Here is a 72,089-nt window from a genome sequence, read left to right as displayed (position 1 = left end):
GTTGCTCCATGCCGGCACGGCGGTGAGCACGCCGGTACGGGCACCATCGCTGCCGTGTCGTACCGCGCCACCAGTGTCTGCGGTGGCCGCACCTCCCATGTCTGTGGGCGCGCCTCCCGTGCCTTCGGTAGCGCCATGCAGCCAGAGCCAGAAGCCGGGTGCGTGGAGAGCGACGAGTCGGTGGCCAGCTTCTCCGTGTACGCCGCCATCATCGGGGAGAAGTAGAACACGGGAGGCCGCCGCCACTTGGGACCCATGAAGGCCACCGTCGAGGCGACGACCACGGATTCAGGTGGTTTCTTTGCTGCTTCGTCTCTTTCGAGGACCTTCGTCGACCCCGCAAGTGTCTAATGGACATGAGGAAGACAAAGGGATCTGCGGGCGGCCATTTAGAACTAAAATAAGTCTAGATACATCCATTTCTAGGACAAGTATTTCCAGACAGAGGGATTATTAATTATACAAGAGAGCCGGATTGGCACCTCTTAGTTCATGTAAATGTAATGAAATCCATCATGTTTATATGAAGATCCGGCTTTTTATATGAAATCCTTCATGCTTATATGAAATCAGTCTGTGTTTGCACGAATTTCAGCTGGTTGGTTAGAGCTGTAAAAATGTATGCCGCTGGCGTTTGATGTCGTCCTCCGCGGAAGGAAGCGGGAGGAAATTTGCCGGCTGCCGCCTGCCATTGGAGATGCTCTTTATGCTGGAAATAATAGAGTGACATCCAATCCATTTGAGTTAATTGCCTGTATGATTGTCCCTCTATAAAAAGTTGATTGCGTGTACAGTGTACACATGACTTGCAGGGTGGCTACAGCTTCGTACAGAAAGTTAAAAAGAAACAAGTCCATCCTTAATCTTGTATTCTAAGTACTCTGTGGGTTCCACTGACAGTACAGTAGCGAAAGAAGTATATATTAAATAAGTAGAGTAATATATAATATAAAAATCTAAAGTTAAAAGACAGAATTTGAACTCATGTCATCGCGTTGCGAGCATCCGGCGCTAACCAACCCAGCACATTTTTGTTGTAGACCATGCTGGAGATATATCTCCATGTCTACTCTTATATATACTCCATTCGTTCCTAAATATTTGTCTTTTTCAGATTTCAAATGGACTACCACATACGGATCTGTATGTAGACATATTTTAGAGTGTAGATTCACTCATTTTGCTCCGTATGTCTTTTCAGGAAGGGGTCAGATTTGTCCTTGATTTATTTATGAGGTATCCAGATGGCACTGCACCGCCAAGAAAAGAGGGTAACATCAAAATTATGGACTACTTTTTTGAGTATGTTGATGAGGTACGGTCATAGTCACTTGTTGAAATCTCTAAAAAGGCAAATACTCCCTTCGTCCGGAAATACTTGTCATCAAAATGGATAAAAGGAAATGTATCTAGACGTATTTTAGATTTAGATACATCTCTTTTTATCCATTTTGATAACAAGTATTTTCGGAGGGAGGGAGTAGAAAACAGAGTTGGTGATGATGGTGTGCATGCCATCCTGCAATATAGGCCATTGGATTTATATCTAACGGATAGGACAGAAACTATGGCAATTTTGCAAAAATATACCCACACATCTCTCCATGTTCGCAAATAAGGCCTTCCCTCGTTCAGCCTTTTCTCACACAAGATAAACTACTCATACAAATGCATCTTGATGTTCCGTGCAACGCACGGGCAGCTAGCTAATTTCTTTTAAAATAGTTGCTGCCATAATTGGGTTGAAGTGATATATTTTATGTCTGCCCCGAATGATTTTGGATTCACTAGTAGTAACAAAGAAAAGGTTGCCTTGTTAATTAACAGAAAACAGGGTGAAAACTATCACATGAGGCCGGTAAGAACAAGGCACACTGGGTTCAGCGTCATCGTCACTACAATTGTGCGCGTGCGAGAAGTCTACATATCGAGGGGGATACCGAGCGAGGCACCAAGACACAATGTTTGAGAGAGAAACCAATTGACAGATTATGATCAGATCGAGTTGTCACCCTTCTGCTGTCATTGTTGGGGGAGAGAAAGACGTATCGAGAGTGTGCGCGGTAGGCACAGAGGCACAACTAGCGAGTGTGTGTGTGTGTGTGTGTCTTTGAAAGAGGAGTAGATAGATTATTATCAAGATCGATGTGCCACCCTACTCCTTTGGTGTCGGGTAGTGTGTGTGTGTGCGTATGTTTGAGAGAGAAGCCAGTCGATAGATTAGTATCAAGATCGAGGTGTCACCCTACTCCTTCGGTGTTGGGAAGTGTGGGTGTGTGGGTGTGTGTGGGGGGGGGGCAGTGACACTCACATATCTCTACTCTTATAAAAACAGAGGTGATGATGGTGTTCCTGCCATCCTGCAATATAGGCCATCCGATTTATATCCGATGGATAGGAAGGAAACTATGGCAATTTTGCAAAAAGATACCCACACCCCTCTCCGCATTTGCAAATAAGGCATTCCATCGTTCATCCTTTTGTCCCACAAGATAAACTTCTCATACAAATGCATCTTGATGTTCCTTGCAACGCATGGGCATCTTGCTAGTAGGGAGAAGGAGTTTGTGTGACACATATCTAGCTATATTAAGGGATAGGTAGATAGCATATGTGTGAGAGACATTATTATACTTTGAGACATTAGTGGTTGTGGGTGGGTGGAATTAAATGGGTGGGCGTGTTAGACATAGAGAGCGTGTGTGTTTCTGTGTGAGAGACTTGTAGGACGGGTAGAAAGATGAATTTAACCCTGACGGAGGGAGAGAAATACATGAAGTGTGCGTTTGTGATTCTGATGCCCACAGGGAAATGAGATATGTATGCGTGTGAGAGAGATTGCACAATTCATTCACGTATCACTATCTAGCGATCGTGGACGTGCATCGCTTGAACATAAGTCAATATCTACTTCGTATCGTGGCCAAAGGTACAATATCGATTCAACACTATAAAGATTGGACACTCACATATCACATTTTTTTCTATTTAAATAAACTTTTCAGTTGTGCATGCCAAAGTTACAGTGATGTTTCTTCAAACAACCAATAGCTATCATGTACATGCACCATTGTTACTCTTGCATTCAAATTCATTAGTCTAGGATGATTTAAGTTTCTATTTTGAAGTAATTTATGTAATATTCATATATGAATTCAACGGGTACACAATTTATGAAATGGAGGCTATGTAATAATATGAGGTAACACTTTTAAGTAGCTGACTACAATATCCATTTCTTTTTGCACGCCTCTACACTAACACGTCAATGCATTATGTTTAAAGTAAGTAACCAATGGCACTAAATTATATATTTACACGAGAAATACATAGGCTGAGCGTTTGATCCCTTTTTTTGTGAACGCGCCACTACACCCGTACGATTGGCCGCGCCCGTGTGAACGTCCAAGTTATCGGCGCATCATCCCGAGTTATTGTCTTTTTTTCTGGTGTGGACTTCACACCAGTTATTAACTGCTCACACGTGCCCCATGTACACAGTCTAGCATGACCTTCTCGCTAGCATGGTCCAAAATTACTTGAAACCGGATATGAACGATCCCGCGGGCGTCAAAATCTCCCGTCTCCTTCTAAAATTTCTGCCACCTTAGTCTTTAGCATGCGAAATCCCCCTTTTGTCCTTGGTGCACGGAGACCAACAGTTACAATACAGCCCTCATCTACATGACAGGTCGGGGCTGCTTTGGTAACTTCCGGTTCCCCCACTACACGGCACCCGCATTCCCCCCCCCCCCTCCCGCAAAAACGACTAACTCCACAGCACTAGAGCATCTTACATCACGCTGTCCGTACTTCATCGCCCTTTCTCCCCTCCCCTCTCGAAACCCTAGACTGCTCATCCACCGGCATACCATAGCCCATTCACTGCCAACGGCGTCCACCTCGCCGGATCTGCTTCTGCGGCCGCATCTACCCCTCCCACCTCCCCTAGAAACAAGTAGACTGCTCATCCAGCACTGTACCATAGCCCATTCAGTGCCGGCCTTGTCCACGGCGCCGAATCTGCTTCGCCGGTACTCTCGTCAACCGCCGCGCATCTGCAGCGGCTCATTCGTACTCCCCACCGGAGACGCTTCGTCCACACCCCCCGGAGCCGCCCCACCGACGCCCCCGTTGACGGCCTCTGATCCTCTTTGCCGACACCTTCCTCAACCCTACCGGAGCCTCTTCGCCGACACCTTCCTCAACCCTACCGGAGCCGCTTCGCCGACACCACCGTAAACCCTACCGGAGTAGCTTGGCCTATACCATTCTCAACTCTACCGGGGCCGCTTTGCCAACTCACAAGTCCACGGCCTCAAATCCGCTTCCTCGCACCCTCATCCAACCTACCGGAGCAGCTTCTGATGCCACGTCCACGGCCGCAGATCTGCATTGTTGACACCACCCTTAACCCAACCACTGGAGCAGCTTCTGACGCCCTATCCACGGCCGCAGATCCGCATCGTCGACACCATCCTTAAACCAACCACCGGAGCAGCTTCTGATGCCCCGTCCACGACCGCAGATCCGCGTCATCGACACCATCCTTAACCCAACCACTGGAGCAACTTCACCTATGCCCTCGTCCACGGCCACAGATCCGCTTCGCCCACACCATAGTCCACCCTACCGGAGCCGCTCCCCAAACACCCTACTCGACGGTTCTAGATCTCCTCACCGGATCCCGACAGCCAGCGCAGTGTGATCACCCTTGACGTTTCTAACCTGATTCCCACCGTCTGGAGAGATGCCAAGCACCCGCCATGGCCTAGGTACTTGTCACCTTTAAACCCGTTCAGCATCACCTGCCCGATGTACTTCAAATATACTAACCGGACGCTGTTACCTGTTATGCAGCTGGCAAAAACTACAAGGACGATGTTTCTTCTGGATCTAACAGCTTGGCCAACCAAGATCCTAGACTGAGGCATTGTTATGATCTTGTAAGCGCGTCTCTCTCTCTTGTATTGTTCTGTGCCTGCCAGCATGCTTTGCTAGGATTTTCGACCAGTAATCTCTTTGTGCAGACAATGATTTCTACTACTGGCTGCTAAATTAGATATGTAGATGTCATACATGATACTACCTCGTACCTCCGTTCCTAAATATAAGTCTTTCTAGAGATTCCACTATAGGCTACATACGGAGCAAAATGAGTGAATCTACACTCGAAAATGCATCTATATACATCTATATGTGGTCCATACTGGAATCTCTACAAAGACATATATTTAGGAACAGGGGCAGTACATTACACAAAATCATAGGTGGCATGTAGGAATTCCAGTGCACTACATTAGGCTCCCTTAGAGTGCCAGAGTCATGGCTAGTTTATGGTATGCACACAATCGTTAATTGGTGGTTTAAATATGCGCAAGGGATATGCAATGTAGTATCATGTAGAGATGTCTGAAATTAGCCGTGTCAACTTGCAAATAGGGTTACACAATGAAAAAGTACAAGATGTATGTGGCAATTTCATGGAACATCGCAAAAAAAAGGAGAGGCAGCGGTGATCCTATACAGTGTGATATGGTACGTCACTCCTCCATTGCAATCATCGTGACATGTTATTTGTATGCCAGTTCTATTAGCCAAGTTTCTTAGGGACAGTTATTACGAGTTATCGTAAGAAAATAAGCACCTGTGAATATAAGCTCCATGTAATAAGCCAACCAGTTCTTTTCATTGCGTTTTCAGCTAATCTTTGGTATGATCAGTGGAAAGTCTAGATTGCATTATATATTTTCATTTTACTGCCCATATGGAAATTAATTTGACTTGCAAACATCACAAATTGAACCCAGTGCATTAATTAATATGATGGGAAAACAGACCATCACTATTTGCGCAAAATGCAAATAGAAAGATACCATCTACTTGGCACAATCTACTTTGGTCAATGTTTTCCATAGAGATCCCATTGCCTAATTTAAACGAAGAACGCATGATCCACATTTAAATGAAGAACAATTATTTATTGAAATTTGATGGTCCAAGTGGCTGGTTATTATCATATAGCAGTACCACCTGAAAGCATCATATAGCAGCAGCAGCAACTCATCATACAGCAGCAGCAGTCTGCAATTCATCATATACCAGCAGCAGCTCATAGCAATTCATCATATAGCAGTAGCAAGAGCAGCTCATAGCAATTCATTATATAGTAGCAGCAGGAGCAGCTCATAGCAATTCATCATATAGCAGCAGCAGGAGCAGCTTATAGCAACTCATCATATAGTAGCAGCAGCAGCTCATAGCAATTCATCATATAGCAGCAGCAGCAACTCATAGCAACTCATCATATAGCAGCAGCAGCTCATAGCAATTCATCATATAGCAGCAGCAGGAGCAGGTCATAGCAATGCATCATATAGCAGCAGCAGAATCAGCTCATAGCAATTCATCGTATAGTGGATCAGAATGAAAATTTGGCAAAAAATCAGAGGAGATCCTCACCTTGTTGGATGAGCTCATCCTTCAACAGCACCTCAAGGCCATGACCTGGGAGGAGGGGAGGGGGAATAAGGTGCCTTCTGCCGCAGTGTGGCATCAGCCATAGTTGTGCAGCGCCCGCCGGAGTAGTGCGTTGGACGAACCACAATGGAGCAGCTGCTGGAGACCATGAGAATGAGGGGCGGCGCCAGAGGGAGGAGCAGCCAGGGAGATTTGCCCCTACCCACCGGCCATGTAGCCTAGCTGGACATAGCATCGTCGAGGACCAGGCCAGATGGGACCAGTGGCGACGGCTCGCTAGAGGAACCCTAGTGCTGCAGGCAGGGGGTCGAGGTAGAGGGAAAGGGGAGAGGAGATGCAAGCGGGCAGGCAATGAATGGTTGCGTGTTTGTTTTTACTTGAGGGTCAGGTGTGACACGGGCGTCAGCAGTTGCATTTTGAGTGTAATATAGGCAGACAACAGAGTCATTTCACTATTCCCCTTCCCTTCAATTTTTAGTGAGGTTCTACCCGAAACACCCCCCCTCCAAAGCGAAATTAGTTAAGCCCAAGCCCATAACTCAAAAATGACTTCTTTACATCTTTTATGGCTTTTTTGACGATATGCCCTGAAAAGGCGGAATCGAACTGGCCCTTAACCTGCAATTCAATTGTGCGTGCAATGATGAATCACTCCTGCCTGCTATCTGTACATTTAGGCATCATCATACATGGCATAACCTAATACATGTGCATTCCATAGTAGAATCTGGAATATGCAATGTTTATGTTAGATCATACGTTGCACATGATGTTTAAATGCCCCTTAAATCTGGTCAGTCAAGTGATGGTCTTTAAGCCTCCTTCTTTGCTTCTTTTCTTGATATGTAAGATTTGCTCACACATCTGTTCAATTGCTTGTTTGCATCAGCCAGCCATACTAGGATTGTTTGCTTTGATTACTTGTTGTTCTTGACCTAACACTCTAATAGAGCTTGTCAACGATTTAAACACTAAGGGCTGCTGTAGTGGGGCCTTGTCTAACTCATAGGTGACATAAAGGCTTGGTTGTACACTATAGTAGGCTCTCCAAGAGTACCTGGAGATCCAGTTCGAAGGTATGCCTAGTTTTTACATAGTGCAGACATAGTAAATGCTCATTTCATTGTGTGCAAGTGCAAGAGATGCGACATGTTCATTATGTGGTGTTGTTTTGTTATAATCTCATCCTTTTGTGTTCACAGACTGGAAAGTATGCATATTTATCTTCCAAGGAGACGAGTAACTAGTTTGTGTCACCTTGTAGAGGGGGTGCAATGAAGATAAGATTGAGGATTTCCAAGTACAAGATGTTAGGAAGGAGCCTTGCAAGAGAAGTAGGAGCTATGCTAAGCCTCTTCAACATGCTAAGGTAAGTCACTGTATGCAACTCAACAGTTCAATTCCTTGGTTGTTTCAGGCATAGTTAATTTGCTCTTTTCAATTGCTTTATTTGTCCTCAGTTAATGAGATGCCCAAATAATCATGCCTAATGTTCGGTACTTGTATAACTATTAGTTGACATAATTAAAGGCCTTACCATTTAATTACTCTGCCGAAGTGTGCCTGAAGCTTTAAAGTCTACTAACCAACTATTATTGCATGAGGCTCACAATCTAGTTTATACTACGCTAATGATTGCATAGTTTTGCCTGCTGTAGTATGTTTCTATGAAACCCTCTGCTGTTCATTATGCTCCCTAAGACTTTAATTGAGATACAAAATGGCCAACTGCTTGCTTATACGCAACGTGCTGTCTAAATTTGTAACTTGTCTGTGTTTTCGATTGGGCCCCAACTATCATGCTCCTCTGGTGAACTAAGAGGGATTTCTGTATGCTGGCTGCACATACTATCTTTTTTATGATTTTTAAAATATCACCTGCTTATGCTTCATGACGTGTAACATTTTTTTAAAGTGACGTGTAACATTATTGTTAGTCCTATTTTGCCATGTAGTACAAAATAGTGTCTTGCTCGCTTCACTGTTGTAACTATATTTTTGCCCTAGTCATATGTACTTACAGAAACATTTCAGGATGAAGTAACATCAACACAAAGATCTGTGAGTAGTGCGGCATGGCCATTACCGAATGATTATGGATTGGAATTGGAATGTGCTGATGTTCTCGAGCATCAATTAGAGGTGGCAAGACAACGTGTACATGATTGTCAACATTTAATCAACAAGTTGAGACTGGACGTGCAGGTATTAGATGCAGGAGTCAAAAAATGGAACAAGACACTGAGGTAACCATGAAGGAATTGGAGATTTTGCAGACGGAAATTTGTGCTACCTGAATCCGGCCAATCGATTATAGTTCAAATGGAGTTAATTTGATGCGCGTCCATGATGTATGAGCTGTATTTACCCAGTGTATGTAATTTGGTGTTTTTGTATGCTTTATTAACACTTGTGCCGAATCATAATGCCCAGTGGGTATAATTGGCTGTAATTTCTTTATTGTATAGTGTAGGATTATTCTACCTTTCTATGCCTTGATCTCTTTGTTATATAGTGTGTGCTTTTTAGAGGTGATAGTATTGAGTAGGATAATTCTTTGAATATGCTATATCATTCAAACAGGGGCCAACTCGCCCGACCATGGACCTTCACGGGCCGTACGATCCATGGGCCATGTACGGGCCATCGGATCCATGTGCCTGCAATGGGCCGTCGAATCCATGTGCCTTTAATGGGCCGTCGGATCCATGTGCCTTCAATGGGCCGTCGGATCCATGGGCCGTTTGATCCATGGGCCTTCTACGTCTCGTAGGGTCCATGGGCCTTCTACGTCTCGTAGGATCCATGGGCCTTCTACGTCTCATAGGATCCATGGGCCTTCTACGTCTCGTAGGATCCATGGGCCTACTACGTCTCGTAGGATCCATGCGCCTTCTACGTCTCGTAGGATCCATCGGCCTTGTAAGGGCCGACTCATTTATGGGTATTGTACGGGCCTTTAATGGGCCGTAGACGGGCCTTTAATGGAAATCGTACGTTTTATGGGCTGACCATAACGGGCCGTTAATAGGCCGTATTTGGTGATGCTATGAAAATGGCCCAACAGATTAACGGTCCACAAACGGGCTGACTGTAACAACGGGCTGAATTAGGCCCACAAGCAGAAAATGACAGTAACGGACCGTAAGTAACCGAATGCTGCAAATGAGCCCAAGAATAAATGGGCCCTCAGAAGGCCGAAAGATAACCTGGGCTGGAAACGGCCCAATGCAATAACGGGCCGGTAATGGGTATAAAGTGATACATTGTTCATTACGGGCCAGTTTCACCACGGGCCCTTTATAGGTGTAAAGTGATACACTGTTCATTAAGGGTCAGTTTCACCACGGGCCGTTAATGGGCCAATAGTTACAAAGGGCCTCATATGGGCCGAAAGACGTCATGGGCCATACATGGGCCAGAAGTGAAAATGGGCTGGAATCATATTGGATGGCCCAGATGATGCTACTAGGCCTAATTCGGATAGGGCATAACGGGCCTTGGGTTAGCGGGTTGTAAATGGGCTATATGCGAACAGGCCGTTAACAGGCTTTCCATGGGCCGGCCCACCACCTTTTGACCAAGTCAAACGGGCCAGCCTTTTCACAAGAATGGGCCACTCTTGGGCCGTGCCACGTGTCGACCTATCATAGGCGCCTTCTGTCCAATGAGTGGATGACATCTGTCCCAACGATGAGCCGACTCGTGTTTCCTCCAGCCAATGATGATTTTACACGTGGAAAAACCCCATTGGTCGGGGATGTTAACGGGTTATTGGATCCAAAACCGGACCCAATAGCTTAACGGTGTTCCGTTACGGTGGATGCCACGTGTCGGTCACCCTTGACGAAAGCACTTCTGTGACGCGCGATTTATCGTCATGGAAGTGGACACTTCTGTGATGATAATTTTGGTAATGTCATGGAACACTTCTATGACAACACAGGTAACACTATCTTGATTCTGTCATAAAATCGTCATGGATGTACATGCATGACAAAAAACGTGACCTACTGTGACAAACACGTATCATCACGGAAGTGTATTTTTTTTAGTGTTAGGGCGATACGGCACTAGCTCCAGTTCATAAATATAATGTAGGCATGTATTCCGTAAGTAGTCATACGTGCTTATGGAAAGAACTTGCATGACATCTTTTGTCCCACCCTCCCGTGGCAGCAGGGTCCTATTGGAAACTAAGGGATATTAAGGCCTCCTTTTAATAGAGAACCAGAGCAAAGCATTAACACACGATGAATACATGAACTCCTCAAACTACGGTCATCACCGGGAGTGGTCCCGACTATTGTCACTCCGGGGTTGCCGGATCATAACACGTAGTAGGTGACTATAACTTGTAAGATCAGATCTAGAACATATATATAATGGTGATAACATAAACGGTTCAGATCTGAAATCATGGCACCCGGGCCCAAAGTGACAAGCATTAAGCATGGCAAAGTCATAGCAACATCAATCTCAGAACATACTGGATACTAGGGATTAAGCCCTAACAAAACTAACTTGATTACATGATGAATCTCATCCAACTCCTCATCGACCAGCGAGCCTACGAAGGAATTACTCACACCCGGTGGGGAGCATCATGGAGTTGGCGATGGAGAAGGGTTGGTCATGGCGAAGATCGAAGATCCCCCTCTCCGGAGCCCAAAACGGACTCCGGATCTAGCCTCCCGATGAAGAACATGAGAAGGCGGTGGCTCCATCTCGTGGAACGCGATAATTCTTTCTCTCTAATTTTTTTGGAAAAATAGGATTTTGTAGCATCGGTTTTAGGGTCTGCGGGGCCACTAGGTGGGGACAACCCACCTGGGCACGCCTGGAGGGGGGCGCGCCCTGGTGGGTTGTGCCCACCCAGGTGCCCCCCTCCAGTGGTTCTTGGCTCCAGAAACTCTCTTTATTGATATAAAAAATCCCCACAAAGTTTTGTTCCAATCCGAGAGCTTTTATTTCTGCACTAAAAACAACACCATGGTAGTTCTACTGAAAATAGCGTCAGTCCGTGTTAGTTCCATTCAAATCATGCAAATTAGAGTCCCAAACAAGAGGAAAAGCATTAGGAAAAGTAGATACGTCAGAGACGTATCAACTCCCCCAAGCTTAAACCTTTGCTTGTCCTCAAGCAATTCAGTTGATGAACTGTAAGTGAAAAAAGAAAAAACTTTTACGAACTCTTTTGCTCTTGTTTGCATAAATAAGCTTAAACAACACCCAGGTTTTCAGCTAAGATTATAACTAACCATGTCAACAATAATATTAACTCATATCAATGACATAATCAGCTAACGAGCAATAATAAGATATCTCAAACAATCAACACGTTGTCATAATAACCATGATATAATATGACAATAGTGGTATCTCGCTAGCCCTTTCTGAGACCACAAAACATAAATGCAGAGCACCTCCAAAGTTCAAGCAGTGACTAAACATTGTAATTCATGGTAGAAAAGATCTAGTCATGACGCACCCAACAGTAGCTACACACGATGCATAAGCATGACAACAGTGCTCTCAGGTTCTGACGCTTATTTTAGAAGGTGGTGACACAACATAAAAGTAAATAGATAGTCCCTTCGCAGAGGGAAGCAGTGATTTGCAGAGGTGCCAGAGCTCAGGTTTTTAAAACCGAGGTAAATGAAATTTTGAGAAATGCACCCTTCTTGTTTACTTCGCGGCCATCAGTTATCTATATCTTCCATGCTAAACATGCTAGTGGTGGTTCCCAAGTGACAAAGTAAAGGTTACGAGTCCATAGGAGTTTTTATTTGATTATTTGTAATCTCAATTCTTTTTGTAGTTTGGGACTAGGAATCCCTATTACCGCCCCCTTCTCAAGCAATGGCAAGTGAATAAGCACTCATCCCGAGAATAACCCGCTTAGCATGGAAGATACCGACTACCTCCTGTCGTTCTATGAACAATCTAGGCATGCAAAAAGGATATTTATTTGAAGTTTTTAGAGGTGGCACATGCAAATTTACTTAGGACAGCAGGGTAATATATAGGTAGGTATGGTGGACTCATCTGGAAAAATTCGGGTTTAAAGTTTTGGATGTACAAGAAAAATTCTCACTTAGTACAGGCGAAGGCTAGCAAATAGGTTGAGAAGCGGCCAGCTAGAGAGCATCAACATTCATGAACATGCATTATGCATGAGTAACATTGGATACTAGCATGAGTAGGATATGAACACCATGAACATAAATATCATAGAGGCTATGTTGGTTTTGATTCAACTACATGCATGAACATGTGCCAAGTCAATCCACTTGAACATTCAAAGGAGGATACTATATCATCATACTACATCATAATCATTTTAACGCAATGTTGACATCCAAGATAAATCATTATCCACTCCTAGCTACTTACGCATGGCATGAGAAACTATAATCTCTAATTGTCATTGCAAACATGTTTAGTCATAATGGGTTGAATCATGGATACTAGGTTAAACATATTTACAAACACAGAACAAGTCGAGTTCATACCCGTTTCTCTCTGACACGGCCAGTTCATCAAATATCATTATTATTGCCTTTCACTTGCACGACCGAACGATATGAAAATAATAATAGTGCAAGAGTGTCGTGGACTAAGTTGGAATCTGCAAACATTTTATTTAACAGGAGAAGACAAGGTAAAATGGGCTCTTTGTTAGATCAACAATAATGCATATGAGAGCCACTCAACATTCTCATCGTGGTCTTCTCCTCAGTACGACTCAAATAAAAAGAAAAAGAAATTCAGAGAAACACACTGAAATATTTTTGGAGTTTTTGGTTTTTTCTAAACATGCAAATAAAAGGGAAAAACAAAAACAAGAAAAACTATTTACATGGGAAATCTCCCAACAAGTAAAAGAAGAACATGGAAATCTTTTTGGGTTTTCTTTGTAGTGCTACAGGTAACTTCTCTAGAAAGAAAAATAAAAAAGAAGCAGAAAATATTTTTGGATTTTCTCAAAGTTTTTCAAACACGCAAGAAGAAAGCGAGAAAATAAATTTAACATGGATAGTACAATGAAAAAGTGTGGACACCAACAAATGAAATGTGTGAACATGAATGTAATGTCGGTGGAAATACGTACTCCCCCAGGCTTAGTCTTTTTGGCTTAACTTGGTAATCAACAATCGTAGAAACCATGGGGTCCCATGTTGAAATGCTGAGTAGCGGACACCTGTGGATCCCACTGCTGAGGCTCAGCCTGTGCTGCAGCTGGGCTGTTCCGGTAGGCGATGATGTCCATAGGCATAATCCTGTATCCACCCCTGGCAATAGGATCAAACAAAATAGGTGCAGGCAATGGAATAATATCACAAGTTTTCACACTGAAAACTAGGTTATAAGTAACAGGAATTAGGGTAATCTCCTGCAATAAACTGGTGGTGTTCCATGGCCACTCGGTCTAGGTGAGCCTTAGGTAAAGAATAATCATGCTGGCGTATCTGAATGTTAAAGCGATTAGCCAAGCGAGTAGCGTAAATACCACCATGTATTTTGCCCTTGGATTTATTAATATGGAGGCGGCATGCCACAATAGCTCCCAAGCTATAAGTGGTGTCGCCTTGGAGTGCACGGCATAAAACAGCAAGGTCTGGGGCACTGAGTGCACCCACCTTCTCTCTAGCAAGCAAGCACTTTGCAATGAAAAGAGCAAAATAATGAACGATAGGAAAATGCAAGCTAGTAGTGGTGACACTCGACACCCCCCTCTCATACCCTACAAACAGAGTACGATAAAAGCCTTTCAAGTCTACATGCCTAGGCTCTGCTAAAATCTCATCGGAAGGGATCAAGCATATATCACAAAATTCAGTAAGCGGTATCTGATGGGGTTCAGCGTATAAATTAAATTGCACTTCAGGGGGATTATTCCTAGGAAGGAAATTAGAACTTTGCACAAAGGAGTTTGTGAGGAGATGATACTGTTCACGTTCAGCTATGATGAAGTTGGCGAGGCCGGCATTAGCAGCATATTGTGTAAACTCCTGAAGGATTCCGGCCCCTTCCATGAACGGCTTATGCGGCCATTCGCATGGTCGTAGCTCTGCCATTCTCCGGGTATGGAGATCACTGTCAAATGACTCCCCAATCACTCCCTTGGAGTTCTTCTTGGAAGCAAACTTCCTAAAGATACTCATGTTTTTCCTATGAACAAAAATTCTGAAATTTTTAGTCCATAAAATTTTCTCAACAAAACTTGACAAGATTGGTAGCAACTACTCATAGGGATGCATAGAGGCCATAGGAAGCATTCAAACTACTTAAAACTCTAAGAATTCAACATGCAAGCTCATCTACAGCAGCACCAAGACTAGCTAATTATTCAAAATATAAACCACTAAAGCAAAAAACCAATTGGATAAACGGAGGAGTCACATACCAAGCAGCAATCCCCCGAAACAATTTCAGAAATGGAGCTTCGAGCAAAGGAGTCGAAATTCGCGGGTTTGAGAGCAAGAACACGAGAGAGAGAGAGAGAGAGAGCAATGGTGATTTTTTTCTGGAGGTAGGTGGTGATGTGGGATGAAGAGATAAGTGAGGGGGACCACAACCCACCAGGGCACGCCTAGTTGGGTTGTGCCCACCTAGTGCACCTCCCTCTGATGTTATTTGCACCAAAAATTCGTATATACTAAAAAAATCATATTTAATTTTCAGAGCATTCTGAGAACTTTTATTTTTGGGTCATTTTTTATTCCACGGGAAATTCAGAAAAGAGGCAACACATGGCACTTTATTTTATTTAACTAATAAAAACAGAAAACAAAAGTTAGGGACAGAAGGTAGCACTCACTAAATTCATAAACTTCATACCTCTCAAAAATGATCCATTAATATGGTTGATCAAGTCTTATTAACAACCACTTTCGATTAGCATGAAACCGAAGAACTCTCGTAAATCACTAAGTTACCTCAACGGGGGTATGGATGTCCCCAACAATAAGCATTTCATATTTCTTTTTGATAGTAGGTAGAGGTAGTTGAAAACTTCCAATAGTGTTTGTCGGAGATTTTTCAATAACATTAATACCATTCACTTGGAATTGTTTCTTCGGAAAGTGCACCATATGCTCATTACCATTGATACGAAAACTGACCTTGCTTTTATTGCAATCAATAATAGCTCCTGCAGTATTCAAGAAGGGTCTACCAAGGATAATCGACATGTTGTCGCCTCGGTCATCTCAAGTATAACAAAGTCAGTCAAATAGTAACACTAGCAACAACAACGGGCACATCCTCACAAATACCGATAGGTATGGTAGTTGATTTGTCAGCCATTTGAAAGATATTTCAGTAGGTGTGAGTTTATTCAAATCAAGTCTTTTATATAAAGAGAAAGGCATAACACTAACACCAGCTCCCAAATCACGTAAAGCAGTTTTTACATAATTTCTTTTGATGGAGCAAGGTATAGTTGGTATTCCCGGATCTGCAAGTTTCTTAGGTAGTCCATCTTTAAAAGTGTAATTAGCAAGCATGATGGAGATTTCAGCTTCCGGTATTTTTCTCTTATTGGTGATGATGTCTTTCATGTACTTTGCATAAGGACGCATTTTAAGGATATCAGTCAAGCGAGTGCACAAAACGACTGGCCTCGGCATTTCAGCAAAGCGTTCAAATTCTTCATCATCTTCTTTCTAGTGGACTTAGGTGGAAAGGGCATAGGTTTTTGAACCCACAGTTCTCTTTCTTTACCATGTTTTCTAGCAACAAAGTCTCTTTTATCGTATCTTTTATTCTTGGGTTGTGGGTTATCAAGATCAACTGCTGGTTCTATCTCAATATCATTGTCTGGTTCTTTATTATTTGTTTGAGTGTCTTCATGAACCTCATCATTATCTTTTCATTATCAGAAGGTGAGTTTTCACTATCAGATTGAGTTTCAGCATCAGAGATAGAAACTTCATTATCACGAGGTTTTTCTACTTCAGGTTTCCTAGAGGCATGCAAAGTCCTATCATTTTTCTTCTTCCTTTCTTTTTAGAAGGACTACATGCATCAATGTTAATTCTTTGAGAGTCTTGTTCAATTCTTTTTGGGTATCCCTCAGGATAAAGTGGTTCCTGAGTCATCCTACCTCCTCTAGTCATTACTCTAACAACATGATCATTGATATTATTATTCATTTCATCTAACAACTCTCTTTGAGATTTAACAACTTGTTCTAACTGGGTTTGAACCATAGAAGCATGCTTCCCCACACCTCTAACATCATTTGAGATTCTAAATAACAAGTCCCTCAAGCGGGCAATCATATAAGAATTGTATTTCAATTGTTTCATAACATTTGCATTGAAGTGATCTTGTTTTCTAATGTAATTCTCAGACTCATAAAGGCATTGGCTAGGGTGGATATTGTGAGGATTATCATTATCATTGAATTTCATTAGAGAATTTACCTCTACCACCTTAGGCAGTGGTGGTGTATCAAGCCCATGTATTTCTTTAATAGGAAGTAATTTTTTTACATCCTTAGCTTTAATACCTTTTTCCTTCATAGATTGCTTTGCCTCTTGCATATCTTTAGGACTGAGATATAAAATACCCATCTTCTTCGGAGTGGGTTTAGTAGGTGGTTTCGGAGGAGTCCAATCATCATAATTTTTCAACATGTTATTCAATAATTCTTCAGCTTGCCCAATAGTTTGTTCCCTGAAAACACAACCAGCACAACTATCTAGGAAATCCCTAGAAGCATCGGTTAGTCCATTATAGAATATATCAAATATTTCATTTCTCTTAAGGGGATAATTAGGCAAAGCATTAAACAATTGGAGAAGCCTCCCCCAAGCTTGTGGGAGACTCTCTTCTTCAATTTGCGCAAAGTTAAATATTTCCTGCAAAGCAGCTGGTTTCTTATGAGCGGGATTTTTTTTCAAAGAAGTAATAAATCATATCCTGGGGACTACGCACACAACCAGGAGCAAGAGTATTGTACCAAGCTTTAGCATCAGCCTTTAATGGGAATGGAAATAATTTGAGGATATAGTAATAGCGAATTCTCTCATCATGAGCAAAAAGGATGGCTATGCCATTCAACTTAGTAAGATGTGCCACAACAGTTTTAGTTTCATAACCATGAAAAGGATCAGATTCAACCAAAGTAATTAACTTTGGGTCGATAGAGAATTCATAATCCTTATCATCAATAAAGATAGGTGAAGTAGCAAACTTAGGATCACATTTCATTCTAGCATTCAAATATTTTTCTTTATACTTGCATAATAATTTCTCTAGATCATCTCTGTCCTTACAAGCAAGAATATCTCTAGTTGCCTCTTCACCCATAACATAACCTTCCGGTACCTTTGGCAATTCATATCTAGGAGGGCTAGTTCTAGTAGGTGTTTCAAGATTTTCAGTTTCAAGCTCATCATTAGTTTCAACAATATCATGTTGTCTTACTCTAGCAATTTGTTCATCAAAAATTCACCTAGTGGCACATTATCATCAAGCAAGGTACTAGCATCATTATAAGCATCATTCATAGCAGAGGTAGCATCATCAATAATTTGTGACATATTAGGATTGATAGCATGTGGTGGTGTTGCAAGTTTACTTATAACAGAAGGTGAATCTAAAGCAGAGCTAGATGGCAGTTCCTTACCTCCCCTCGTCTTAGAGGGAAAATCTTAGTCTTAGCATCCTTTAGATTCTTCATAGTGACAATTTGATAATAATCCCAAGTGACTCAACAAATATAGCTATGCTCCCCGGCAACGGTGCCGGAAAAAGGTCTTGATAACCTACAAGTATAGGGGATCACAATAGTTTTCAAGGGTAGAGTATTCAACCCAAATTTATAGATTCGACACAAGGGGAGCCAAAGAATATTTGTAAGTGTTAGCAGCTGAGTTGTCAATTCAACCACACCTGGAGATTAATTATCTGCAAGAAAGTGATCAGTAGCAAAGTAGTATGATAGTTTTGATAATAATAGCAGGAGCAATAGTAACGGTAACAATGATAGCAGTAATTTTGTAGCAAGTGCAACATTAACTATGGCAGTGGTAACTTAGCAAGAACAATATAAGAGAATTTCATAGTCATTGGATCGATAATTTTTTGGATGATATTCATCATGTGACAGTTATAACCTAGGGCGATATGGCACTAACTCCAGTTCATAAATATAACGTAGGCATGTATTGCGTAAATAGTCATACTTGCTTATGGAAAGAACTTGCATGACATCTTTTTTCCTATCCTCCCGTGGCAGCGGGGTCCTATTGGAAACTAAGGGATATTAAGGCCTCCTTTTAATAGAGAACCGGAACAAAGCATTAACACAGGGTGAATACATGAACTCCTCAAACTACGACCATCACCGGGAGTGGTCCCGACTATTGTCACTCCAGGGTTGCCGGATCATAACACGTAGTAGGTGACTATAACTTGCAAGATCGGATCTAGAACATAGATATAATGGTGATAACATAAATGGTTCAGATCTGAAATCATGGCACCCGGGCCCAAAGTGACAAGCATTAAGCATGGCAAAGTCATAGCAACATCAATCTCAGAACATAGTGGATACTAGGAGTCAAGCCCTAACAAAACTAACTCGATTACATGATGAATCTCATCCAACTCCTCACCGACCAGCGATCCTAGGAAGGAATTACTCACTCCCGGTGGGGAGCATCATGGAATTGGCGATGGAGAAGGGTTGGTGATGACAAAGATCGAAGATCCCCCTCTCCGAAGCCCCAAACAGACTCCAGATCTAGCCTCCCGATGAAGAACAGGAGACGGCGGCGGCTCTGTCTCGTGGAACACGATAATTCTTTCTCTCTGATTTTTTTCTGGAAAAATAAGATTTTATAGCGTCGGTTTCAGGGTCTGCGGGGCCACCAGGTGGGGACAACCCACCTGGACGCGCCTGGAGGGGGGCGCGCCCTGGTGGGTTGTGCCCACCCAGGTGCCCCCCTCCGGTGGTTCTTTGCTCCAGAAATTCTCTTTATTGATATAAAAAATTCTCGCAAAGTTTTGTTCCAATCCGAGAACTTTTATTTCTGCACAAAAAACAACACCGTGGTAGTTCTACTGAAAACAGCGTCAGTTCGGGTTAGTTTCATTCAAATCATGCAAATTAGACTGCAAAACAAGAGGAAAAGCATTAGGAAAAGTAGATACGTCGGAGACTTATCACAGGGTGTCGGAACGGGCTCCTGATTGGTTTTTCATGGCTACAGAGTCTTGCGGCGGCGAAACTTCTGATCTAGGGTTATTTCTGATGGTTTATCTATTTATAGGATTTTTTGGCGTCGGTTTCACGCGAAGATGGGCCTCGAGATGAGCACAACCCACTGGGGGGCGCCTGGGCCCCCTGGCGCGCCCTGATGTCTTGTGCCCTACTACTTCACCTTCTGGTCCTTCCACGAAGCTTCGGGGGTCTCTTTTGTTCCAAAAAATGTCAAAAAGTTTCAACTCATTTGGAGAACTTTCATTTCTGCACAAAAAACAACACCACGGTAGTTTCTGCTGAAAACAACATTAGTCCTGGTTAATTCCATGCAAATCATACCAAAACCATATAAAATTATTGTAAACATGACATTTATACTTGATAAATTACAGATACATTGGAGTCGTATCAGCCATGGTTTGTAATATAAAGCTTTATGTTTGAATTTGTGTCTAGAGTTGTGTTGTGATATCTTCTCGTGAGTCTTTGATCTTGATCGTGCGCATTTGCGTGTAAGTGCATGATTGAGTCGGGGGCCTCACATTATATTACCTGCTTTAATAGTCGGTTGATTACATGACATTTGGGCAGCCTACTTCAATGGGTCCACAGAAACTCGTAGCATCGTAGACAGAGAGATGTCACTGACCACACTTTCTTGGGAAGAGTTGCACGTTGTCATACGCTTCATCTCAGGCATCAAGTCATTTATGGAGGAGAAACGATTGGCACGTACGTAGTTTCAACACAAGTAATGTGAAGAAGCCTCTCCTGGTATGAATGTATTGAATATTTACCTTTTCATGTATTATTTGTGAATTCAATATGTATATACCTATATCCAGTATGTAGTACTGTGGGGATAACCTTGAATATTGGTTGTTGGATGAAGCCAATCCAATGGTATCTCCATAACATGCACTGCCAACTTTAATACTACAAGTTTTTTCTTCTAAATAAATTGCTATTAATTTTTTACTTTATTTATGAATACTAATGCATAATATGCACAAACCAACTTTATGTATGTACAAGGCTATGAAGTATCTTCATAAAAATGATTTGTATTTATTCAAAATCTGGGCATTAGTGTTGTTCACACTGACTTGTAGAGGATATAATTGATGGTTAGTGTACTGTTGTGAAATTGCATGTTTGTTATTATTAAACAAATCGACCAGAATTCCTTGAGTTTCTAATTGTGTTCTTGTAACAAAAACTCACAAGAGCTATGGTTCAGGGTGGGTGTTCAGGTATCTCGGTTTTTCTGGTTCGGTCAATACAGTTTTCAGAAATTTTGGGTTCAAGAAAATGAAGACCGAGTTTACATCTCCCTAGATGAAAGGCCGAACCCATATTGACCAAAAAATCGGTCTATTCGAGTATCCGGAGAACCGATCTAGTAAGGGGAGGAAGTCAACCAGGGAGCCGCCTGAGACAAAGTTAACGATGTGTGCGCGACCGCCGGCCATGACAATGCAGGACGCCTCTTGTCCACATAGAGTTGGGGCACCTAAGGAGAGAGCAAGGATGTAGGGACAGAGCTAGAAGGTGGCGGCGACCAGCAAGCTTGCCACACGGCCGGCCATCCCTGGGTGGGGAGCCGGGGACAGCCGGACTGGGCCTTGATGTCTGATCGAGAGAGGGCATGCATGGGTGGCGGCTGGGAGTCATAGGTGATTGGAGTAGGTTAGGTTTGGGAGTAGCGAACTAGGGAGCCGGAAGGGAATGTGCGTGGTTATTGGGCCTTCCGCTGCTGCCCAATGCGGAGACGGTGGACAATTTTCTATATATTTTGGTCTATGCAGTCAGTTCGTGTAGCATGGAACACTACCCAATTTAACCCAATAATCAAATTATTGTGGAAATAAAACCCGAACCTGATAGCCGAAATACCCGCCAATTCGGTTAAATCGGGTCGGTCCAGGTTCGGTTTTTGGTACCCGAATGCCCACCCTGAGCTGTGGTTCCTGAACATTTGCCGGCTTGTGGTCACATGCCGGTTATTTTCAATGACGACACGGGCCATCCATGCACCTACTCGATGTCGTGAGAAGATGTCGGCCTCATCGCGTCAATGGATGGAAGGAGATCCACGACATGTACAAGAATATAAAGGTTGGAGATAAGATAGTCGATGTGTTGCACGTAGGAAAGGCATGCCCGATTCTCTTCCTGCATATCATCGCTGTGTTTGACGACTAGGCTGGTGTTTTCATAGTTAAACTAAATCAATGTCCCTATGTTGGTTATTATGGTTGTGCACTTGCTACTAATTAAGTACTTATGTGTGATTTTTGTTGAACTGTTAAGTATGGGGTATTATATGGATTGTTAGTTATATATGGTTCACGTAATTACTACTAATTTAGTTTTTATGATAAAGTGTATGCATGTGATGCAATTATTAGGCAGACTTGATATTAGAGCCCAAATGGTGCCATGGCACCATCTTGGTCTACAAAATGTTGCATGTCAGCATTTAAATCCTATTTTACTGTCATTGCAGCCATAATGCAATGGTAGCAAAATTTGATACAAATTCATGCCTGATATAGAAAACATTTTAATATTTTTTATTCGGTAAACTAAAACTAGCAGCATTCTATGGACCCAAAACACCACTAGATTTATCCAGCTTTAGCAGCGTTCAGGTTAAGCAAGCGCCACCGAGTCATACCAACTTAGTAGCGTGCATGTTGCTTGTACTAAAACTGCAAAACTACCATGGTGTTGTTTTTGTGCAGAAATAAAAGTTCTTGAAATTGGACAAATTTTTTTGGAGATTTTTTATGGAATATATGAAAAATACTAGAGCGAAGAACCATAGGGGGGAGCCACCATTGGCCCACAAGCCACCAGGGCGCGGCCACCCTCCTGGGCGTGCCCTGGTGCCTTGTGGGGCCCACGTGGCTCCGCTGACCCTAATTCCAACGCTAAAAATTCAGATTTCCCGAGAAAAAACTAAGAGAGGAAGTTTCATCATGTTTCACGATGCAGAGTCGTCGCCACCTCCTGTTCTTCATTGGGTGGCCAGATCTGGAGTCCGTTTAGGGCTCCGGAGAGGGGGACTCGTCGTCATCATCATCGAACCTTCTCCATCACCAATTTCATGATGCTCACCACCGGAAGTGAGTAATTCCTTCGTAGGCTTGCTAGACGATGATGGGTTGGATGAGATTTATCATGTAATCGGGTTAGTTTTGTTAGGGCTTGATCCCTAGTATCCACTATGTTCTGAGATTGATGTTGCTATGACTTTGCTATGCTTAATGCTTGTCACTAGGGCCCGAGTGCCATCATTTCAGATCTGGACCATTTATGTTTTCATGAATATATTTGTGTTGTCGATCCTATCTTGCAAGTTATATGCATCTATTACGTGTTATGATCCGCATACCCCCAAAGTAACGAAAATTGGGATTCTTCCCAGTGATTACCGTGGTTTGAGGAGTTCATGTGTTCATCATGTATTAATGCTTTGTTCCGGTTCTCTATTAAAAGGAGGCCTTAATATCCCTTAGTTTCCTTAATGGCCCCGCTGCCATGGGAGGGTAGGATAAAAGATGTCATGCAAGTTCTTATCATAAGCACGTATGACTATATACGGAATACATACCTACATTACATTGATGAATTGGAGCTAGTTCTGTGTCGCCCTAGGTTATAACTATTACATGATGAATGTCATTCAACATAATTATCTATCACCGATCCAATGCCTAAGACTTTCGTATATTGATTTTGATAAGTTACTATTGTTGTTGTTGTTGTTGCTGCTACAATCACTATAAAACTGCTACTGCTATTGTTACCACTATTATCAAACTATCATATTACGGTGCTACTGATCATACTGCTGCAGATATTTAGTTCTTGTGTGGTTGAATTGACAACTGATCAACCGCCAATATTCGCAAATATTCTTTGGCTCCCCTTTGTGTCGACAATAAATATGGGTTAAATACTCTATCCTCGAAAACTGTTACGATCTCCTATACTTGTGGGTTATCACATGGCTCGTAACGCGGTTGACACTAGCCAAAGACCAGTCGGGGGAAACAAGAGTTTTCCTAACTACTTTCTTCTCTCAGTTTTTAGGGTCATCTCAGAAAAATCTCTACTTAATAATAAAGCGAGTAATTCTTCGGGTCGTTCATCACTCATTTTACGAAAACAACCCTATGTTTTTCTGAAATCAACCCGTAGTCCGGACTTAAGTGACAAAAACGAATCATTTTTGTATTTTCCAGAAACCTCCTTTTGTTTTCATGAAATAAATCCATAGTCTGTACTTAAATAAAAGACAAATCGGTTTTCGTATTTTTCCAGAAAACCCCTACCGCTTCTATTAATTAAACTGTAGTTCAACTATAAGTGACAAATGCTTTTAGAAAAACCATATCTTTTAAACTGTAACTCTAATTTTAAATTATTATATATGGAATTTGATTAGAAAAATGTAGAATTTGAATATGATGTTATTTTACCCATTTAAATTTTCTAAAAATCTATTTATGGTGTCAACAATGATGTGTACAATCTGAATATAATGTTATTTTACCTATTATTATTTTTTAAATTCTATTTGTTGTGTAATTTTAATCAATAGCGCATAATCCGCCTTTTTTCCATACCGAGGCCGATCCCTATTGCAAATGAAAACCTCATCAAAATCAGACTGAAGACAAAAAACCATCAATAACCGCACATGATGCCTCATCGAAACATCACATGAAAAAAGAAAGTTGATGTTCATGTTATACCGAGAGAGGCAACGCAGATGGGATGCCATGTACAAATAAAAAACATGGATTTATTGGGATCTTGAGTCATGATTATTAGGCGGTTGCTACGAATCAGCCAGGTGATTTGTACGAGTTGTAAACCGCCTCCGTAGTCGTTCGATTGGACAAATGCCCACCATCCAATCCGGATCGAACCTGGGCCACCTGAGGGCGTTTTACGACGACCGCCCATTGCAACGAGCCGCGTGCTGCAATGCAACAACGGCCAAATAGACCGCGCCCCACCTGACCCCGGCAGATTGCGGGTGGCGGTGACTGCCGCTCCACCCACCCCCGGCTGCCCACCCTCCGGCGCCGCTCTGCCGCCAAAATTCCACCTCTGCAACACCTCCGGCAGTGTGAAAGTGAAACTATCCCTAGGTGGTTTTGGTAATTCTTAACAACATATAGCTCATTGAGCTAACATCATTCCAAGATGAATATTTCAGGAAAAGCTCAATGAATGGCATGGCATGGATGAGAAAAGTGGATCCCTCAAAATGCTAAGGATAAAAGGATTGGCTCAAGCTCAAAAGCTCAAGACTCTACATTTTATATTTTAGTGATCCAAGATCACATTGAGTCTATAGAAAAAGCCAATACTATCAAGAAGGGATGAGGTGTTGCTTAATGAGTTTCTTGCTCCATAATGCTTAGTGATATGCTCCAAAACCCTCAACTACTTTCTCACATCCACATATGACCTAAACCCAAAAGTCAAACTCGGCCCTACCGATTCTTTCTACCCGGCGCCAGCGAGTTTAGATGTCATAGCCACTGCCACAAACCCTAGGCAAATCGGTCTCACCGATAGGGATCTCGGTCTCTCCGAGATGGGATTGTAATCTCTCTGTTTCCCTTCGTAAAGTTTCGGTACCACCGAGATGAGCGATCGGTGATACCGAAGCAGCTTTTGAAACCTAAACTAGTGAACTCGGTCAGACCGAGTAACAGTTTGGTGGCACCGAGACTGGTAGGGTTTCACAAAGTCCTGAACTCGGTCACACCGATTTGCAATTCTCGGTCAGACCGAGAATCACTTGTGCAATGACCTTAGCCGAATCGGTGGATCCGAGTTCTACAACTCGGTGGGTCCGAGATGGTTTCGGCGGAAACCTGACTCTAAATTTTTAATTCACCTCTAATCTATGGATTGTTTTGACTGGATAGAGTAGTTTCAATCGTGGCAAGAATCATGATGAACACAATGTGCTAGGAATCAGATGGGGATAGCACTGTGATCGAGTCCATACCCTAGCTCGGCAATGAACTCGCTACGGTGACAACGGCGGGAATGAATTCCGTTGACGACGGCGGAGACCAGCGACTGGAGGCGGCTGGCGACGAGGAGGACGATCCGGAGACCCTGGAGGCAGAGCGAGCTATGCGCGGGCGAAAGGGTTCAAAGAAGGTTTCCAAATTTTTGCCCGTGAGTATATATAGTCCGACCCTGTCTGTGTGACCGAGTGGAATAACTCGGTGGCACCGAGATGCATAACTGTTGACAGTTACAGCAACTCGGTGTGACCGAAATGTTCAAATCGGTTGCACCGAGATTGAAAACCTAGATCGACTTAGTGATCTCGGTATGACCGAAATGGAATAATCGGTCAGACCGAAACGCACAAAGAAGTTTTGGAAGTTTAAGTCTATGACGAATCGGGGACTCCGAGTGCTCCTCACACAGAGTGGTTCGAATCTGACTTGATCAAATTTCGTGATGTAGCATGAATAGAGTTTGAGACAAGAAAAGCATAGATAGCTAGAGAAGGTTCTTAGGCATTCTTGTCCATCCACTTGGCAAAAGAAAAAGAAACCAATCAATCAAAGCAACAAGTGGATGTCCTCGAATGAGTTAAATATGCAACCAACATGCTCACACAATAAAGTGGCAAATGAAATATGTGGCAAAGCATGCACAACCAATTCTATTTATCAAACAATTGGCGATGACTAGGTCATCTATATATGAGTATATTTACTTAGGAGTCAAATGAGAACATTTGATCATAGGTCATACTCATCGTTTAAGCTCAAGTGGGGTTACCACTTTTACATAATGCATTGATGTGTTCACACCATTAGAGTTGCTTTGACTCAATTCTTAGAGTTAAGCTCCCCCTAGATGTGAGATTCCCCCTATTGAGGGATGAACTAACCTTGGGTTTTCTCGATTATGACTTCATGTAGGTGTTGAAGATGTGGATGCTCAATGTTGATGTAGATCATCTGGAGCAATCCTTTGGAGTGAGTTGCACTTTCAATACCTACACGGGTTAGTCCCACAAGGAACAAACAAGGATATCCATAGACATAGAGTGATGCACACACAAGATGATGTCTATGAAAGCATTAGGTTACCTTGTCCCTTGTCTTACCAACAAGAGGGTTTGTGACTCCTTGAACTAGTGCAAGATGTGGAAGTTGATTGCACTTGTTGTTGCCAAAATGATATGAGTGAAATATGTTGGCGGAGTCACCCTCAAGAGCTCTCTAGTTCTTCTTCGGGATCCACATCATCTTGATGGGAATCCTTGGAGTTGTAGTCGTACTTGATAAAGTAGAACTTGACGTAGTCTTGGGAACCCACTTGACCAAGGCCTTAGGAGCTTCTTCAAATGCATCAATCTCCTCTTGAAGCTTGTCCTTGCCTTTTTGCTTCTGGTCTTGTGGTGGAAGATCATCTTGAGCTTGTGTCCCCTTGAAGGAAGTAGGATCATACTTCTATTGTTGAGGAACAAACTTTGTCTTGGGATATTGATCTTCTTCCCACTCAACTCCATTGGCATTGAACTTTCATTCAAAACCAACACCTTGGTTTTTCCGATGCCTTGCTTGCATACAATTTCCTCAAATTGCTTACTCCCGGCAAGGCTCTTGTAAACACCTTTCTCTATAATTCCCTTCAATAAGCTATTTTATTGCTCAAGTGTAACTTGGCCAAGAGAATCATTAGTGGAATCGAGAGAACTACTAGAAGCAACAACATTGGATTTAGCATGATTATTGTTACTACTAGAGGAAGAATCCTTCTTGTTCTAGTTAATGGACTTGACTTGATGCATGTAAGTTGATAAGAGTAAATGCTTGGCAATGTAAGAAGAACTTTTCTTATGGAGATCATCATTGATTGCCTTTAAGAACTCATGCTCTTGCTCAAGGTTGAGCTTTTCAAAGCGTAACTTCTCATGAGCCCTTAAAAGTTCTCGATGATCTTCTAAGATAGTTTCATGAGCTAACTTGAGAGTGTTTAGTTCTTTAGTTAGAAGCTCAATCTTCTCCTTATCATTGTCATTCGTTTTATCTTGATTAGCATGATTAATTGATGTTTCATCATAGTATTCATCACTAGAGTTGTCAACAAGTAAATCATCATCACCTAGCAAGTCATCTTCATCACTATTGAAATCAACATACTCGGGGTGTGTTACCTTTGGGCCTTTAGTCATGAAGCATCTTCCAAGTCCTTCATTTGGTGAATCAAATATGTCGTAGGAGTTGGTTGACACAAGTGCTAGACCGGCAACACCTTCATCTTGAGTATATTTAGAGTCGGAGTGATAGCTTCTCTTGGAGTGATTGTCGGAGTCGGAGCCGGATACCCATTCACCAACATGAGCTTGATGTCTTTGTTTTGTGTAGCTCCTTGATGACTTGTCCTTCCTTTCCGAATCCTTGCTTCTTCGGGATGTTCTTCGTTCGTAACGATCATCTCTACTCCTCCTCTCTCTTGGTGATGATTCTTCTCTTCTACTTCTCCTCTTGGGTGATTCTTCTCTTCTTTTGTGGGGTGTCGTACACTCATTGGAATAGTGTCCGGGTCTCCCACAATTGTAGCAATTGCGCTCTCGACTAGAAGATCTTTTGTCATTGTAGGACCTTGACTTGGAGCTTCTCTCTTTGCTTCTACTCTTGTAGAATTTGTTGAAGTTCTTCACCATTAAGCTCAATTCTTCATTGAAGGTTTGTTTTTCACTTGATGATGTAGGGGCTTCACATGAGGCTTTGTAAGCACCACTTGACTTGTTGTGAAGTTCCTCCTTATCCTTGAGTGACATCTCATGAGCAACAATTCTTCCAATGACTTCCATTGGCTTGAGATCATTGTAATTGGGCATCATTTGGATCAATGTGCACACTGTATCATATTTTCCGTCCAAAGCTCTTAGGATCTTCTTGATGATGAATTTGTCGGTCATCTCTTCACTTCCTAAGCCCGAATCTCATTTGTAATAAGAGCAAGCCTAGAGTACATTTCAGCGACACCTTCACCATCCTTCATTTTGAACTTGTCAAGTTAACTTTGGAGCACATCCAACTTGGATTCCTTGACGGAGTCGGTACCTTCATGCATATCAATCAAAGTATCCCAAATTTCTTTTGCATTCTCAAGACGGCTGATTTTGTTGAATTCTTCGGGGCACAATCCGTTGAAGAGGATATCACAAGCTTGAGCGTTGTATTGCATCATCTTCAACTCATCCGCGCTAGCTTCACGGTTCGGTTCTATCCCATCAAAGAATTCACCTTGCAAGCCAATACACACAATAGCCCAAACGGTGGGGTTATGTCCGAGAATATGCATTTTCATCTTATGCTTCCAACTAGCAAAATTTGTACCATCAAAGTAAGGACCTCTACGGTGATAATTTCCCTCGCTAGACGCCATACTCTCCTAGGTTGTGAAACCAAGGCTATGACCACCAAAAACTATGGAAATCAAAGCAAATGGATACCAAAGCTCTAATACCACTTGTAGGATCGGAAGTATGTCTAGAGGGGGGGTGATTAGACTACTTGACCAAATAAAAACTTATTCTTTTCCCAACTTTAGTCTTTGACAGATTTTAGCTATCTTAGCACAAGTCAAGCAATCTTAACACAATTCAAGCAAGCATGCAAAGAGTATATGAGCAGCGGAAAGTAAAGCATGCAACTTGCAAGAATGTAAAGGGAAGGGTTTGGAGAATTCAAACGCAATTGGAGACACGGATGTTTTTGTCGTGGTTCCGATAGGTGGTGCTATCGTACATCCACGTTGATGGAGACTTCAACCCACGAAGGGTAACGGTTGCGCGAGTCCACGAAGGGCTCCAACCACGAAGGGTCCACGAAGAAGCAACCTTGTCTATCCCACCATGGCCGTCGCCCACGAAGGACTTGCCTCACTAGCGATAGATCTTCACGAAGTAGGCGATCTCCTTGCCCTTACAAACTCCTTGGTTCAACTCCACAATCTTGTCAGAGGCTCCCCAATGACACCTAGCCAATCTAGGAGACACCACTCTCCAAGAAGTAACAAATGGTGTGTTGATGATGAACTCCTTGCTCTTGTGCTTCAAATGATAGTCTCCCCAACACTCTACTCTCTCTCACAGGATTTGGATTTGGTGGAAAGAAGATTTGAGTGGAAACCAATTTGGGAAAGGCTAGAGATCAAGATTCATATGGTAGGAATGGAATATATTGGCCTCAACACATGAGTAGGTGGTTCTCTCTCAGAAACAACAAGTTGGAAGTGTAGGTTTGTTCTGATAGCTCTCTCCACGAATGAAGAGGAGGTGGAGGGGTATATATAGCCTCCACACAAAATCTAACCATTACACACGACTTACCAAACTCGGTGGGACCGAATTGAGAAACTCGGTCGGACCGATTTAGCAAATCTAGTTACCATTAGGATTTTCGATGGGACCGACATGCAACTCGGTAGGACCGATATGATTAGGGTTAGGGCATAACATAATCTTGGTGAGACCGATTACACAAACTCGGTGAGACCGATTTTGGTAATAAGCTAACCAGAGAGTTGGTTAGGTAAACTCGGTGGGACCGGTTCAATCATTTCGGTGGGACCGAAATGTTACGAAAAGAAAACAGGGAGTTTACATTGCAATCTCGGTGGGACCGATCGCTCATCTCGGTGATACCGAAACGTTACAAAGGGAAACAGAGATATTACAATCCCATCTCGGTGAGACCGAGATCCCTATCGGTGAGACCGATTTGCCTAGGGTTTGTGGCAGTGGCTATGACATCTGAACTCGATGGCGCCGGGTAGAAAGAATCGGTAGGGCCGAGTTTGACTTTTGGGTTTAGGTCATATGTGGATGTGAGAAAGTAGTTGAGGGTTTTGGAGCATATCACTAAGCACTGTGGAGCAAGAAACTCATTAAGCAACACCTCATCCCTTCTTGATAGTATTGGCTTTTCCTATAGACTCAATGTGATCTTGGATCACTAAAATATAAAATGTAGAGTCTTGAGCTTTTAAGCTTGAGCCAATCCTTTTATCCTTAGCATTTTGAGGGATCCACTTTTCTCATTCATGCCAGCATGGTGCATAAAAGAAAAGTGAAAACTAAATGCAAAAGACGCTCCAAGACCTGCACATATCGCATGAACGAAACGAATCCGAGAACATACCGATACTTGTTGAAGAAAGAGGGGATGCCTTCCGGGGCATCCCCAAGCTTAGACGCTTGAGTCTCCTTGAATATTTACTTGGGGTGCCTCGGGCATCCCCAAACTTGAGCTCTTGCCTCTCTTCCTTTTCCTCATATCGAGACATCCTCGATTAGACACTTCATCCACACAAAACTTCAACAAAAAACTCGGTAAGATACGTTAGTATAATAAAGCAAATCACTACTCTAAGTACTATTACAAACCAATTCATATTTTGTTTTTGCATTGTGTCTACTGTAATGTAACTTTTTCATGGCTTAAATCCAATGATATAAATTGATAGATACATCAAAACAAGCAAACTATGCATCAAAAATAGAATGTGTCAAAAACAGAACAGTCTATAGCAATCTAAACATTCATCATACTTATGGTACCCCAAAAATTCTACCATAATTAGGAACAATAAACAATTTTTACAGCAAGACAGTGCAAAAAGAATCAGAACCGTTTGACGTTCCAGTTAAAAATATAAAATCACACATTACATCCAAAATTTCTGTTCTGCACCGTACAAACCAACAAGCATTGTAAACATCCTAAAGGCAAACATTGGCACATTATTTTTATAATACAATGGAATTATACAACGGGATAATTATTTTTTATGAAAAGTTTTTGTAATCAAGATTCACAAAGTTTCCTTGAGCATGAACAAAGTTCAAGGCTAGCTCCCACTTCAACAATGCTTGTCTTTCTCACTTTCACTTTCCTCTTTGAAAAGTTTTAGGTTTTCTTTTTTATTTTTTTTGTTTTTAGACTATATGAAAGCACACAACAGAAATAAATGACTCTCTAAAACTTCTGGGTTGCCTCCCTGACAGCGCTTTCTTTAAAGCCATTAAGCTAGGCATATAGTGCTCAAGTAATGGATCCACCCGGATCCCAAGGTATATAAAAGCTAATTTTAATTAACAATGATTTGTAATTTAGTAGTGAGCACAAAGTAACATATATCATGCAGCAACAAAGTCTAACTCTCTTCCTATGCATCGGCATGTCATAAAAGAATAATTCATGCACACCAAGTAAAGGCCAATGCATAGTATAAGCAGTTTCTTACAATTCTATCGTGTTGAAAACATAAAGAGGCGGAGATGTAGTTCCTCTCTCATAATAATTGCAAGTAGGAGCAGCAAGCACATGCATATTATATTCATTAAAATCATCATGTGCAACGGTAAAAGGCAACCCATCAATATAATCCTTAGTAAGCACAAACTTCTCCGATATAGTGTAGTTGGGAGAATTCAAAAAGATAATAGAACTATCATGCGTGGGTGCAATAGCAACAATTTCATGTTTAACATAAGGAACTATAGCAAGTTCATCTCCATAAGCATAATTCATATTGACATCTTGGCCACAAGCATAGGAAGCATCATCAAAAAGGGGTAATTCAAGAGAATCAACGGAATCATAACAATCATCATAGCAATCATCCTTCGGTAAGCACGAAAGGAAATTAAACAATATATGAGTTGAAGAATTACTCTCATTAGAAGGTGGGCACGGATAGCTAATCCGCTCTTCCTCCTTTTATTCTTTGCTCTTCTCGTCATTTTTTTCATCCAATGAGCTCACAATTTCATCAATTTCTTCTTCCATAGACTCCTACAAAGTATTAGTCTCTTCTTGGACAGCAGAGACTTTCTCAATAAATGCATCAATATTGTAATTGTATTCATAATTTTTATAACAATATTTAAGTATAGCAAAATTTTCAGGTCTATAAACTGAATCATCAAAATCATCAAACTCTTTAAACATAGATTCAATCTCATAAGCACCCATAAAAGCAACAAATTCTTCTATTTGTTCCACATCATAGTCATCATATACACCATTAGCATAAGAAGCTAAGGTTTTATTATCATTGAATTTGCATGAAAAGGGAAGATGTGGAGCCTTCATCCTAGAGCAACAAGTATAATCATGTATCAAGCATAGTTGACGAGCATACCAACATAATATATGAATTTGATCCCATAATAGTTTCCCTTTTTATGTCAAGCGATAATCCCTAAAGTATTCACGTTGATCCAACGTGTCTCCCATAACATAATTGAATGGGGTTTTCTCAGTATTATCACAGTAATACATAATATCTTGAACATAACGAGCATCGAGGGTTTTAGGAGGTTCCCCATCTCCATTTTTTTACTCGGGTTTTAGGAGGGTCTATGCTTCTGTTCACTCACGCCATCCACCATAAGCAAATCATGAACATATTGCAAACCCTACAGCGGGGAACCCTCACGCTTGCGCGACACAGAGAGCACCATAGGACAGCACCGATAATAAAACATGCAACTCAAACCAATCACAATCATCAATTAACCCATAGGACAAAACGGATCTACTCAAACATCATAAGATAGCCATACATCATTGGGAAATAATATATAGCGTTGAGCATCATGTTTAAGTAGAGGTTACAGCGGGTAAGAGAGGGGTTACACCGCTTCATAGAGGGGGAAAGAATTGATGATGAAGGCGGTGAAGTTGTTGGTGAAGATCGCGGTGATGATGATGGCCCCCGGTGGCATTCAGGCGCCACCGGAAGCAAGGGGGAGAGGGCCCTCCTTCTTCTTCTTCTTCCTTGACCTTCTCCCTAGATGGGAGAAGGGTTTCCCCTCTGGTCCTTGGCTTCCATGGCGTGGGAGGGGCGAGAGCCCCTCCGAGATTGGATCTATCTCTCTGTCTCTCTCTGTTTCTGCGTTCTGAAATTCTGCCCCTTCACCGTTTCTTTTATATCCGAAGATCCGTGACTCCGATTGGGGTGAATCTTTTGCCCAGATTTTTCTCATAAAATTAGCTTTTTTGCGGCAAAAGTAGAGCGTCAACCGCCTTACGGGTGGCCCACGAGGGTGCCAGGTGTGCCTAGGGGGGAGGGTGCGCCCCCTGTCTCGTGGCCACCTCGGGCACCGTTTCACGTTGATTCTTCCTCCGGAAAATCCCAAATATTTCAAAATAATTCTATGTCTGTTTTTATCCCGTTTGGATTCCGTTTGATACTGGGTTTCCGCGAAACATAAAACATGCAACAAACATGAACTGGCATTGGGCACTGGATCAATATGTTAGTCCCAAAAATAGTATGAAAAGTTGCCAAAAGTATATGAAAGTTGAATAATATTGACATGGAACAATCAAAAATTATAGATACGACGGAGATGTATCACCCGCCGCCCTGAATCATCATAGCAAGTTCTCCTCCACCCGTGCGTCTACCCGATGGCACAGCATATCTATCGAGATATGCCCGCCTCCGTCTCAGCTCCAACCTCCCATGGATCCGTTGCATCCAGGTGGACAGATCCAACTCCGGTGAACTACATAGCACCTGCTTCAAGTAGCTATTGAAATCCACCGGTCTTCTTCCCAGAAAATCCGCCTTCTACTGTCAATTCCTCTGCAAATTGGGTAAGTTCCTAAAGAACCCTAGCGCACATGTTTGTATTCCTTGCTGCAATGGCGCTTCGAAATTGGTATTCAAGCAGTAGTTGTGATTGTAAACTTCAAGTTTAGAAACTGGATCAGGCACTATTTAGCACACTATCCATGAAAAAAAGTTCAAAAAATACTGCAAAGTTCATAAAAGTTCAAAGTGTTGCACTCAATTTCAGAAAGTTCAGTTTCATTAAGTTGATGTTTCCAATGGTATAGTAGATAGAGAATGTTCTTGTTGGAAAATTCAAGAAACATTATGAAATTGGTACTAGTATGTTCCAATCTGGATAATGTAAAAAAGCTGATACGATTGAGCATTTATATACTGTTGCATAGAATAAAAACATTCCTAATGTACTGTTGACTTTTGTTGCACTTATAGGGTGCTGGTGAAAGGACAGGAGGTGAGGAGAGCTATGCACAACCGCATGTTGCGGCAAATGGAGAGATAAATTCAGATGTCGGGCACAACTCAACTGCTGCAATGTATGATGATGATCAAGAGGATAATGAGATTTCATCTCAGCCACTTATGCCCTATGTTGGCATGGAGTTTGACTCTGTTGACGATGCCAAAACATTGTACAATGAATATGCATTCAAGATGGGCTTTGGCACGCGCATAAGTGCTTCTAAAAACAGCCAAAAGAAGGGTCCTCCGACACTTATCAGGCGGGTTTTCCAGTGTGTCCACGCAGGGAAGCCCGAAGGTGAAAGTGGTGGTGCTTCTGAAGGTCTCGGTGGCAGGAGCCTCGTCTAGCAAACAAAATTAGTTCAAAATGAATGTCACAAACAAGCGTCAAAGAATAGGCCGCTGCGATATATTGGTATCATGTGCTATGGAATCTGAATAATAGAAATAAAAACGGTTGAAACATATGAAATCAACAAAATGTAAGCAAATGGGACAAAAAATGTAGGAAAATTGAAACATAGATATTTATTGAAAGCAAAAAGTGTGCATGCTTACTACCAATTCTTGACTTGAAGGCAGTGGGTGCAGCCACTCATCTAGAGACCCACACACATCGCCACCAATCTCGCTCCCATCCATGACTGGTTTGCTTGGAGGTATCTCGGGAATGTTTGCATCTCCACTAGCTCCCTCCGCAGTGTTGTTCTCGCGATCAGCTTCATTGTAGCCCTCAAGAGATACATATGGCGTCTCTGGCAAACGACGAAGCTGCGAATAGCAAATAGTCCAAAAAGGTTAATCACCAGATCAAACAGGGCAGCAAAAAAAACAAAAGAGAGAGAGATATATGAAACTTAAGAAAGGAAAAAAACGAGCTCTTACATTCCGTTTCCCAAATTCAATCTTATCAAGTTTGAGCTTGTTCTTATCAATTTCTTCTACCAAATCGAAGTCTTTGTTGCATACAAAACATGCCCTTGGGAGAGAGTAGTCAATTCTATGCTCCGAAACCAACACCCGAGTCACATAGACAAAGTCCATATAAATTATCTTCAACAAGCACAAAAAAATCATTGTGAGCATAAATTGTTTGGAAAAAGATACTAGAGCCCAAAATAATATAAAAATGGCAAAAAGTTGCAAGCTGATGGGGCATACCGCAAACATTGGCAGACAACCGCCGATCCAAAAGCCACGTTTCCCTGCCTCCCTCTTCCGTTGGTACTTCTTCACCTCCTTTAACACAACAACCAAGAAGTGCCCATCCCATGCAAACTCATCAATCTTGTCCATGTCCACCAAACTCGCAAGATACTCTAGGGGTACCATGTTGCCAGTCCCAGGAGATAGCACAAGAGCCATACATAATAGCAGCCATGTCCTATTTATACTAACAACATCATCATCCTCTACATCCTTGAGCACTTGAATACAATGCTTCATTGGAGCCCTTGACCCTACTCGGTGAGGTTCACGGAGCACGTGTGGCTCACTCCTCCTCAACAACTCCACTGGCCTTGACCCAGATGGGACATTAATTTTTTTTTTCGCACCATGTCTTTTGTAAACAATATAGACTTCTTTTTGTGACTACAAAAAATAGATGCAACAACTCATATAACAAAACAACACCAATTGCAACAAAGAAAAAAGAAAGAACCACAAAAAGGAACAAGGGAAAAGGGGGGAGTAGAAGCAACTGGTTGTGTTTGCATACCTAAACAACGCCATTTCTGGGTCAATTTTTATGACTACCCAATCGAGCAGATCAGCCGGCACAGAGAAAGAGTTGATATTCAAGAGGGAACCAAAGCTGCATTTGCTTATAACTTCCTTCTTCTTCTTGGACTGACTATCTGCAACCTGCCGCAACCGAGTGGGTGAGAAATGGGTTGAGAATGACCCATCAGCCGTATATTCATCATCCTCCATGCTGCAAAAAAGAAAGCAAGGAAAAGGGAAAAAAATCCACGAGGCTGAATGTAAAGACAAAACAAAGGAGTACCATTGCAATTTCCACTCCTACAGTAGATAGTTCACTACACTACATCGGAAAAACTGATCTGAACATCACTATATTCTAACAATAACTAGTTCACTATACTACATTCTGAAGAAAAAATATTGTGCTGTCATACAGCTAACAAAAATTGACATGAAAACCTACCGTACATCTGAAATTTGAGAAGAGAAAATATTGTGCTGCAATACAACTAACAACAAAATAGACATGAAAAACCTACTGTACATCTGGAATTTGAGACTAGTAAACCAGGGTATCTACAGATAGCACACATGAAACCTACTGTAAATCACAGAATTCAGAAAAAAGGAGGTGCTGCAATCTGCATTTATATCTGAACCAAGTAACTACACATAGCACAACACGCAACCTACTGTACAAGCGCATTGGGGATGCCCAAAAAATGGTAAGTTTGAAGCCTTGGATTGTGCTGCAATGTAACTGTTAGTTCCAGTTGCAAAATTCCGCCCCTAGTAAACTGAAGCAAACTGAACCCAAACTGAACACCCTGCGCCCCCAGCCAACGCCGACGAACACCACCGTCAAACACAAAACGCAGCACCCAAAAATCACCGGAAACATCCCTTCCTGCCTAGCAGCTCCGACGAGCCCAACCCCACCCTGCGCTACTCCCCCTCCTACGAAGCAGCTCCGACGAGCACAACCCCCCTTCCTCCTCCCCCTCCCCCGCGCTACTACCCCTCCTACGAAGCAGCTCCGATGAGACCAAGCCCAACCTCCGCTACTCCATCCTTCACACGAACAGAACTGCCCCGATGCCTTCCATTCACTGGTGTGATTTTGAGATCTGGAAAACATACCTAGTCTCTGGGTCGCCGTCGGCCATGGAGAGCGATGATGATGCGCGCGTCCTCGCTCCCTCCCTACCCACCGGCACCGCCGTTCCTTTGCCTCGCTGCCGGGCTGACCGTCGCATCCCAGGTTGCCGAATCTGCGCGAGCGGTGAAGGTGGAGGAGAGAACGAGACATGAACGGGGAGGGCCAAGGCAAAGAGGAGTGGTCTGGCCCGATGTTGCAATGGACAGCGAGCAAACCAATACACCTGGTCCGTCTGCGTGTGAACCGACCGAGACAGATAAGAGCCGCAGGATCTCCCCGCGATCCGACGGCTCTCCGGGAGGTTTGCGTGAGAGAAAGATAAGTCGGATGAAAACAAACGTTTTCCTGATTATTATGTAGGAGCGAGTCATATTGTTTTCTCGTGTTGCAACCGCATGGACTCTTTTTTTTGCTGCTAATAATAACCAGGCCAACTCTGTTTTCCAAACCTGACGCAGACGCACCGTTCCACGGCTGTACCCGTACCAAATAAACTAGTCATTCCCCCTTCCCGCGCCCCAATTCTGGCCTCGTCGCCGCGGACTCGGACCCCCAAAGCCCCAAATCCCACACCCCAGGCAGCAAACAGCAGCGCTTGGCGGCCGGCGGCCTGCGAGAGTAATCCGAGATGTGCGGCAGGGCCAGGTGTACCCTCAGCGCGGCTCAGGCAGCCAGGGCCTTTGGCTTCCCGACCACCACCTCCGCCGCCGCCGGCGGAGGCGGCGGCGGCGACGGAGGAGGAGACGCCCCCGCCGTACGGACGCTCCAGATGGACCGGTAAGAGGAGAATCTCGACCTTACACGGTCACATATGCCATTAGGAAGCCTCTCGTTTCTTCAGCTATTCGATTCTCGGTTGCGGCGCGCAGGTTCCGGCCGTCGTACAACGTGACACCCGGGGCGTACCTGCCGGTGGGGACCCTGCGAGCGCGGGCGGCGGGCGGGGAAGGACGTGCGGAGGAGCAAGGGCCTGTTATCCAGTGCATGAAGTGGGGGCTCGTCCCCAGCTTCTCAAGCAAGACCGACAAGCCCGACCATTTCAGGATGGTACGATATGCACTGACTTTCCACAAGTTTCTGTAGATGGGGCACTGTAGATTGGACTTCACTGGCAGTGCAGTGCGGTGGTTAAGTTGCTATTAGCCACGTTTTGACAAGAATGCAGTTGATTTGGGCCAATGGGCTGTTAATACAATGAAAAAGCCAGTGGCATGCTTTGTACTACCACTTAACCGACTATATGCACCTGCCCTTAGCATGGCATGTATATTGGACCATGCCTGCCTTGGATGTCTCTATGCTCATTCAATGTTCGGTTGGTTTTGCATTACATGAGCTGATTGCTTTTGTTTTGCAGTTCAATGCCAGGTCAGAATCTGTAAAGGAAAAGGCTTCGTTTAGGCGACTTATCCCGAAGAATAGATGTCTTGTTGCAGTAGAAGGGTATGGACATATGGTTGACTGTTACTATTTGCATCTGCTATTTATGGATTTGTTATATCTCTGTTGATCCTAAGCATGACCCCAGATGCTCCCTGCCCAAAGTCCATTGATACATTGCAAATTGCATGGTGTAGGTTTAAGGTTGTAGAAGAATGCTTTGTACCTTGAATCCTTGATGTGAAACTCAGGCCTGTCAGTTATTACTCTGAAGTCCTTTTTTGTCCATTTCACCTTGTATTCCCCACTTCCTCCCTACCTCCCCTCCACTCTCTTTTAGTTTAGCACTGCTGCTGCAATGGTGCTTATGGACGAGCCACCAGTCGGGCGCAGGGAAGTAACGTAAGATTATATGTTTAGATATCGCGACTGATTATTCTGGTTCAATCAAGACCATGAGTAATTTAAACAGATTTCCTCTTTGAATTACAAATCCCAAATTCACATACACTTCTGAATTGATACAGCTTTCATTCCGAATCCCAGGTGGTCCAGGTCTTCATGGCATATAAGTGGAGATAACAAACTTCCCACTACCCGTTGCATGTGCCTACTACTAAAGCCTTTCACCAATCGCAAAACCACCAATAATCTATTCACACAAAAGTGCAACTTGGCTAAGCACGTTGGGGGGCTTTGCAACAATCTAGATTAACAACTGAAACCTAGAAGCTCACTGAAAAAGAAAAAAACACTGGAAAATGGAACCTAGAATATCGATCACACACATTGAAACTATCAAATATGTCTACCAAAATTTCAAAATTCAAATAATAGGTTCTAATTCACCTGAAATAATTATTAGCTGGTAAAAGCGAAGTGCTGAGTACATGTTTATAGGCCTAAAAATAAATACAGCTGAGCTAAATGTACTAGTGTTACTCCCACTCTGAAGACACATGAGCTCATGACAGGCAACATCATAAGTTATTTTACTTGGATTGCCGTTGATTTACCAGAAGTACCAGGCTTAACTTTGACCTGCTCAGTTCGGAGTTGAGGCGAGTACAACCTAGGGGCTGCAACTAGCATGATATCTGATTGCCACATGTCACTCTTCCATATTCTATAAATCTAATATGGTCCGCCTTTATGGTTGTTTGTGTTTATAGCATAGAGCATTTGGTTGTTAGTTCATTTATATGTGGGCGTGTTTTAATTGATGTAAGCACTTGAATGATAACAAACTTTTCATTTTGTAAAAATAGTTTGTGACTAAATTCTTGTGTTAATAATGCATTATTGTTTTGTATGGAGTTCAGGTTCTATGAGTGGAAAAAGGATGGATCCAAAAAGCAACCATATTACATTCATTTCCGGGATGAGAGGCCTCTTGTGTTTGCTGCCCTCTTTGACACTTGGACAAATTCAGATGGTTAGGATACTTAGTTTTTTACACATTCCGTTGTATTTTGTATCTTGAATACCATTGGTGTTATGGAACTGAAAGTTTGAGTTTTCGCGTTTTTGGTGATCACACTCTCTACATAGTTCAGTTATATATACATAACAGCAGCTGGACTTGATATTACTAGTTTTTAGTATCATGGTTGTTATTTCCAGATGGTGAGGTTCAAAGCTGTCTCCCTTCGTTTTGTTCCTGTGATTCAATCCTTGGGAGTTGCTGCAGCGGAACTTTTTCTGCTAACACCTTTTGTAACCTATTCTAGCCAAATGTCTAGTGACTACTGTAGCATCCATATGGCTGTTCACCGGCATGGTGGTGTCAGTTGGAAGATAGAGATAAGAATAATTGCTTTGCTTGTTAGGAGAGATTGTTTCTTCAGGTGTTTCTGATCAAGCACAAACTAGTTAAAGTAGATCAAAATTATCCGGCCAATTGATTCAGACATTTGGGCTCATAATCAAGTTTTTTTTTATATATCCATACCCGCAGTTGTAGTCACAGATATGTAGATCATAATTGGTTTAGAGACAGGAAAAATTTGTGACTACATTGAATTTTTTCTTGTTATCTTAATGTGCCTCACGGTGTAGACATTATCAGTAGGAAGGAATTCGATAATGGAAATTTCAAACTGTATATTTTATACCGAACTTGAAGTACTACCCTCATGAATAATCACTGTTTTTTAATTTAATGCATCAAGTGTGCAATCGTTGCATGGGAAGGGTGGATAAGCTATTACGGTATTACCTGGACGGCTGGACATTGGTAGAATACTACATATTATAATATCTTTATTTTAAAAGTAAGACATTAGCAAATATATAGCATTGGCTAAGTTGTCACAGTATTGTTGTTTTGTAGTACATTACTTTGCAATAATGTTTCTTTTATGATATTTTGTGGTCTGCCTTTTCCTTTTTATGTATCTCATTTTGCTTTCTGTTGTTCACGATGTATAATTGTGCCAATTTGTTAGAATTGAATTATAAAAATGTAAAGGCTGTTATTATTACTCTAATTCTTAAAGGATAATTTATTTACTGCAATACTAATATTACCTGCTATTTTTTCACAGGAGAGACCCTCCATACATTTACTATTTTGACTACCCATGTTTCAACTTCTTTGAAATGGCTTCATGGTTAGTTGCTTACTCTTTGGTCTTTGCCCCAGGTTCTCAGATTGTTCATTCATGTACTATCGCCTACTCTTTAGCTGCTCTGAAACTGCTTCAAAGTTCATTGGATAATTGACTACACCTATTATTTTACATTTCTTAAATATTATATAGCCTATTCTAGAATGACTTCATGATTAGGAACTACTGAATGGATAGTTTGGGAATCCACTGGTTGGTTAGTGCATGGAGTGGCTTTCTTCATGTTCCTTTTGCAAAGTCTTGTTTAGGACCAAGGGACATAGATAGTTGGTTCTCAATGAAGTACCAATATATCATCTATGATGGAACCATAGTCTGGTAAAGATTTCTGCTTGTGTGCAATTTAACAAGGGTAAATGGATAATGCCTCATTTTGGTACTAAATATAGGAAACTTATTTGCAAATGGTGTTTCTGTGAGATGCACTATTTGAAACTTTAACATGTGCTGACAGATAGAATGCCGGTAATCTTGGGCGATGAAGACTCTGTTAATGCTTGGTTGAACAATAGCTCCGTGAAGCTGGAAGAAATAACTGTACCCTATGAAGGAACTGATTTAGTAAGTCCATGATGTGAATCATGTTACAGTACATACATGGCCATCTTTCTAAATCATCTTTTTTGATTAAACAACATTGATTTCGATGAAATTCTAGTTTAATGATGTTACATTTTGTTTTGTACTATAATCCGGCAGGAGACACATTTCCAAGCAAAAGCTAAATTTCTCATTTTCATCAAGCTAGTAGCACATTTATGGTTATAAAATACTACTCATACCGTTCCAAAATAAGTCTTGTGGTTTTAGTTCAAATTTGAACTAAAACCACGACTCTTATTTTGGAACGGAGGGAGTATGAATCATATAAGGTTAATGGTCTAGGCCTTCAAACAGGTGAAACAAGTCTGTGAGGTTTGCATCTTAGGTAAAACTGTCCCCTCAGGTACCCCCACTATGCCGGTGGGCTGGTGGGTCAGCAACATTCGCTCCCAACTCTAAGAATTGACATTTTTCCCCTAGTCATCCATCCTCTCAAATTAGACATAACTCTGTTCTTTGACTTAGTTTTTAGTGCTATACTGTCGTTCTTGATCTCGTGTTTTCATTCAAAGCATCCTGCAACAGCAGCATGTCGATATATGTTGGTTGAGCTGTTGAGATAGATGTCTTTTCCTAGAGTGTTGTTGTTGTTAGCTTACGATGATGGATGGGGAACGGGTGAGGTGTTGGCAGATTTGGAGGGAATTCTGCTGGACCAGATGGCATAGCCGTGATGGACATGTTGTCCTCTTTGGCCATGTTTACAAGCAGCTTGCATCGTGTATGTTATATCTTTGTCTTGTAATCTTGTTGTCCGTCACTCAAAGGATATACCTTAGGGACTTATTTGCGCCTTTTGAAACTTACATGACCAATGTGGTCCCTTAGCCAAACTCGTGGGACCAAAATGATCATCACTCTGAATTTCTGATAGCTCTATAACGTTATTTAGTCGATCCCTTCTGCAGGTTTGGTATCCAGTGACAACTGCAATGGGGAAAACATCATTTCAGGGTCCTGATTGCATCAAAGAGGTAGGAAACTATGCTTAGTACGTTGTATTGGTTTTTTTATGTCTGATACATAGGGCATTACTATTGTTTGGGATTAAACTGTGACAGGTGGTACACTGTGTGCTCTGTTCATTGTATTGCTGCCCTTGCCTAATGTTGGCAGGGTAACTAAAAAAGGCAAAAAGGGCAGCCCGGTGCACGTAGCTCACGCTTACAGTAACACACTACTTTAAAAAAGTTAAGATGACACAACGTTCAAATATTTATGGATGTTCTCTAATGCATGAAAGATGTCATTGAGTAGTATAAGAAAAACCTAGACCAACATGCTAGAGTATCTGTCGTATTTTTTAAGAGAACTACCCTGAGCAGCAGAGGCCAAGCCCTGAACACAGGCGGGCTGGGCGCAAAGTCGCCCCTCTAGCTAACAGATGGATAATTGGTCCTCATGGACCTAGCTTATAAATGCGGATTTCCACTGCTGTACACTGACTATCCATTAAACGTGCAATTTTCCTGGTGTACGTAATGAAGTACCCATGGGTTTCTTACTTGCTGAAATGAGATGCTTGATAATTGTTCTCATTCTTGCTCTTTAGTTGTATGTGATCTGAAGATATAACCTGTTCAGGTTTATCTTCAGCACTATTAACTGGTTTTTGAACTACTTAATGTTACTTGAGTACTGTAATAGTAAAATTCCTTCAGTGTACTTCTATTGGGTACACACAGTTGTACCGCCCAATTTATACCGATGATAATTCTGTACTACCCCCATTGTGTGTTTTCTGCATATCAACAAAGATGTGCAATGATTTTTTTCTTCTTCTGCTGCTTGCCAAATTGCAGGTGAAAATAGGACCCAGTGAAAAGCCAATTTCAAATTTCTTCACCAAGAAAGCAGCCGCATCAGTGAAGCCAGAGAAGGCACATGGAGAGTTGGCAGAAACACAAGCTTTCAAGACCACAAAAGAGGAGTGTGGCGATGATTCAGGCGAAGACCCATCGAACAAAACAGAGCAACAACAACAGGCTTCTTCGGAGAAGCAAAGTGCCATTAAGAATGAACCCGTCACTTTGGATCCCCAAATTTTCTATAAAGCCGATGAAGGTATTAAGAAAGAAGATGGGATGCTGCCCGAAGATCCAGTCCAGGAGCGTGATCCTTTCGGCATCAAGAGGAAGATAGAGGACGCTGGAGTCGAGGCGGAGATGGAGATGGAGAAGAGCGGGAGATCGCCGGTCACCCCTGCGAGGAAAAAGGAGAAGGGCCCGAAGGATGGGCAAGCGTCGCTGTTTTCCTACTTTCCAAAGAAGTAGGGTAGCTTCTCAGATCTCAGGTAGTCTAGCTTCCTGCACTTGTGCTATGTATCAGCTGTTAAGCAGTTACTAGTAGTAACAGAACCTTATCTTTTTTTTTTTTGCGGGAAATAACAGAACCTTATCTAGTGTAGTAGTAGTACTACTCGTAGTTCTCTTCAGTACTGCAACTGGCGCTATGCATGCAGTATTGGCCAATGATGAAACAAAAATGCACGAAGTGCGGTGATGCAGTGCAGGGGGCGTACGTCGATTGTAGGCTACTGGATATCTAGCTCTTAATCATTTGCTTACGCAGTAAAATTAATGCTTTGATCAGATGTGGCCTCTATACTTTGACAATGTTGAGCAAGTATGATGCGATAGGTTATATACATAGCTCCACCACTTCTTTTTTTGAGAATCAGCTCCACCACTGCTTTTTTTTTGTAGAAGAAGCTCCACCCTACTGCTTTTTTAGGGGTCACTCCACCACCCCGTTTTTTTTTGAGGCAATACATTGCTGTTATGGCATGGCCCGGAGCAAGGCCACGCGATGCAATTGAAGGCTGGCTCGGGAATTCAAGGACCAACGCAAGGAAGAGAAAACTCGAGCACGACATGTGAAACAAGCTATATGAAGAGGAGAGATGATCCAGACGCCGTCGAGCACTTCACTTCCCCTCCTTCAATTATCTTCCAGATTCTAGCGTCTCGGGCCGATCAAGGGGTGATCTAGTATCACTATCCGGCCTTGGCCTGCCTTCTGGAGGAGTATTGGAGAGTTAGGGTTCGCTTCAAAGCCCGATCTTACAATCTTCCTTGGGCTAGGGTTCAAGTTTTAGCGGCGATGGGATCGAAGTCCTCGGAGGCATCGGGTTCCAACTCCGCGTGAGAAGTGGAGAAGATGATGGCTGAGCTAGGGCTCCGTGAGGAGGACCTGGACGACGTCGTCTTTGACGAGAAGGCGGCACCACCAGACGCGACTAGATGGATGGTTGTGGCAAGGGTTCACATTGATAAACCCTATAGCCAGTATTGGTTCTTCAAGAACATGCGGGCAGCATGGGATCTGGCACATGAGGTGAAATTTCTCCCTCTTGAGGATAACCTCTACACTTCGCAATTTTTCTGCCTTGGCGATTGGGAACGTGTGATGCAAGAGGGACAATGGAACTTCAGAGGGAACGCCGTCATCATCACCCCCTATGACAGGATCACCAAGCCGACAGAGGTTAACCTTAACAATCTAGATATATGGATACAGATTCACGATGTTCTAGACCTGCATTCACATCTTGTGGCACTGCTAGCAGCAAAGGTTGGAGAGGTCTTATTCACAGAAACCATGACGCAGGATTTCGCTGGGAATTTCTACCGAGTTTGGGTCAAGATCAATGTGCACAAGGCCTTGAAAAACGCTATGTCCATGATCCGTGATGGGAAACGCCAGATTTACCGTGTCAAATATGAGCGCCTCCCAGACTAGTGTGCTGTTTGCGGACATCTTGGACACGTATATAAGGAACATGGCAATGGAATTCATCCACCCTCTGCTTTGTACTTCAAGGACCTCAGAGCAACATGGAATATGAGAGTTGGGTCCGGACCTGGTCGTGGAAGAGGACGTCACGGGGGACGTCGTGGTGGCCGTTCTGCTGGCCGTGGTAGGGCTCCTGAATACCCTGAAGGCGATGAATCTGGAAACCTTGATGGCGTCGACCCGGACGTAGTCATGGCTGATGTGGGTGATAACAGGAAGAGATCCTTGGGGGAACGGAAGGAAGGTGCAACTCTGGCCCTTCCTCGTCCTCAGAAAATAGTTTGGCGCTTGTTCCTGCGATGGTGCCGACTAGTCCTTCATCAAAGCAGGATCCGAAGAGACCGCGTGTCAACTCGGACAAGAACAACTTGAAGAAGGGCGCTGCTCCAGAGAAACCATATGATGCAAGAACGGCGACCTCCCGTGTGGAGGGTCGTCGAGCACAATGAATCTCCTATGTTGGAATTGTCGCAGCGCGGGCAAAGCCGCGACAATTCGAGAGCTTCGCGATCTAGCGAAGCAATGCCCCAACTGTGTTTTGCATTGTAGAAACTCAAATTTCAAAAGCACAAGTGGAAAGTCTTGCTGGTACTCTAGGTTTTAATCATGCTTATGTTGTTAGTAGCTCGGGCCGCAGTGGCGGCTTGGGTCTTTTTTGGAATGATGGAATATAGTTGGATGTTTTTGGTTATTTTGAGTATCATGTGGATGCAAAAGTGGCAATGCCCAACTACAGTGGAGACTCACATGTGTTTACGGTGAGGCGCGAGTTGGAGAGAGATATAAAACTTGGGACAAGCTCAAAGCCATATCTAGTGCTAGCCCTTTGCCATGGCTCTGCATTGGTGACTTCAACGAAGTTCTACATCTACATGAGCATGTTGGGTTGGGCCAGAGGAGAAGGACACAGATACAAGGATTTCGGGATGCCACGGATGTGTGCGCGTTAGTCGACTTGGGCTATCATGGGAAGCCTTGGACATATGATAAAAAACGGCGGGGGCAGCTTCTGCCGCGTACGTCTTGATAGGGCACTGGCCAACACAGACTGGAACGGCCCTTTCCCCCATGCAAACTTGATACTCAAAATCCGACTGCGTCTCATCAACGTTCCAGGGTTGACTGGCTAGTTGATGTGACAAGAATACTAAGTACTTTCAGAGAAGGGCTAGCATGTGGAAGAGGAAGAACCTAATCAAGAACCTATAGAAATCAGACGGGACGCTAACTCAAGACCCGTCGGAGATGGCTTCCCTAACAAATGAGTTCTACAAGGACTTGTTTCATTCTGAAGGTACTGTGTGTTGGGGAACGTAGTAATAATTCAAAAAAATTCCTACGTGTCACCAAGATCAATCTAGGAGATGCTAGCAACGAGAGAGAGGGAGTGCATCTTCATACCCTTGAAGATCGCTAAGCGGAAGCATTGCAAGGAACGCGGTTGATGGAGTCGTACTCACGGCGATTCAAATCGCGGAAGATCCGATCTAGCGCCGAATGGACGGCGCCTTGATACGTCCATTTTGCATCATGCTTTTATATCGATATTTATTGCATTATGAGCTGTTATTACACGTTATGTCACAATACTTATGCCTATTCTCTCTAATTTTACAAGGTTTACATGAAGAAGGAGAATGCCGCCAGCTGGAATTCTGGGCTGGAAAAGGAGCAAATATTAGAGACCTATTCTACACAACTCCGAAAGTCCTGAAACTCCACGGAAGTTATTTTTGGAATTAATAAAAATATTGAGCAAAGAAAATACCAGAGGAGGGCCACCCACCGTCCACGAGGGTTGGGGGCGCGCCCTGCCTCGTGGGCCACCTGGCAGGCCTCCGGTGCCCATCTTCTGCTATATGAAGTCTTTTACCCTGGAAAAAATCATAAGCAAGATTTCGGGACAAAACACCGCCGCCACGAGGCGGAACCAATCTAGGGCTCCGGCGGAGCTGTTCTGCCGGGGAAACATCCCTCTAAGAGGGGGAAATCGTCGTCATCATCATCACCATCAATCCTCTCATCGGGAGGGGGTCAATCTCCATCAACATCTTCACCAGCACCATCTCCTCTCAAACCCTAGTTCATCTCTTGTATCCAATCTTTGTCTCAAAACCTCAGATTGGTACCTGTGGGTTGCTAGTAGTGTTGATTACTCCTTGTAGTTGATGCTAGTTGGTTTATTCGGTGGAAGATCATATGTTCAGATCCTTTATGCATATTAATACCCCTCTGATTATGAACATGAATATGATTTGTGAGTAGTTACGTTTGTTCCCGAGGACATGGGAGAAGTCTTGCTATAAGTAGTCATGTGAATTTGGTATTCATTCGATATTTTGATGAGATGTATGTTGTCTCTCCTCTAGTGGTGTTATGTGAACGTCGACTACATGACACTTCACCATTGTTTGGGCCCAGAGGAAGGCATTGGGAAGTAATAAGTAGATGATGGGTTGTTAGAGTGACAGAAGCTTAAACCCTAGTTTATGAGTTGCTTCGTGAGGGGCTGATTTGGATCCACATGTTTCATGCTATGGTTAGGTTTACCTTAATAGTTCTTTTGTAGTTGCGGATGCTTGCAATAGGGGTTAATCATAAGTATTGTCCAAGAAAGGGCAGTACCCAAGCACCGGTCCACCCACATACCAAATTATCAAAGTAACGAACGCAAGTCATATGGGCGTGATAAAAACTAGCTTGATGATGATTCCCATGTGTCCTCGGGAGTGCTTTTCTCTATATAAGAACTTGTCCAGGCTTGTCCTTTGCTACAAAAAGGATTGGGCCATCTTGCTCCACTTTATTTACTTTCATTGCTTGTTACCTGTTACAAATTACCTTATCACAAAACTATCCGTTACCGATAATTTCAGTGCTTGTAGAGAAAACCTTACTGAAAACCGCTTGTCATTTCCTTCTGCTCCTCGTTGGGTTCGACACTCTTACTTATCGAAAGGACTACGATAGATCCTCTACACTTGTGGGTCATCAAGACTCTTTTCTAGCGCCGTTGCCGGGGAGTGAAGCGCCTTTGGTAAGTGGAACTTGGTAAGGAAAAATTTATATAGTGTGCTGAAATTTACTGTCACTTGTTACTATGGAACATAATCCTTTGAGGGGCTTGTTCGGGGTATCTTCGCCCCAACCAGTAGAGCAAAGAGTTTCTCCTCAACCTACTGAACCTACTGAAAATGTTTACTTTGAAATTCCTTCGGGTATGGTAGAGAAACTGCTAGCTAATCCTTTTACAGGGAACATTGCATCCCGATTTGCACCTAATCTATGTGGATGAAGTTTGTGGATTATTTAAGCTTGCAGGTATGCCCGAGGATGTTATCAAGAATAAGGTCTTCCCTTTATTTTTGAAGGGAAAGGCATTGACATGGTTTAGGCTATGTGATGATATGGGATCATGGAACTACAACCGATTGAAATTGGAATTTCATCAGAAGTTTTGTCCTATGCATCTTGTTCATCGTGATCGTAATTATATATATAATTTTTAACCTCGCGAAGGAGAAAGCATCGCTCAAGCTTGGGGGAGGCTTAAGTCAATTTTATATTCATACCCCAATCATGAGCTCTCAAGAGAATTTATTATTCAAAATTTTTATGCTCGACTTTCTCTCAATAATCGCTCCATGCTCGATACTTCTTGTACTGGCTCGTTCATGATGAAGACTATTGAATTCAAATGGGATTTATTGGGAAGAATTAAATGCAACTCTGAAGATTGGGATCTCGACGAAGGTAAGGAGTCAGGTATAACACCTAAGCTTGATTGTGTTAAAACTTTTATGGATACCGATGCTTTTCGTGAATTTAGCACTAAATATGGACTTGACTCTGAGATAGTAGCTTCTTTCTGTGAATCATTTGCTACTCATGTTGATCTCCCTAAGGAGAAGTGGTTTAAATATAATCCTCCCATTGAAGCAAAAGTAGTTACACCTATTAAAGTTGAAGAAAAGACTATCACTTATAATGATCCTATTGTTCCTACTACCTATATTGAGAAACCACCTTTCCCTGTTAGGACAAAGGATCATGCTAAAGCTTCAACTGTTGTTTGTAAGAGTAATACTAGAACACCTACACCACCTGAGAAAATTAAAGTTGAACCTAGTATTGCTATGGTTAAAGATCTCTTGGATGATAATATTGATGGGCATATTATTTACTTCTGTGATGAAGCTGCTAGAATTGCTAGACCCGATACTAAAAATAAACATAGACCTGTCGTAGGCATGCCTGTTATTTCTGTTAAAATAGGAGATCATTGTTATCATGGCTTATGTGATATGGGTGCTAGTGCAAGTGCAATACCTCATTCCTTATACAAAGAAATTATGCATGATATTGCACCTGCTGAGATAGAAGAAATTGATGTTACAATTAAGCTTGCCAATAGAGATACTATTTCACCAGTTGGGATTGTTAGAGATGTTGAAGTCTTGTGTGGGAAAGTTAAATATCCTGCTTGATTTTCTTATTCTTGGTTACCCACAAGATAGCTTTTGTCCCATCATATTTGGTAGACCCTTCTTGAATACTGTTAATGCTAGGATAGATTGCGAAAAGGATATTGTTACGATTGGTTTGGGTGATATGTCTCATGAGTTTAATTTTGCTAAATTTCATAGACAACCCCATGATAAAGAATTGCCCAGTAAGAATGAAATTTTTGGTCTTGCTTCTATTGTCGTGCCTCCTAATGATCCTTTAGAACAATACTTGCTAGACCATGAAAATGATATGTTTATGAATGAAAGAAGGGAGATAGATGAAGTATTCTTTAAACAGGGACCTATTTTGAAACACAACTTGCCTGTCGAAATTCTAGGGGATCCTCCACCACCCAAGGGTGATCCTGTGTTTGAGCTTAAACCACTACCTGATACTCTTAAATATGCTTATCTTGATGAAAAGAAGATATATCCTGTTATTATTAGTGCTAACCTTTCAGAGCAGGAAGAGGAGAAATTATTGAAAACTCTGAAGAAGCACCGTGTTGCTATTGGATATACTCTTGATGATCTTAAGGGCATTAGTCCCACTCTATGCCAACACAAGATAAAATTGGAGAAAGATGCTAAACCAGTTGTTGATCACCAACGTCGGTTAAATCCTAAGATGAAAGAAGTGGTAAGAAAAGAAATACTAAAGCTCCTGGAGGCAGGTATAATTTATCCCGTTGCTGATAGTCAGTAGGTAAGTCATGTCCATTGTGTCCCTAAGAAGGGAGGTATTACTGTCATTCCTAATGATAAAGATGAACTGATCCCGCAAAGAATTGTTACAGGTTATAGGATGGCAATTGATTTCCACAAATTAAATAAAGCTACTAAAAAGATCATTACCCCTTACCTTTTATTGATCAAATGCTAGAAAGGTTATCCAAACATACATGTTTTTGCTTTCTAGATGGTTACTCTGGTTTCTCTCAAATACCTATGTCAAAAGAGGATCAAGAAAAGACCACTTTTACTTGCCCTTTCGGTACTTTTTCTTATAGACGTATGCCTTTTGGTTTATGTAATGCACCTGCTACGTTTCAAAGATGCATGATGGCTTTATTCTCTGACTTTTTTGAAAAGATTGTTGAGGTTTTCATGGATGATTTCTCCGTGTATGGATCTTCTTTTGATGATTTCTTGAGCAACCTTGATCGAGTTTTGCAGAGATGTGAAGAAACTAGTCTTGTCTTGAATTGGGAGAAGTGCCACTTTATGGTTAATGAAGGCATTGTCTTGGGGCATAAAATTTCTGAAAGAGGTTTTGAAGTTGATAAAGCTAAAGTTGATACTATTGAAAAGATGCCGTGTCCCAAGGACATTAAAGGTATAAGAAGTTTCCTTGGTCATGCCGGTTTTTATAGGAGGTTCATTAAGGACTTCTCTAAAATCTCTAGGCCTCTGACTAATCTCTTACAAAAAAGATATTCCTTTTGTCTTTGATGATGATTTTGTAGAAGCATCAAAATACTTAAGAAAGCTTTGATTTCTGCACCTATTGTTCAGCCACCTGATTGGAATTTACCCTTTGAAATTATGTGAGATGCTAGTGATTATGCCGTAGGTGCTATTCTAGGACAAAGAGTTGATAAGAAACTAAATGTTATTCAATATTCTAGTAAAACTCTAGACAGTGCCCAGAGAAATTATGCTACTACTGAAAAAGAATTTTTAGCAGTTGTATTTGCTTGTGATAAGTTTAGACCTTATATCATTGACTCTAAAGTAATTGTTCACACTAATCATGCTGCTATTAAATATCTTATGGAAATGAAAGATGCTAAACCTAGACTTATTAGATGGGTTCTCCTACTACAAGAATTTGATTTGCATATTAATGATAGAAAGGGAGCTGAGAACCCCGTCACAGACAACTTGTCTAGGTTAGAGAATGTTCTTGATGACCCACTACCTATTAATGATAGCTTCCCTGATGAATAATTAGCTGTCATAAATGCTTCTCGTACTGCTCCATGGTATGCTGATTATGCTAATTACATTGTTGCTAAATTTATACCACCTAGTTTCACATATCAGCAAAAGAAAAAGTTTTTCTATGATTTAAGACATTACTTCTGGGATGAACCACACCTTTATAAAGGAGTAGATGGTGTTATTAGACATTGTGTACCTAAGCATGAATAGGAACATATCCTACACAAGTGTCACTCCGAGGCTTATGGAGGACACCACGCTGGAGATAGAACTGCGCATAAGGTATTGCAATCTGGTTTTTATTGACCTACTCTCTTCAAGGATGCCCGTAAGTTTGTCTTGTCTTGTGATGAATGTCAAAGAATTCGTAATATTAGTAGATGTCAAGAAATGCCTATGAATTATTCACTTGTTATTGAACCATTTGATGTTTAGGGCTTTGATTATATGGGACCGTTTCCTTCCTCTAATGGGTATACACATATTTTAGTTGCTGTTGATTACGTTACTAAGTGGGTAGAAGCTATTCCAACTAGTAGTGCTGATCATAACACCTCTATTAAGATGCTTAAAGAAGTTATTTTTCTGAGGTTTGGAGTCCCTAGATATCTAATGACTGATGGTGGTTCACATTTTATTCATGGTGCTTTCCGAAAAATGCTTGCTAAATATGATGTTAACCATAGAATTGCATCTCCATATCACCCACAGTCTAGTGGCCAAGTAGAATTGAGTAACAGAGAGCTTAAATTGATTTTGCAAAAGACTGTTAATATATCTAGAAAGAATTGGTCCAAGAAACTTGATGATGCATTATGGGCTTATAGAACTGCATAAAAAATCCTATGGGTATGTCTCCATATAAAATGGTTTATGGAAAAGCATGTCACTTACCTCTCGAACTGGAACATAAGGCATATTTGGCCATTAAAGAGATCAACTATGATTTCAAACTTGCCGGTGAGAAGAGGTTATTTGACATTAGCTTGCTTGATGAATGGAGAACTCAAGCCTATGAGAATGCCAAACTGTTTAAAGAAAAAGTTAAAAGATGGCATGACAAAAGGATACAAAAGCGTGAGTTTAATGTAGGTGATTATGTGTTGCTTTTCAACTCTTGTTTAAGATTTTTTGCAGGAAAACTCCTCTCTAAATGGGAAGGTCAAGGTCCTTACGTTATCGAGGAGGTCTATCGTTCTGGTGCCATAAAAATCAACAACTTCGAAGGCACAAATCCGAAGGTGGTGAACGACCAAAGAATCAAACATTATATCTCAGGTAATCGAATAAATGTTGAAACTAATGTTATTGAAACCGTGACCCCAGAGGAATACATAAGGGACACTTTTCCAGGATGTTCTAGACTCCGAAAAGGAATAGTATGTGGTACGGTAAGTAAACCGACTCCAAAACAGTTCTAATAGCAGTTTTTCTCTGTTTTGGAATATTTAAGATAATAGGAAAATTATAAGTAGTCCGGGAAGGACACGAGGCATCTGTTGGGGAACGTAGCAGAAATTCAAAATTTTCCTACGTGTCACCAAGATCTATCTGTGGAGAAACTAGCAACGAGGAAAGGAGAGTGCATCTACATACCCTTGTAGATCGCTAAGCGGAAGCGTTCAAGTGAACGGGGTTGATGGAGTCGTACTCGTCGTGATTCAAATCACCGATGATCCTAGTGCCGAACGGACGGCACCTCCGCGTTCAACACACGTACAGCCCGGTGACGTCTCCCACGCCTTGATCCAGCAAGGAGAGAGGGAGAGGTTGAGGAAGACTCCATCCAACAGCAGCCAACGGCGTGGTGGTGGTGGAGGAGCGTGGCAATCCAGCAGGGCTTCGCCAAGCACCATGGGAGAGGAGGAGTAGGAAGAGAGGTAGGGCTGTGCCAGAACTTCGTGTATAGCTCCCATGCGCCTCCCCACTATATATAGGGGTGGAGGGGCTGGTTTATTGCCCTCCAAGTCCATTGGGGCGTTGGCCAAGGTGGGAGGAAAGAAATCTCATTATTTCCTTCCCCACCGATTGTTATCCCCCCTTTTTAGGGATCTTGATCTTATCCCTTCGGGATATGATCTTATTCCTTCTAAGGGGGGATCTTGGTGCGCCTTGACCAGGGGTGTGGGGCCTTGCCCCCACTACCCACGTCCATGTGGGTCCCCCCATGCAGGTGGGCCCCACTCCGGAACCTTCTAGAACCTTCCCGGTACAATACCAAAAAATCCCGAACATTTTCCGGTGGCCAAAATAGGACTTCCCATATATAAATCTTTACCTCTGGACCATTCCGGAACTCCTCGTGACATCCGGGATCTCATCCGGGACTCCGAACAACATTCGGTAACCACATACAAACTTCCTTTATAACCCTAGCGTCATCGAACCTTAAGTGTGTAGACCCTACGGGTTCGGGAGACATGTAGACATGACCGAGACGTTCTCCGGTCAATAACCAACAACGGGATCTGGATACCCATGATGGCTCCCACATGTTCCACGATGATCTCATCGGATGAACCACGATGTCAAGGACTTAATCAATCCCGTATTCAATTCCCTTTGTCTATCGGTATGTTACTTGCCCGAGATTCGATCGTCGGTATCCAATACCTTGTTCAATCTCGTTACCGGCAAGTCACTTTACTCGTTCCGTAACACATCATCCCGTGATCAACTCCTTGGTCACATTGCGCATATGATGATGTCCTACCGAGTGGGCCCAGAGATACCTCTCCGTTTACACGGAGTGACAAATCCCAGTCTCGATCCGCATAAAACAATAGATACTTTCGGAGATACCTGTAGTGCACCTTTATAGTCACCCAGTTACGTTGTGACGTTTGATACACCCAAAGCACTCCTAAGGTATCCAGGAGTTACACGCTCTCATGGTCGAAGGAAGAGATACTTGACATTGGCAAAGCTCTAGCAAATGAACTACACGATCTTTTGTGCTAGTCTTAGGATTGGGTCTTGTCCATCACATCATTCTCCTAATGATGTGATCCCGTTATCAACGACATCCAATGTCCATAGCCAGGAAACCATGACTATCTGTTGATCACAACGAGCTAGTCAACTAGAGGCTCACTAGGGACATATTGTGGTCTATGTATTCACACGTGTATTACGATTTCCGGATAATACAGTTATAGCATGAATAAAAGACAATTATCATGAACAAGGAAATATAATAATAATACTTTTATTATTGCCTCTAGGGCATATTTCCAACAGTCTCCCACTTGCACTAGAGTCAATAATCTAGTTCACATCGCCATGTGATTAACACTCACAGGTCACATCGCCATGTGACTAATACCCAAGAGTTTACTAGAGTCAGTAGTCTAGTTCATATCACTATGTGATTAACACTCAATGAGTTTTATGTTTGATCATGTTGCTTGTGAGAGAGGTTTTAGTCAACGGGTCTGAACCTTTCAGATCCGTGTGTGCTTTACAAATCTCTATGTCATCTCCTAGATGCAGCTACCACGCTCTATTTGGAGCTATTCCAAACAACTGTTCTACTTGGAGCTATTCTAAATTATTGCTCCGTTATATGTATCCGGTCTCTCTACTCAGAGCTATCCGGATAGGTGTCAAGCTTGCATCGTCGTAACCTTTACGACGAACTCTTTTACCACCTCCATAATCGAGAAAATTCCTTAGTCCACTAGTTACTAAGGATAACTTTGACCGCTGTCCTGTGAGCCATTCTTGGATCACTCTTGTACCCCTTGACTGACTCATGGCAAGGCACACTTCAGGTGCGGTACATAGCATAGCATACTGAAGAGCCTACGTCTTAAGCATAGGGGACGACCTTCGTCCTTTCTCTCTATTCTGCCGTGGTCGAGCTTTAAGTCTTAACTTCGTACCTTACAACTCAGGCAAGAACTCCTTCTTTGACTGGTCCATCTTGAACACCTTCAAGATCATGTCAAGGTATGTGCTCATTTGAAAGTATTATTAAGCATTTTGATCTATCCTTATAGATCTTGATGCTCAATGTTCAAGTAGCTTAATCCAGGCTTTCCATTGAAAAACACTTTCAAAATAACCCTATATGCTTTCCAGAAATTCTACGTCATTTCTGATCAACAATATGTCAACAACATATACTCATCAGAAATTCTATAGTGCTCCCACTCACTTCTTTGGAAATACAAGTTTCTCATAAACTTTGTACAAACCCAAAAATTTTGATCATCATCAAAGCATACATTCCAACTCCGAGATGCTCACTCCAGTCCTTAGAAGGATTTCTGGAGCTTTGCATACTTATTAGCATCTTTCGGGATTGACAAAACCTTCCGGTTGTATCACATACAACCTTTCCTCATTAAAATCGTCGAGGAAACAATGTTTTGACATCCTATCTGCAAGATTTCATAAATAATGCAGTAATCGCTAATATAATTCCAACAGACTCTTAGCATCGCTACGAGTGAGAAAATCTCATCGTAGTCAACTCCTTGAACTTGTCGGAAAACATCTTAATGACAAGTCGAGCTTTCTTAATGGTGACATTTACCATCATTGTCCGTCTTCCTTTTGAAATCCATCTGTACTCATCAGCCTTACGACCATCGAGCCGTTCTGCCAAAGTCTACACTTTGTTTTCATACATGGATCCTCTCTCGGATTTTATGGCCTCAAGCCATTTATCGGAATCCGGGCCCACCATCGCTTCTCCATAGCTCGTAGGTTCATTGTTGTCTAGCAACATGACCTTCAAGATAGGATTACGTACCACTCTGAAGTAGTACGCATCCTTGTCATCCTACGAGGTTTGGGAGTGACTTGATCCGAAGTTTCATGATTAATATCATAAGCTTCCACTTCAATTGGTGTAGGTGCCACAGGAACAACTCCCTGTGCCCTGTCACACACTAGTTGAAGAGACGGTTCAATAACCTCATCAAGTCTCCACCATCCTCCCACTCAATTCTTTCGAGAGAAACTTTTCCTCGAGAAAGGACCCAATTCTAGAAACAATCCATATTGCTTTCGGATCTGAATTAGGAGGTATACCCAACTGTTTTGGGTTTCCTATGAAGATGCATTTTATCCGCTTTGGGTTCGAGCTTATCAACCTGAAACTTTTTCATATAAGCGTCGCAGCCCCAAACTTTTAAGAAACGACAACTTAGGTTTCTCTAAACCATAATTCATACGGTGTCATCTCATCGGAATTACGTGGTGCCCTATTTAAATTGAATGTGGTTGTCTCTAATGCCTAACCCATGAACGATAGTGGTAATTCGATAAGAGACATCATGGTACGCACCATATCCAATAGGGTGCAACTATGATGTTCGGACACACCATCACATTATGGTGTTCCAGGCGGTATTAATTGCGAAACAATTTCCACAATGTCTTAATTGTGTGCCAAAACTCGTAACTCAGATATTCATCTCTATGATCATATCATAGACATTTTATCCTCTTGTCACAATGATCTGCTACTTCACTCTGAAATTACTTGAACCATTCAATAATTCAGACTTGTGTCTCATCAAGTAAATATACTCAACATTTACTCGAATCATCTGTGAAGTAAGAACATAATGATATTCACTGCATGCCTCAGCACTCATTCGACTGCACACATCAAAATGTGTTACTTCCAACAAGTTGCTATCTTGTTCCATCTTACTGAAAATGAGGCTTTTCAGTCATCTTGCCCATGTGGTATGATTTGCATATCTCAAGTGATTCAAAATCAAGTGAGTCCGAACGATCCATTTGTATGGAGTTTCTTCATGCATATACACCAATAGACATGGTTCGCATGTCTCAAACTTTTCAAAAACGAGTGAGTCCAAAGATCCATCAACATGGAGCTTCTTCATGCGTTTTATACCATTATGACTTACATGGCAGTGCCACAAGTAAGTGGTACTATCATTACTATCTTATATCTTTTGGCATGAAAATGTGTATCACTACGACCGAGATTCAATAAACCATTCCTTTAGGTGCAAGACCATTGAAGGTATTATTCAAAAATAGAGTAACCATTATTGTCCTTAAATGAATAACCGTATTGCGATAGACATAATCCAATCATGTCTATGCTGAACGCAAACACCAATCTCGGTGGTAGAGGGAGCGTGCGATGCTTGATCATATCAACCTTGGAAACACTTCCAACATATATCGTCAGCTCACCTTTAGCTAGTCTCCGTTTATTCCGTAGCTTTTATTTCGAGTTACTAACACTTAGCAACCGAACCGGTATCCAATACCCTGGTGCTACTAGGAGTACTAGTAAAGTACACATTAACATAATGTATATCCAATATACTTCTATCGACCTTGCCAGTCTTCTCATCTACCAAGTATCTAGGGTAATGTTGCTCCAGTGGTTGTTCCCCTTATTACAGAAGCACTTAGTCTCGGGTTTGGGTTCAACCTTGGGTTTCTTCACTAGAGCAGCAGCTGAATTGCCGTTTCATGAAGTATCCCTTTGTTCCCTTGCCCTTCTTGAAACTAGTGGTTTCACCAACCATCAACAATTGATGCTCCTTCTTGATTTCTACTTTCGCGGTGTCAAACATCATGAATATTTCAAGGATCATCATATCTATCCCTGATATGTTATAGTTAATCACGAAGCTCTAGCAGCTTGGTGGCAATGACTTTGGGGAAATATCACTATCTCATCTGGAGGATCAACTCCCACTCGATTCAAGTGATTGTTGTGCTCAGACAATCTGAGCACAAGCTCAACGATTGAGCTTTTCTCCCTTAGTTTGCAGGCTAAGAAAATCGTCGGAGGTCTTATACCTCTTGACGTGGGCACGAGCCTGAAATCCCAATTTCAGCCCTCGAAACATCTCATATGTTCCGCGATGTTTCGAAAACGTCTTTGGTGCCTCTACTTAAACCATTTAATTGAACTATCATGTAGTTATCAAAACGTGTATGTCCGATGTTCGCAACATCGACAAACGACGTTGGGGTTCAGCACACTGAGCGGTGCATTAAGGACATAAGCTTTCTACTGATCGCATAATCGCTACTATCAACTTTCAACTATATTTTCTCTAGGAACATATCTAAACAGTGGAACTAAAGCGCGAGCTACGACATAATTTGCAAAAAGGTCTTTTGACTATGTTCAAGATAATTAAGTTCATCTTATGAACTCCCACTTAGATAGACATCCCTCTGGTCATCTAAGTGATCACATGATCCGAGTCAACTAGGCCGTGTCCGATCATCACGTGAGACGGACTAGTCATCATCGGTGAACATCTTCATGTTGATCGTATCTACTATACGACTCATGCTCGACCTTTCGGTCTCCGTGTTCCGAGGCCATGTCTGCACATGCTAGGCTCGTCAAGTTAACCCTAAGTGTTTTCGCTGTGTAAAACTGTCTTACACCCGTTGTATGTGAACGTAAGAATCCATCACACCCGACCATCACGTGGTGCTTAGAAGCGACGAACTGTAGCAACGGTGCACAGTTAGGGGAGAACACTTCTTGAAATTTTGTAAGGGATCATCTTATTTACTACCGCCGTCCTAAGTAAACAAGATGCATAAACATGATAAACATCACATGCAATCAAATAGAGTAGTGACATGATATGGCCAATATCATATAGCTCCTTTGATCTTCATCTTCGGGGCTCCATGATCATCTTGTCACCGGCATGACACCATGATCTCCATCATCATGATCTCCATCATCGTGTCTTCATGAAGTTGTCACGCCAACGACTACTTCTACTTCTATGACTAACGCGTTTAGCAATAAAGTAAAGTAGTTTACATGGCGTTCTTCAATGACACGCAGGTCATACAATAAATAAAGACAACTCCTATGGCTCCTGCCGGTTGTCATACTCATCGACATGCAAGTCGTGATTCCTATTACAAGAACATGATCAATCTCATACATCACATATCATTCATCACATTCTTCTTGGCCATATCACATTACATAGCATACCCTGCAAAAACAAGTTAGACGTCCTCTAATTGTTGTTGCATGTTTTACGTGGCTGCTATGGGTTTCTAGCAAGAACGTTTCTTACCTACGCAAGACCACAACGTGATATGCCAATTGCTATTTACCCTTCATAAGGACCCTTTTCATTGAATCCGTTCCGACTAAAGTGGGAGAGACTGGCACCCGCTAGCCACCTTATGCACCAAGTGCATGTCAATCGGTGGAACCTGTCTCACGTAAGAGTACGTGTAAGGTCGGTCCGGGCCGCTTCATCCCACAATACCGTCGAAACAAGATTGGACTAGTAACGGTAAGCATATTGAACAACATCAACGCCCACAACTACTTTGTGTTCTACTCGTGCAAAGAATCTACGCAATAGACCTATCTCATGATGCCACTGTTGGGGAACGTAGCAGAAATTCAAAATTTTCCTACGTGTCACCAAGATCTATCTATGGAGAAACTAGCAACGAGGGAAGGAGAGTGCATCTACATACCCTTGTAGATCGCTAAGCGGAAGCGTTCAAGTGAACGGGGTTGATGGAGTCATACTCGTCGTGATTCAAATCACCGATGATCCTAGTGCCGAACGGACGGCACCTCCGCGTTCAACACACGTACAGCCCGGTGACGTCTCCCACGCCTTGATCCAGAAAGGAGAGAGGGAGAGGTTGAGGAAGACTCCATCCAACAGCAGCACAACGGCGTGGTGGTGGTGGAGGAGCGTGGCAATCCAGCAGGGCTTCGCCAAGCACCATGGGAGAGGAGGAGTAGGAAGAGAGGTAGGGCTGTGCCAGAACTTCGTGTATAGCTCCCATGCGCCTCCCCACTATATATAGGGGTGGAGGGGCTGGTTTCTTGCCCTCCAAGTCCATTGGGGCGTTGGCCAAGGTGGGAGGAAAGAAATCTCATTATTTCCTTCCCCACCGATTGTTATCCCCCCTTTTTAGGGATCTTGATCTTATCCCTTCGGGATATGATCTTATTCCTTCTAAGGGGGGATCTTGGTGCGCCTTGACCAGGGGTGTGGGGCCTTGCCCCCACTACCCACGTCCATGTGGGTCCCCCCATGCAGGTGGGCCCCACTCCGGAACCTTCTAGAACCTTCCCGGTACAATACCGAAAAATCCCGAACATTTTCCGGTGGCCAAAATAGGACATCCCATATATAAATCTTTACCTCCGGACCATTCCGGAACTCCTCGTGACATCCGGGATCTCATCCGGGACTCCGAACAACATTCGGTAACCACATACAAACTTCCTTTATAACCCTAGCGTCATCGAACCTTAAGTGTGTAGACCCTACGGGTTCGGGAGACATGTAGACATGACCGAGACGTTCTCCGGTCAATAACCAACAGCGGGATCTGGATACCCATGATGGCTCCCACATGTTCCACGATGATCTCATCGGATGAACCACGATGTCAAGGACTTAATCAATCCCGTATTCAATTCCCTTTGTCTATCGGTATGTTACTTGCCCGAGATTCGATCGTCGGTATCCAATACCTTGTTCAATCTCGTTACCGGCAAGTCACTTTACTCGTTCCGTAACACATCATCCCGTGATCAACTCCTTGGTCACATTGTGCATATGATGATGTCCTACCGAGTGGGCCCAGAGATACCTCTCCGTTTACACGGAGTGACAAATCCCAGTCTCGATCCGCATAAAACAATAGATACTTTCGGAGATACCTGTAGTGCACCTTTATAGTCACCCAGTTACATTGTGACGTTTGATACACCCAAAGCACTCCTACGGTATCCAGGAGTTACACGCTCTCATGGTCGAAGGAAGAGATACTTGACATTGGCAAAGCTCTAGCAAATGAACTACACGATCTTTTGTGCTAGTCTTAGGATTGGGTCTTGTCCATCACATCATTCTCCTAATGATGTGATCCCGTTATCAACGACATCCAATGTCCATAGCCAGGAAACCATGACTATCTGTTGATCACAACTAGCTAGTCAACTAGAGGCTCACTAGGGACATATTGTGGTCTATGTATTCACACGTGTATTACGATTTCCGGATAATACAGTTATAGCATGAATAAAAGACAATTATCATGAACAAGGAAATATAATAATAATACTTTTATTATTGCCTCTAGGGCATATTTCCAACAGCATCCACGAGGGTGGAGGGCGCGCCCTACCCCCCTGGGCACGCCCCCCTGCCTCGTGGGCACCTCATGTGCTCTCCGGACTCTGTTTTCTTGCAAGATACTTCTTTTGGTCAGTAAAAATTCATTATATAATCTCCTGAAAGTTTTGACCACCATACCACGACGAAATCCTATGTTTTTGTTTTGAGTTGTTTTCTGTCGCAGATTTGAGCAATATGTCGTCCCAGGATTCGGAGGGAGAAAGCTATGTGGCTGATTACCTTGCAGACCCTAAGGTCTACGGGGACTTGGAGCATTATGGTTGGACCACTGAGGAAGAAAAAGACTACGAGTCTAAGGGAAAGGAGGAGACGAGCTCAGATGAAGATGAAGTCCCATTACCTCAACCTGGGGACATGCATGTGGAGTTTAAAAAGTCAAGCCTCCCTGATAGAGCAAAGAAACCTAAGATCAAGTTTATCCCTTTTCGTCTCTTGCAGGAGAACAAACAGGAACTATGCAAAAGGATATTAAGCCTTGAGCAGGAGATCGATGATCTAAGGGAGCAAAATTCCATCCTCAAGCGCACATTAAGGAAGAAGCCTACATCATCAACAACTCCATCATCATCACCTCAGAAGAAGGAGACATAAACAAATGGGTATGGGCACTCCCCTTGGCAACTGCCAAGCTTGGGGGAGGTGCCCCGGTGTCGTATCACCATCACACTCCTATCTTTACCATTTTTCTTAGTTTGATCCTTTTGGTAATATCTTGATCTAGTAGAATAAAGTTTTAGTATGATCTAGTTTTGAGTTTTGCTTTATGATTCCTCTATGTAATGGAGTCCATGAGCTATATATAATAAAAAGGATTAGTCTTGAGGCAAGGGCTTTGCTATCTTGTTATGATCTTGGCAGAATAAAAGAAAAAGAAAGAATAAAAAGAAATAAAGAGATCATATTGATCTTATGGAGAGTAATGACTTCACATATAAAGAGTATGATGAATAAAAGTTGTTGAGAGTTGACAAACATAGTTTTGGTCATCGTTGCAATTAATAGGAAGTAATAAAGAAAGAGAGGTTTTCACATATAAATATACTATCTTGGACATCTTTTATGATTGTGAGCACTCATTAAAATATGACATGCTAAAGAGTTGATGTTGGACAAGGAAGACAACGTAATGAGTTATGTTTTCTTATATCCGAAATAAAGTATATTGTCATGGATCATCCAACATGTTGAGCTTGCCTTTCTCCCTCCTGCTAGCCAAATTCTTTGCACCAAGTAGAGATACTACTTGTGCTTCCAAATATCCTCAAACCTGGTTTTGCCATGAGAGTCCACCATACTACCTATGGATTGAGTAAAATCCTTCAAGTAAGTTGTCATGTTGCATGCAATAAAAATTTCTCTCTAAATATGTATGACTTATTAGTGTGGAGAAAATAAGATTTATACGATCTTGTGATATGGAAGCAATAAAAGCGACGGACTGCATAATAAAGTCCATATCACAAGTGGCAATACAAAGTGAAGTTCTTTTGCATTAAGATTTCGTTCATCCAACCATTAAAGCACATGATAACCTCTGCTTCCCTCTGTGAAAGGCCTATCTTTTACTTCTGTCTTATACCTTATGCAAGAGTCATGGTGATCTTCACCTTTCCTTTTTACATTTTATCCTTTGGCAAGCACCTTGTTTTGGAAAGATCCTGATATATATATATATACATACATACATATATATATATATATATATATATATATATATATATATATATATATATATATATATCCAATTGGATGTAAGTTAGCATGAACTATTATTGTTGACATTACCCTTGAGGTAAAAGGTAGGGAGGCAACACTATAAGCCCCTATCTTTCTCTGTGTCCGATTAAAACTCCATACCCATAAGTATTGCGTGAGTGTTAGCAATTGTGAAAGACTAAATGATAGTTGAGTATGTGGACTTGCTGAAAAGATCTTATATTGACTCTTTCCGATGTTATGATAAATTGCAATTGCTTCAATGACCGAGAGTATAGTTTGTTAGTCCTCAATGAAGTTTTTGATTCATACTTGACATTGTGGATAGATTATTACTTGAGCATAAGAAATCATATGACAATATATATATATGTTGCTGTTATAAGAATGATCATGATGCCCCCAGGTCCGTATTTTATTTTATCGACACCTCTATCTCTAAACATGTGGACATATTTTTCATTATCGGTTTCCGCTTGAGGACAAGCGAGGTCTAAGCTTGGGGGAGTTGATACATCCATTTTGCATCATGCTTTTATATCGATATTTATTGCATTATGGGCTGTTATTACACATTATGTCACAATACTTATGCCTATTCTCTCTTATTTTACAAGGTTTACATGAAGAGGGAGAATGCCGACAGCTGGAATTCTGGGCTGGAAAAGGAGCAAATATTAGAGACCTATTCAGCACAACTCCAAAAGTCCTGAAACTCCACGGAATTTATTTTTGGAATTAATAAAAAATACCGAGCGAAGAAAATACCAGAGGGGGGCCACCCACCGTCCACGAGGGTGGGGGGTGCGCCCTACCCCCTGGGCGCTCCCCCTACCTCGTGGGCCACCTGGCAGGCCTCCGGTGCCCATCTTCTGCTATATGAAGTCTTTTACCCTGGAAAAAATCATAAGCAAACTTTCGGGACAAAACACCGCCGCCATGAGGCAGATGAAGGAAATATGCCGTAGAGGCAATAATAAAGTTATTATTTATTTCTTCATATCATGATAAATGTTTATTATTCATGCTAGAATTGTATTAACCGGAAACATAATACATGTGTGAATACATAGACAAACATAGTGTCACTAGTATGCCTCTACTTGACTAGCTCGTTGATCAAAGATGGTTATGTTTCCTAGCCATAGACATGAGTTTTCATTTGATTAACGGGACCACATCATTAGGAGAATGATGTGATTGACTTGAACCATTCTGTTAGCTTAGCACTTGATCATTTAGTATGTTGCTATTGCTTTCTTCATGACTTATACATGTACCTATGACTATGAGATTATGCAACTCCCGTTTACCGGAGGAACACTTTGTGTGCTACCAAACGTCACAATGTAACTGGGTGATTATAAAGGAGCTCTACAGGTGTATCCAAAGGTACATGTTGAGTTGGTGTATTTTGATATTAGGATTTGTCACTCCGATTGTCGGAGAGGTATCTCTGGGCCCTCTCGGTAATGCACATCACTATAAGCCTTGCAAGCAATGTAGCTAATGAGTTAGTTGTGGGATGACGCATTACGTAAAGAGTAAAGAGACTTGCTGGTAACAAGATTGAACTATGTATTGAGATACCGATGATCGAATCCCGGGCAAGTAACATACCGATGACAAAGGGAACAACGTATGTAGTTATGCGATTTGACCGATAAAGATCTTCGTAGAATATGTGGTAGCCAATATGAGCATCCAGGTTTCACTATTGGTTATTGACCGGAGACGTGTCTCGGCCATGTCTACATAGCTCTCGAACCCGTAGGGTTCGCACGCTTAAAGTTCGGTGATGATCGGTATTATGAGTCTTGGTGTTTTGATGTACTGAAGGTAGTTCGGAGTCCCGGATGTGATCACGAACATGATGAGGAGTCTCGAAATGGTCGAGATGTTAAGATTGATATATTGGAAGGTTATATTCGGACACCGGATGAGTTTCGGGGGTTATCGGATAAATACCGGAGAACCGGGAGGTTACCGGAACCCCCAGGGGGTTATTGGGCCTCATAGGCCCATGTGGACGAAGAGGAGAGGCGGCCAGCTAGGGGCGCGCAGCCCCCCTAGCCCAAACCGAATTGGACTAGGGGGCGGCCCCCCTTTCCTTCTTATTCTCCTTCCTTTCCTTCCCCTCTCCTACTTGGACTAGGAAAGAGGGGGGAATCCTACTTGGAGTAGGATTGCGCCCCTTGGGCGCGCCTCCTCCTCCTTGGCCGCCCCCTCCTCCTCTCCCTCCTTTATATACGGGGGCAAGGGGGCACCTCTAGACACAACAATTGATCTTTGATCTCTTAGCCGTGTGCGGTGCCCCCCTCCACCATATTCCACCTCGGTAATATCGTAGCGGTGCTTAGGCGAAGCCCTGTGTCGGCAGCATCATCAACACCGTCATCACACCGTCGTGCTGACAGAACTCTCCCGCAAAGCTCTGCTGGATCGGAGTTCATGGGATGTCATCTAGCTGAACGTGTGCTGAACTCGGAGGTGTCGTATGTTTGGTACTTGATCGGTCGGATCGTGAAGACGTACGACTACATCAACCGCGTTGTGACAACGCTTCCGCTTTCGGTCTACGAGGGTACGTGGACAACACTCTTCCCTCTTGTTGTTATGCATCACCATGATCTTGCTGTGCATAGGATTTTTTTTGAAATTACTACGTTCCCCAACAGTGGTATCAGAGCCTGGTTTATGCGTAGATGTTATATGCACGAGTAGAACACAAGTGAGTTGTGGGCGATACAAGTCATACTGCTTACCAACATGTCATACTTTGGTTCGGCGGTATTGTTGGATGAAGCGGCCCGGACCAACATTACGCGTACGCTTATGCGAGACTGGTTCTACCGACGTGCTTTGCACACAGGTGGCTGGCGGGTGTCGGTTTCTCCAACTTTAGTTGAACCGAGTGTGACTACGCCCGGTCCTTGAGAAGGTTAAAACAGCACTAACTTGACAAACTATCATTGTGGTTTTGATGCGTAGGTAAGAACGGTTCTTGCTCAGCCCGTAGCAGCCACGTAAAACTTGCAACAACAAAGTAGAGAACGTCTAACTTGTTTTTGCAGGGCATGTTGTGATGTGATATGGTCAAGACATGATGCTAAATTTTATTGTATGAGATGATCATGTTTTGTAACAGAGTTATCGGCAACTGGCAGGAGCCATATGGTTGTCACTTTATTGTATGCAATGCAATCGCCCTGTAATTGCTTTACTTTATCACTAAGCGGTAGCGATAGTCGTAGAAGCAATAGTTGGCGAGACGACAACGATGCTACGATGGAGATCAAGGTGTCGCGCCGGTGACGATGGTGATCATGACGGTGCTTCGGAGATGGAGATCACAAGCACAAGATGATGATGGCCATATCATATCACTTATATTGATTGCATGTGATGTTTATCCTTTATGCATCTTATTTTGCTTTGATTGACAGTAGCATTTTAAGATGATCTCTCACTAAATTTCAAGATAAAAGTGTTCTCCCTGAGTATGCACCGTTGCCAAAGTTCGTCGTGCCGAGACACCACGTGATGATCGGGTGTGATAAGCTCTACGTCCATCTACAACTGGTGCAAGCCAGTTTTGCACACATAGAATACTCGGGTTAAACTTGACGAGCCTAGCATATGCAGATATGGCCTCAGAACACTGAGACCGAAAGGTCGAGCGTGAATCATATAGTAGATATGATCAACATAGTAATGTTCACCATTGAAAACTACTCCATTTCACGTGATGATCGGTTATGGTTTAGTTGATTTGGATCATGTGATCACTTAGATGATTAGGGAGATGTCACTACAAAAAAATACACATCCGTGACATTTTGGGCCGAACAAAAAAATTTCTGTCATACATATGACACTTATATGACGATAATTGTGACAAAACCCGGTATCATCATAGATGTGGTGGGCTCCTACTTCTATGACAAAAAATCATGACAGAAAATGGGCTTTTCGTCCTGGGCGGGCCGGAGACGCAACTGCATGACATTCTTTGGGCCGTCCATGACGGAAAAAACCATGGTAGAAGCGAGGGCGAGGAAAATTTTGGGGAGTTCCCGGTTACAGTGGGTGGTCGGGGACCGAGCGATGCGCGTTTCTCTCGTACACGTACGCGCGTGTGTGCGAGGCGTTGGCTCTAACTGAACTCGAGCGAGGTGTTGGGATTTAACCGAACCCGAGCAATTGCACTGCAGGCTACGCGTTACTGAACCCGAGCGATCGATCGATGGCTGCTAACTGAACCCGATCGAGCAATTCCTTCGCTACTGCTGCTAACTGAAGCCAATCAATGCTGCCTCTCTGGATGAATAGTGAGTGTTGAGGGGGGGGGGTTGGATGAACAGTGAGCAGTGGGAGTGGATGAACAGGACCCGTGGCGTTGCCTCTGGATGAACAGGACCCCGATCGATCGAGCTGGTTGGGGCTGGATGAACAGGACCCCGTGGAGGGCTGGATGAACAGGACGACCCCGTGGAGGGCTGGATGAACAATAGACGGTGGAGGGGTGGATGAACAGTAGCCCATGGAGGGGTGGTTGAATAGGAACCCGTGGAGAGGGGTGGTTGAACAATAGCCGGTGGAGTAGCGCGCGGTGGAGGCTGGATGAATAGGAGCCTGTGGATGAACAGTCGCAGGTGGAGGCTGGAGGAGGTCGACGGTGGATGAACAGTAGCCCGTGGAGGCGGGAGGAGGTCCACGGTGGAGATGAATAGTATCCCATGGAGTCCCGTTTTGCGATACGCCACACCCCTCCCAATGAACAGGACCCCCGTTTCGACCGTAGCACTCCAACACAAGTCCGTTTCGTCCGTTTTGCGATACGCCACACCCCTCCCGATTAACAGGACCCCCGTTTCGACCGTAGGAGGTCCGTTTCCTCCGTTTTGCGGTATGACACACCCCTCCCGATGAACAGGGTTCCGTTTCGAACGTGGCTGTTCGAACACAAGGCCGTTTCCTCCGTTCTGCGGTACGCCAGGCCTCGTTTCCATCGCGTGTTCCGTCCAAGCCCTCCCGATGAACACGAGGACGCATTCCGTTTCGACCCAGCCGGTTGGCTCCCCATGAACACGACGACGACGTTGTTTCTCCGTTTCGACCCAGCCATGTACACGAGCCCTGGCCGTACGTAAATATGCGCGAGTAGGCATTCGAGACCTCGCCCGTATGTACACATATGTGGCCATATTTTCTTTCTTGCGCACTGGCCGCTATACGTACGTGTACATGCTATGTGCGCGCCTCTATACGACACATGCGCGCCTCTACTACGACACGTGCGCGCCTCTACATCCACCAGTATGTATGTACACGTTCGCGACCAGAATGACAATGCTACGTATGCTTCGACCAGGTGGGTTCCGACTGTCAGGCACTTCCTTGCGTGCGAAGATGTAGCTGGTGGGTCCCAGCAGTCAGGGGGGAATGATTTTTTTCAGACGCACTTCCTTGCGTGCGAATATGTAGCTGGTGGGTCCCAGCAGTCAGGGGGGCAAATCATTTTTTTTTTGCCCGGAGGCACTTCCTTGCTTGCGAAGATGTAGCTGGTGGATCCCAGCAGTCAGGGGGGAAACGTTTTTTTTCACAAAATACAGTGGCCCGTTCGGTGTGTCCCAGCTGTCAGGTGGAGGAATCATTATTTTCCGTGTAATAAGGAGGCACTTCCTTGTTGCGGACGTGGACCCGGCTATCAGCCTCTCCACGTATAGTCCACTTCAGATGCATGTCGGTCGTTGACCACATTGACCAGGCCGCGCCGAGAGCACCACGGCGGTGGACGATGGCGAGGCCTGGGAAGAGAAGGAGACGGAGGCAGGGAAGACTCGGCAGTTGTTTCCCACACGGAGGGGAGTACGACTGTACGAGGGTCTACTGGTTCGTCTGCCGTCGCCGAAGAATAACAGCAGGTGTGGGTGAGTAGAGGGATGGCTAGGCCAGCGATGGGAGTACGGTGGGGCGGTGAGGCCTGCGCGGCAGCACAGCCGGCCGCAGGGAGGAGGGAGCAGGCAGTCTCGCCAACGCTTGTTTGAGCGGCTGGAGCATGAAGAGCAGAGATTGAAGAAGCACGACGGCCGTTGGATGGAAATCCAACAGTCACTGCTTGTGCGTCAACCTTTTTTTAGGAAAGCCTCAAATCTGTGGAGAACAGCATACATCCCATCTGCCATTATTTCTAATAATTTACAGCCCATTTGCTAATTCTTAATGTTTTTTTGGAGCCCATATTCTTTTTGTTAGCATTACAGCCCATATTGTGGCCACGGTTCAAAAATTATATGAAATTTTGCATATTTCGGTGCGGTTTGAACTGTTTTTAATCCCGAAATTTCGAGTCACATTCAAACTGATTTTAAAAATAAATGTATATCAATATAAAATCCAATAAATTGTCCATGCATAAAAATCAATGCAATTTAAAATCTCGAAATGAAAAAAAGAAATTTGAAACTAATTGCCGGTTTGATGTGTTTTAAAAATGTACAACCCATTTCTCATTACTGATAGGCCATTTTCTTGGCCAGCCGAATGAAGCTCTCCTCGTCTTGAAAGATTTGCAGCCCAACAGGCCTGACAAAGCGACTTACTTGGCAAACCACAAAAAAACTGGGCTGTGGCCGTGGACCCAACTGTCAGCCTCTCCACGTACAGTACTCTTCCGATGGAAGTCGGTCGTTGACCACATTGACCACGCCGCGCCGAGAGCACCAAGGCGATGGACGACGGCAAGGCCTAGGAAGGGGAAGACGCGGAGCCGGGGAAGACGCGGCAGTGGATGCCCACGCGGAGAGGAATACGAGGGTTCACTGGTTCGGCTGCGGCGTGAGGCTGCCGTCACCGCAGAATAACAGGGGGTGTGGGTGAGTAGAGGGATGCCCTGGGCCAGCGGTGGGAGTAGTAGGGGGCGGTGAGGCCTCCATGACATCACAGCCGACCACGAGAGGTAGGAGCACGAGGCACGACCGGTGCTGCTTTGGGCGGCTGGAGCAAGAAGACCAGAGGTTGAAGAAGCACTACAGCTGTTGGATGGACATCGTACGGTCACTGCAGCTAGAATCGTTTATATTGACTAAGTTGACAAAGCCCTTGGTACGCGTCAACTTAGTAGGCCCACAGCTCGGATTTGGTAGAGAACATATAGCCCATTTGCGATTTGTAAGAATGTACAACCCATTTTTTAATTCTAATGGAATTTACTACAACCCATTTACAGTTTGTTAAAAGTACAACCCAACTTCTAGCTAGGACAACGATTAATAATTTCAAACAATCGCTCAAAACAGAATTAAAAAAAATCAAAGAATAAACCAGAGAGGCACATTTTTTATATATTATTAACAAATTAGCGAGTTATTGCTCAAAATAAAAATGAGCGCATTATTATTAAATTGGTCCTTAAAATCTTCGCAAGCTTTTGTACGCAATCACCAGGACTTTCCTTGCGTGTGAGTCAAAACAACCAGGATTTTCCTTGCCAACTTCCGTTAAACATTTACTTTTATAAGTTAATAACACGTGGGATGTTTTTATAATGTATATATAAGTCTCTATAAAATATACGATAATAGTAATAATATAAATATATATAACGTGGTTAGAAGGGAAAACATAAATTGGACACAACATTATTATACTTATATATAGATA

At 42.8% G+C, this 72,089-nt stretch overlaps 2 protein-coding genes across 6 annotated transcripts; one reads left to right on the top strand and one right to left on the bottom strand.

Annotated features, from left to right (window-relative positions):
- Nucleotides 1-34,696: 34,696 nt before the first annotated feature.
- On the bottom strand, nt 34,697-37,896 carry LOC119323766. Of its 5 annotated transcripts, none has more exons than XM_037597475.1 (6): nt 37,670-37,896; nt 36,543-36,758; nt 35,984-36,415; nt 35,708-35,875; nt 35,381-35,593; nt 34,697-35,166 (listed from the first exon to the last, which is right to left on the bottom strand). In XM_037597475.1, the coding sequence occupies exons 3-6, from the start codon at nt 36,266-36,268 to the stop codon at nt 34,948-34,950; spliced, it is 885 nt and encodes a 294-aa protein (XP_037453372.1). In that variant the 5' UTR covers nt 36,269-36,415; nt 36,543-36,758; nt 37,670-37,896; the 3' UTR covers nt 34,697-34,947. The 5 variants fall into 5 exon arrangements, with proteins under 5 accessions (XP_037453372.1, XP_037453373.1, XP_037453371.1 ...); XM_037597476.1 differs by having other exon boundaries at nt 36,543-36,688; XM_037597474.1 differs by lacking the exon at nt 37,670-37,896 and having other exon boundaries at nt 36,543-37,489.
- A 289-nt stretch (nt 37,897-38,185) lies between these two features.
- On the top strand, nt 38,186-44,882 carry LOC119326484 (abasic site processing protein HMCES-like). The gene is made up of 8 exons (XM_037600123.1): nt 38,186-38,465; nt 38,558-38,735; nt 39,046-39,131; nt 40,391-40,503; nt 41,615-41,680; nt 42,153-42,259; nt 43,210-43,275; nt 44,104-44,882. Exons 1-8 carry the CDS (start codon nt 38,317-38,319, stop codon nt 44,572-44,574), a joined length of 1,236 nt encoding a protein of 411 aa, XP_037456020.1. The 5' UTR covers nt 38,186-38,316; the 3' UTR covers nt 44,575-44,882.
- Nucleotides 44,883-72,089: the final 27,207 nt, after the last annotated feature.

Source organism: Triticum dicoccoides, chromosome 6B (assembly GCF_002162155.2).
Source record: "Triticum dicoccoides isolate Atlit2015 ecotype Zavitan chromosome 6B, WEW_v2.0, whole genome shotgun sequence".
NCBI classification, from domain to species: domain Eukaryota; kingdom Viridiplantae; phylum Streptophyta; class Magnoliopsida; order Poales; family Poaceae; genus Triticum; species Triticum dicoccoides.
This window is presented reverse-complemented; position numbering and strand designations above follow the sequence as displayed.

What these genes read in the sequence shown, in the direction of transcription:
- LOC119323766 (XM_037597475.1), bottom strand. Translation starts at nt 36,268, where the DNA reads ATGAAGCATTGTATTCAAGTGCTCAAGGATGTAGAGGATGATGATGTT. An exon ending in TTGAATTTGGGAAACGGAAT is followed by an intron (nt 35,594 to 35,707) that starts GTAAGAGCTCGT and finishes TGCTATTCGCAG; the next exon opens with CTTCGTCGTTTGCCAGAGAC. An exon ending in CTTCAAGTCAAGAATTGGTA is followed by an intron (nt 35,167 to 35,380) that starts GTAAGCATGCAC and finishes TTTGTTTGCTAG; the next exon opens with ACGAGGCTCCTGCCACCGAG.
- LOC119326484 (XM_037600123.1), top strand. Translation starts at nt 38,317, where the DNA reads ATGTGCGGCAGGGCCAGGTGTACCCTCAGCGCGGCTCAGGCAGCCAGG. An exon ending in TTCTTTGAAATGGCTTCATG is followed by an intron (nt 41,681 to 42,152) that starts GTTAGTTGCTTA and finishes ATGTGCTGACAG; the next exon opens with ATAGAATGCCGGTAATCTTG. An exon ending in GTCCTGATTGCATCAAAGAG is followed by an intron (nt 43,276 to 44,103) that starts GTAGGAAACTAT and finishes GCCAAATTGCAG; the next exon opens with GTGAAAATAGGACCCAGTGA.